This window comes from Phasianus colchicus, chromosome 2 (genome assembly GCF_987193195.1).
Source record: "Phasianus colchicus chromosome 2, bPhaCol1.hap1.1, whole genome shotgun sequence".
NCBI lineage: Eukaryota > Metazoa > Chordata > Aves > Galliformes > Phasianidae > Phasianus > Phasianus colchicus.
In genome coordinates this window covers 43,677,214-43,749,302 of record NC_143437.1, presented here as the reverse complement: position 1 = coordinate 43,749,302, position 72,089 = coordinate 43,677,214, and the positions used below count along the sequence as shown (strand labels likewise).

Sequence of the window (72,089 nt, the reverse complement as noted above, 5' to 3'; positions counted from 1 at the left end):
TGGATTTGTTTCTTGTTCATCATTTAATGAACTGCAAACAGTTCTGCAAACTGTCATCAAACAAAATAACACATATGAGAGAGTAATGAAACAAATAAAACAGCGCATGCTATGAAATGGACAAAATAACAAAAAGGTAACCTTGTATGCTTCTTTACTACATGTTTTCTGTTTTAGTGCTCTGTGTTTTCTCATATGAATTCAGATAAGACCGTGAAAACCAGAAGCTGCTTGGTGTCTTTTCTTAATTCAGAAAAATAAGTGTCTCTTTTTGTTCTTGTTTTTATTTCCTTCCTTACAACTCTCTCCTGTGCATCACATATAGAACCTGCACTGATGTTCATTTGGAAGAAAAGTGCCACATACGTGTGCACAATGGCCTGATTGTGAAATATTCCCTGCCTTCCCCTTTCTGGAGATCCCAAAGGCCACATTTGTCATATAGTCACTTTGCTATGAGTGTGTAATTAAATGTAAAGCACTTTGGGATGTTCAGCTGTATAAAGTATTGCTGTTGAAATGCAAGTTGTTTTTCCTGCAGACAAACAGAAAAGGAAAAATAAATAAACAGTAACAACAACAAAAAAAGAATTGAAAAGGTTTCTAGGGATAAAAATGTGAACACTGGTAGATAAATAAAACATTAGAAAGAAAAGAAAACACTTCCGGAAAACAAATCAATAAGATTGAAAAAAAAGAAAAAGAAAAAGATTTATTTGAGAAAGTTGACAGGCTTGCAGAAATTTCTAGCTTACAAGCTATTTACAGAGAGAAAATATGATGAATCAAGACACAATCATCAAAGTAAAGACCCTAGGTATTAAAATTCTAACTCTAACTTGTAGAAGAAGTCCAGATCTTTTCCTCTGTGACATAAATTTGCACAGGCAGTAGGAGTTTCCAATTACAGAGTTTTTTCTGTATTTTACATCCTTGGAGATCATGTTTGTCCTTTTGTGAAATAACTTTAAGACACTGTTCTTTCCAATTTATGTATGATAAATACTGCCATAATATATTAGGAACTGGAATTACTTATAACAGTATGAAAAATTAAGCGTGAGCAAACTTGTGTTGGATAGTTCTATTTGTTCACTACTTTCAATGGTTAGGAACAAAAAAAAAAAAAGAAAAAAGGTGCACACACCCACAAAAAAAGCACACCACAAGCCAAAAAACCCAAAAACAAAATAAAACTGATTTTTCATTCAACCATAAAACCCTTGGGAGGTATGCAGCCTTACAGAGGAATGCTCTGACCATAAAGTTTTTGGAAGTATGGGCATGTTCAAACATTTCTCTTATTTCCTTTGAATCTGTTTGTTCACGTCCACTATGACAGATGAGGGAGCTGCTTGGAGGCCGCCCCTTACAGGGGGCTGCCTCAGCCCATGCCCTGCCCTTGCTGTTTTCAGAAAGAGTCAGGAACATTTCCCAGCTCCTTGTTTCACTCAGGTTGTTTTTGGTGCTTACTACACCACTTCCTCATAAATCTCAGTGAAGGTTACTATGTCCTCAAGATCTTCTGAATGAGCTGCTCAGCTGATTGTGCCTTGGCTCATCGCCATCAAACTCAGCCAGGTTAGGAGGCTTTAACTGAGAAGGCTAACCAGGCTCAGATTGGACAAGATAGGTGACAGAACAATGGCAGAAAAGCTTGAGTAGCTTGTGGAATTGAACCATGACCTTCAACTAGTGGCAATGATGGGGGATTGGGGAGCAGCCTTTGAAGGAGGCTATATTCACACATATGCTTTGCTGAGCACCTCATGTTTTCACCCAAAGAATTTGGAAAGTAAGTGAAACTATGTCCTAAACAGTTTTGGTTGGGTATTTTGGCAACAAATACAGTGAGGTACCATATATGCTGTGTACAGCATATTTCCCAGGACACCTTATAACCAGAACAGGTAATTATCAATAGATGTCTGCTGTAGACTCCTAGCTTTCCTTCAGCCTTCCGTGACCACTTGCCACCAGACTTCATGCCCTGAAGATCCTGGGTTGTTTTTGCTTTGGTAGCTTTTCCATAGTACACCATATTAGCTTCTCTTATTATCTCCCATTGAATTCATGTTGAAGCTAATGGATTAATGGCAGTTCACTTTACAAAATATTTGTGCTTCTCAGTTTTACATTACTATGTGTTGAAGCCCAAAGAATAACAGAATAGAGGACTGCCTTTCAATTTTCTACTTACCCTCTGCACTTGTATTTATCTCTGATTAACAGTGTCACATATGTCAATTCACTCAGTCTTAGCACTACGATTCCATGAAAATAGAGCTTTCCCTTCATTTTACAAAGTACATAGCAAAATACATTCCCATACCAGGAAAATTTTGTAGTAGGTATTTGGACTACACTTTAATGTTTTGCTTTAACTCCCCTGAGACTAAAAAAGAATATGCTGGAATTTTGTAGTTTGCTCCACACACACACCCCTCAGGCATCCATGGCACTTTGAGTAATGCTGTGCACTCCCACTTTCTTACTGAGTATCTGATTTTATTTATTTATTTATTTATTTTGTGAGATCCAGCAAATTCCCAATGTTGAATTTATGTTTCTCCCTTGTTTGTAGAAATAACCCAGTGTATTTGATTTCCTGAAATCTCTTCAGAAAATATGACTTGCCGGTTGCTTTGTTATGCCCAAGACTGAAATATAATGGGAAGATGGCAACAGGCCCCAGCTAGGTTGAAATTAAAGAAAAAGAAAGAAACACACTTGCACCATTGAAATATTGATTCTTAGAAGATAGTTTTTATAGTAGCTTCATTATTCACATGTCTCTGATAACCTTTTCATTTCATATTATTGTGAATAAGGGGAGATGATGCACTGCCATGAATGCTAGTACATGGTCTAAGCAGCAGCTTCCATTATTACTTCCATTATCACAATGGATCTTCATTGGCCTGAATTGCTAACATTCTTATAGGAATGATAAGACTAAAATGGCTCTACCTGTTATTCACTGATGTGTGAATTGACAATCAAATGATTGATCAATTTTTCTGCACTTCAATAGCTTTTTTCAAGCCACAAATCCTGAGTTAGTATATAAAATGCTACAGTTCCAGATAAGTTTTCTAAGGGATAGGCAAAGCAAATTAGGCAATTAGACCTAATCTTAGATTTCAAAATTGAAAATCCATCTCTGGATCATCTGGAGCATCTCTGTCTTGTAAAGAAAATACATTTCCAAATCTGAAAGGAAAAATTATTCTCACAAAAGAAAACTGTAGTCCTGACAGCCTCTCTGTGAATAGTTTTCATGAATTTCTAGTATATTTTCCTTTTGCTCATTATTTTTCTAGAAACCTTGGACCCTAGAAACTTTGAAGGAGTTTTGAAAGTTAAGCGATAGAAAGTGCTAAATTTTTTATTAGCGATTTATGAAAACATGCTTTTACTTTATTCCTTTAATAGGAAAAATTCATGACAGTTAAGCAAAATGATAAGGATTAATGTATGAAAATATATTGCATGGCAGATTCTGTGCAGTGGACTTACAAACAGTTCATTTACATCAAAATGGATTGAAAGAAGACATGCAAATTATCAGGCAGATCAAACAGAATACACAGGCCATGAGTTTTCCTGTAACCTCTGCTAAACACTGACTGAGACTACTCAGACCTGATCTAGTATCCTCTCTAACAGAAATAGCCTGTTCAGTTGTTCATCTCCTTGGTTAAAAGCAAAGACCAAGTGTACCTCTGGCTTATTTGATTTAGGGAAATGTTTCTTGATATTACTTAATCTCCATCCAAAATATATGTATTTTGTGTTGCTACTAAACATTTTTTTGCAGCTATTGGTGAACCTGTGCTCTTTGTGGAGTGCATATGACAAGTTATGGAAGTTCCACACAATCAGGCAAAACTAAGAAACAATAAGGAGTTTCAGAAGAAAAAAAAAATCCAGAGGTAAGGGCAAATGTGAGACAGAAACCATCAAAATAGAAAAGCTGAGGCAGACAAGGGCTGGGTAACCCTTCTGACAATCTTACTGTAAGCCACTGTGCTTTATGCTGTGAGGGCTTCATCCAGATTTCACTGGGGCAGTAGAACGGCTTCAATGGGCTTTGAAGCAAACCTAATTCAGCCAATTTATTGAATGATTTCTTTATTTCTGTGGTACCAGTCTTGTTGCTGAGCAGGGATGAGGAGGAAGGAGATGAGAGGAGGCCAAAGGAAAGTTGACCACACAAAAGTAATGTTGGAGGCATTAGACCTAGTATGTATGGGGCTGTTCTGCCTCACAAAGAACCAAACCTATTCCCATGGAAACCAATGTTTAAAGATGAATAACTAGGCTGGCTCTCAGCAGCTCCCTTTCCTTTTTCTCTTTTCTTCTTTCTTGGGATGTTTTGTTGTTGTTTTTGGTAAAGGGAAAGAAAGAGGCTCTTCACCTCTAAGCAGCTTGAGAAAAGACTGGCAACATTCATTCCACTAATAAGCTGGCAATTAATGCAAAGAGGAATGTACTGGATTTCTCAAAGAAAAGTATTTTTCAACAGGAGCTAGTCAAGATGTTGATGAGGTTTTGTTTCTCCTCTTTCTTGCTGTTGTTCTTTAAATGGGACTTATTCTTTCTGGAAAAGGGGGCTGCTAAACTGGTATTGTGAGTCTGCCCTCACGTGCTGAATTTTAACTCTTCAGTAGAGAAAAATGTAAGCTAGCTCAGTGGAATCCGCCAGATATATTATGGCATCACTGAGATACAGATCTTCAGATCTACTCTTTTTTTTTTTTTTAGTTTTATGTGCTGATGGATGCATAGCAATGGGGTTACATATGCAAGAGGTGCACAGCATCCATTTGATATAGAAGATACGGTTCATTATCACTCCTGCACTAAGTAGATAATGAATTCAAAGGGAATGTTACAAAGATGTTGCTGATAGTATCAGTGTTAGAATGTGTTGCAGCTATTGACTGACATAAAAAAGAAACAGCCAAAGGTAGTCTGAGAAACAGAAGAATTAACAACTAACTTTCAGTAAGAAAATGATCTCAGCCTCTGTAGTCTGAAGGAAATTCTTCATATTTGGTTTCTTGTGACACGAAGTTTCAGTTTTTGAGAATAGGAAATATCATAGGGAGTACCATCATATAGGGAATTTCCAGCATGAGTCAGCATGACGCTTGTGCTTAGATGGGACATAAGTGGTTCTGCAGGCTCTGAAACTAATGAAATCAGGTTTCCTGCAAGCTATATCTCCAAGCCAATTGACTTTGATTTCTCTGAAAGTGTCGGTTCCCGTGGAACTTCTGGTGGAGACAACATCCATAGAAGACTTTTTCCATGTGAATTCTCTGATACGTAAATGATGGTTTCATGCTGCAGCCTTTCCCTTAGCATGAAATAATTTTTCATTGTTCTCTCTTTTCCCACTACACAAAACTGTTTTTAAAAAAACTTGTAGAAACATAATTGTCTTTCAGAGCTTCGTCTCTCTATTCCACTTGGCTGAAATCAGTTAGTAGGCTTAAAATTATTAGGGAAACCAGGCAGCCAAAATGATTGCCTATGCCTCATTTCCTTAGGAAACTAGGTTAAAAACTTAATATTAGTAATAACTCTTGAACTGGTGCTACCGTGGAGGAGGAATGCACTGAAAGCTGTATATGCCAAAGCAGTCTGCCATGTCTTCTTTGTGTCCTCCCTGTAAACTTCCTCCTAGGTCCTATAAGCAAACCTTCCTTCCCCCAGATGCTGTACGGGTGAATGGTCTCAGCAGCGTCCTGAGTAGGGAGGAGTCAGAGCCCCTTTGGTCTTTGGCTTTATTCCGGGATTACCCACTGGTGATTTTGGGATGTGGACCTGAGTGGAGTCCATACGTGCACTTAATGCAGGGCTGGATTTCACCTGGCCATCTGACCATTTCAGACCTGCACTCAAATCAGCAGTTTGCAATGGGTTTCACATAATATTAGCAAGTAATTCATTTCATGGTAAAATATATTTTTCTAATCCTTTAAAAAACCTACACATTTTTCTCTACCTGAGTGTCAATTTGGCTTAAGCTATCTGCTAGCTATAAATTGTTTTTGAATTTACTTTTTAAAGTTCTTTCTAGGCAATGATTTACAGCTGTGCAAAGTGAGAAACAAATTTTCTGCTGCAATGAGTGGAAACCTGAGTATCCACTGCTGCCCAGGGTCTGCATTTTTATCTGTTTGCAATGGTTCATGGTATGCTTCCTCCCTTTTCTCCTTCCCCTTTCTTAGAATTCTGCTTAAGAAATTGCATTTAGGTTTTCAGGAAACTGTAGAGCTCATTTCTGTTTCTTAAAAAAAAAAAAAAAAAGTAGAAAGAAAACACATTACACAGCAGATTCTTCCTTCTTTATCACATACAGTCAGTGATAGTTACCTCACTGAGATTTGTCCAGCTCCCGGTGTGTTTTAAGTAATTGCTTATATACCAACAGAGGCATATGGCCAGAGCTCCTTGGGCTGAAATTTTTACTGTCTGAATATGAAGCAGGGCAAAGGCATTGTAACTCCTTTTCAACATGAGCTTATCTTTAGTATTTTGTTTTATCCCGAGGCATTGACCTTTCTATTTTCAAACTCTTTGAAAGAAAGGAGTACAACCATGTCTTTTCTGTATCATCTTGTTTACAGTTTATACGTGGCTTCAATTTCTGCCAGAAATGTAGTGTCATTTTACTGACTGGTTTTACATCCTGCCTGTGATGTACTAATTATTGGGGTCCGACAGAGTATTTATTTCCTATCATAAGCCAGGAACTGTTATCCAGGAATAAAATTTTGTACGAATCATGAAAGGAGGTAACAATACAAAACATTCTCTGAGGGCCATATTCTGATCTTCTTGACAGCGATGAGATTTTTTGTTTACATTGTTAACATTTCATGTAATGAAAGACAATGGAATTATAATGTCTGCTTTTATTATTTTTTAAGGAAACATTTCCTCACATTATTATGAGCACAGGAAAATGGGGCTCTTTATACCTCAGTTGAGTACCTGGTGTAGCACTACCACAGGACATGTAGTATGTTCAAGAGCAACAGTGCTTTTGGATATATATTGTTGTAGTTCCTTTCACATCAGTATGTGTAGGGTTTTATATTACGGGGAAATTTTGCTCTCAGCTTCAAGCTGCCATTTCCTTCCCCTTTCAAAACAGAAAACAAACAAACAAACAAACAGAAAAAAAAGCAAAAAAGCTGTGCTTTTAATCCACTCCTAGCAAGGTGAGGACGGGAGAAAAGAAAGAAAATGATTTGGAGATTGTACAGTATTTTCCTGCTTCGCTTACTAGTAGCAAACAGTTAATACACATGACTTAATGGGAATGCATTTGCACTCAGCTGCACTTGCCTACGGCAGAAGAGATAATGAAGTATTTCTGCTTATACCATCGCAAGCCCTTACTTGTACAACAGAAGCATGAGTTCAGACCAAATTCAATCCAACAGCAAGGGCAAACTGAGTGCAGTCTCCAGCCTGGCCAAGGCCCTTCAGCACAGCTCTTGGAGACATACAGGGAGTTGCTGAACATTTATGCACCTTGTTAGAGCCTATTCCTTCTTCCTCCATGGAAGAGATGATAAAATTTATGCTGATCTTTTTAGCCAGATTCCCGTCAACTATACAGCTCACAGTGTTCCAAACATGTGTGATGCTATGTTACAGGCATTTTTGTTTGTAAGAGCAGAATTCAACCTTAAACTCATTTACATGATTACAAAGAATGTCCCACCATGTTTTTATAGCACTGGAATGCAAATTTGGATTTACAGTTCCAGCTCTGCTCCTTCGTTTACTGATATTCCCCTGCCCTTCACCCTCCTGGAAAAAAAAAAAAAAAAAACACCATCAACCAAACATCTGCGTCTTTCACTTCAATCTTAATAATCTCTTTCTGATCTTTCACAGGCTGAGCCTTGAATAGTTTGTAAGAAAATAGATGATTCTTCTTTTCTACATATCCCATAACTCACTGGCTTCTTGCACCTGTCAAATGCCACATTTTCTCCCCCTGGGAGTATGCCCCCATTCATGTAATTCTCCTTCCTCTGTAACTAGAGAAAGAGGTAAAGTTGCAGGTGTCAGTTAAGCCATTGCTGCTTCTTTGATCTTTTCCAGTTATTATTTTTTTACTGGAACGTTTCCTCCTAAGTGTTTTTCCTGTGTAACTTTGATTCCAAATAGACCAGCATTTGTTTTGCTTTCAGTAAATGAGGAGCCTCAGTTCTGCTTGTGCATCACTGAAAAAATGGAAGTGATTCCCCTGATCTCAGCAGATCACGAAAGGCTAAACCTCACGTACACAAAGGACATTGGGCTCTCTGTCATCTTGTTCAGAAATGGGATCTCTCTATTTAAAAACAACAACAAAACCACAAAAAACCCACCAAAAAAACAAAACAAAAAAAAAAAAAAACACCCTATAATGTGTGATTCATATTCACTATTTAGTTGAGCACACGGAAGTACCTTCCTGAATCAGGAAGGCAGAAAACATTCACTTACCAGCAAAACAATGTCATTATAAAAAATCAGATATATTGAATGAAAAAAGATCCCATGTTTTTTTTCTGTAGAAGTGAGATACCTTTTGTCAGGACTGGATATCTTTCCATCTAATGTCCTGTAGCTGAAACAGAAGATAAAGGCATGAAGCACACAGTATTGGGAAGCCATTTCCTATTGCTGTTCCAGAGGCTGGACATAGTCTCTGCTAGTTCTCCTTGCCTCACTGAAATGCAAACTGTTTGACTCGTCTCTGTGCCTTCCAGCCAAGATAATCAGACATTTTTAAAGTAGTAAAATCAAAAAAGCACAGTTTAATATTAATGCTATTAGCCAGTGTAGGCATTTTGCATAGCTGGCATGGATCGTCCAAGTGACCACTTTCATTTTTGATTCTGATCTTTCTCCCTGTGGTTCTTCCATCCTTGCAAAAGGATGCTGCTGTGTTAATAAAATGACAGGAAACTGTCTGCATTTCAGGCAGATAAATCATTACCTGTGAGGTTTTCAAAAACCGTGGGAACATTTTTATATACACAATTTTGTTTTTCTTGGTAATGTTTTCCATTTGTTTTTTGTTCTTTTTTTTATTATTATTATTTTTTTTCTTTCTTTCTTTTTTCATGGCAAAACATTCACTTTGGGGCAGAGTCCAGAGAAATTCATTAGGCTTTCTTTTAATGTAGACAGTGACAAGGTTTACTCCGCTGGACAATCCTGCAGACCCCGCACAAGTCCTCTGGGCTCTGTGCCCTCTCCTTCCCATCACCCCCAGCCCCTAACCTCGGGGCTAAGGGGAACAACGCACCCTGTGTCCTCAGTGCTACCTCACAATGACACCTGCTGGTGGCACCGCCCTGGGAGCAGCGCAGCTCCTCTGGTGCTCAGCTGTGTCTTTGTGATGCCTACAGAATGTTTCAAATATATATAGAAACAAATAGGCATTTAGGTATGTATATATATTTAACCCTCTGTGAAATGAATTTCTATCTCCCTTTCAGCGTGATGTGATGGAATTTAGGAAATTTCAAACTGATTTGTTCAGCTGCATTTCCTCATACTTTAACAGCCCCTTCCAAGTGAGGTGGCTGGGCCATGAAAGCAGAGGTTTTTGGCAGTGTACATTTTCTCATCTCAGTCTGCTGAACTATTGTCTTTAAATATTTTTTCTTTGCTAAAATCACTTTGAAAGTACACGTTTTAGATATGTGAAGGGGATCTGTAAGCTTTCTGCTATGTTTATTCATTCCTCAACCTTCCAAACACTTGAGAATTAGAATTATTCAGCTAGGCTTAATGAGGCTGACTCAGAATAAAGTTATATGCATAAAAGTCAAGGATAGGAGACCGATGTGGTGCGTTTTTAGGTGGTTACAGGGTTTTTAATATTAATGCTCATTACTGAATGTTTTAAAGGAGAAGAACTTGGGCTGTATCTTCTCGTCAGTTCTCTCACAGGAGCACTCTGTGGGGCTCTGGGGTTGGCTTGGTGAGGCCCTGCAGCCTGCCAGGGCAGGTCTGAGTCTGCATGCTGCCAGCTCTGCACAGGCTGGTGCTGAAACCACTAAGCTCTTATCTCACTCACTTTTCTTTTGCCTCCATTTTCCAGTCAACAGGATGGGGAAACACTGCTCTGAGTGTCTGTTATGACATGTACAAAGCATCACCATGGCCTGTACTGTGATCACTAACATAAAGCACAACAAAAAGGGTAAGAAAATTTGACCACGGAAAGAGCCTCTGTGAAGCCTTCTGGTTCTGGGTGGCAGGACTGCAGGCAGGAGCACAGGCCTCATGCTGGGACCTGGAACAGGCTGGCTGTTCCATAACTCTGCAGGGATGGGAGTTGTTCAGGTAGCCCAAAGGAGATGCTCATTAGCATGGGAACTTTTCCATCCTGGTCTGAACAAAACCTCCTGGGACTCACAGTTCATCTTTGCAAGCTTATCTGGAGCTTTATCCTGACATCATCTCTGATCCCACTCACACATCAATTAAGAAAAATGCCTTTTGAGTCATCTTTAAGAAATGTTCAAAAGAAAACTCACCTTTTCTTCCCAGACATGCTTTTTGCTGTGTTGAAGTGGCCACAGGACAAAGCCGGGTGACATCCTAGCAGAGCTGCATGGAGAATTTTGTTTAACCCAGCTAGAGAATGACATTCTCTTCTGGCTTGCAGTGAGCATACAAGGGTGCAACTCTCTTCATTTCAGAGGTCCTGCACTTTCACACCATATAAGAAAGGCCTTGGCATCTCTGCTGCAAGAGTAGAGGAAGAAGCACCTTTCGTTTTTCCTAGTGCTTTTTATTCCAATTTTGCTGAGGCCTTCAGAAACAATTTGCACATCTGTCTTTATAATTTTGAGCTGGTAAAACATTTTGATCAGAAAATGCTGACTGCGGGAAAAGGAAACTTTTTGCTGAAATATCTCACTTTAATGATGTAAATATCATATTATGCTCGGATCACTCCCATAAAATTGAGTATTTGTCCTCCACAGCACGATTTTCAGTTTTACACTGTCTTGCAATATTCATACTGTAATTATAAAAAATGCATAAACATAGAATTGCTTTCGGAGTATTTTCTTTCACAGTAAAGTTATGAGATTATTGACTTTTTATCTCATTCCAGTGGAAGTAAAATTAAAGAATCTGAGAATTGCACTAAATAGAAATTCCAAATTTTAATTAGTTTTGCTAAATTTATAAACTTTCCACCCCCAAACTCCCCACTCTCAATCCCAGTCATTTGCAATCCAGGACTTCAGAAGGAAGTCCCACCTGTTTCTTACAGCATGTTGGGGAAGAATGGAGAAAGGCAGGAGAGGGAGGTGTGACCACTGATGATTTGAAACATTAGCAGGAACCTCCATTCCAGTTTTATCTATAAAACTAATTCTGGTGTGAGACAGCTGCTGCCTCTGAAGGCTTCTACGTATCTCTTGAAATCCCAAGGATTTATTTTTATTTTTTTTTTAACCTGTATTGTATCCTCATTGCCCTTGAGCTCCTATATTATAGCTGCTTTCTTCAGAAGGATTTGATAAGAATATCTCTTTTGGACCACGTCAGTGTTAGAGAATTGCTGTCAAGCATCAAGAGATGCTCTCTCTCTTCCCCGGGGCTTTAAAGATGCTATTCTAAAATTAAAGTGTTTGGTATAGATAAGATACTTAGGGTTATAATGAGGTCAAGAGTTGCTGGCAGTTTCCATCTGGATATTTTTTAGAAGTTGATCTGATCCCTGGCTGTGTTATTTGCCTTTTTACATGGGTAAATATATACAGATCATATAGAGACATATAGCCAGAAACAGGAAACTTTTAAAAAATTTTTTTGGAAATTATTCTGATTGCATTGTTGAAGTCAAGTTGCACCGTTTGGTTGTGCTGGCATTCTCCAAAGTGTAATGTGACATGGAATTTGTGATGTAACAAGATATGCCCGCCAAAACCCAATGTGCTTTGTTTTAGTCAGAATGTATTAATCCACTTACTGAATAATTGACCCAAAGAGATTCTGTCAAACACTATTAAATTATTCACTGGATTTCCAAACCAGCAGACAGTGTCCTTTAAATATTTAAGAATAATGTCAAATGATTTTCTACACCAAAAATATTCTTTTTTTTTGCATGTGTATTTGCTTAAGTTCCCTAACTCTTCTCCGTTTCTTAATGAGAGAAGGCCAATTAAGTAGAAGCCAATGCACCCTTCAGAGGTGCCAGGGGAGGGGTTCTCCTGACAGTGAACACCCGGAGAAGGAGCAGCACAAGCTCATCCCACTGAGCTGTCAGACCCTCTGGATGCCATATCATTAGCACATTTTCACTGCCTCACCCTTGTGTTTTAAAGCAAAAGCCAGACTCTCTACATAGATATACATGTATTTTACCATATATCGTGTGCCTCGGCAGCTAAGTTCCCCAAGACAAGGTGCAGCATTGCAGGCTGCACAGCCAAAGCTGTTAAGTGCTTTGCTATTCTCTACCCTCAGGCCTCACAGTGCCTCTCTAGGTGTGCATTATGAGATAACAACCTTGCCGGATCAATTTTGGTGTGGAAAATAGGTTTCCTTAAAAAAGGGACACCAGTATAGCAGCATTCAAGTTCTACCAATTACAGTGTCTGACACCTTTCCCCTTGAAGGTTGCATGCTGAACGAGAGCAGGGTATATTTCTGGCTTGTTTAAAAAGGATAACGACAGGCATCTGATAGCTTACCTTAATTATTCCATTTCCTCCTCCCAATATACATTTTCTAAATCTAATTATAGTGCTTGTGGCCCCTGCTATCAGCCAGCACCCAGAGATTAATGTAAAGCTATGGGAAGGACAGATACCTCCTTTCACGCTTTACACAATGTTGCAAATATATTCCAGCAGTCTTTTGATACTAATATTTTGATATATTCATCATTGTGTTAGCATCTGCAGTGAGTAATATTTACAGTTTATAAGCTCTTCCAGGACCAACTGTTCATATTACTCCTATTAAGTCCATTCAATTTTCCACCTGAAATACCACATTTGTCTAGTCAAGGTTTGACATCTATTTTCAGGGAGGAGTGCGCTTTTAATAACAAGTTTTATTTAATTGTATGTTCTTCTTCTCCCAAAGAATATACTAGGCAATCTGTTATGTATTGTCAATTGACTAAGATGCACTTGGCTGCATTCTCATGTTTATTATCTTGGCCTTGATAAGGGGATATTTTTGTGTGTATGCATCTGTGTGCATTGAGGTATAATTGTTTATCTGCTCTTCCACAGCTTTATTTGGACTGGAATTTGCTGCAATGTCCTCACAAGAACACGAATGCTGTCCAGGGGGTGGGTTCTGCATGTGAGTGGTGGGCAGCAGGCAATCCTCCTTGACAGCTTTGCTATTCCAAGCCACAAGTGGTGTCATATCCAGTGTGTCCTTTTTGTAGACAGCCAGAACCCAAACATATTAAATATTTTATTTGGGAAAAATAAATAAATACAGTAATGATTCCTGTGCTCTGCCCTCCTTTAACAGTGTTTAGAACTGGCTTTAGGAGAGAGCAAGTTCTATCACTCTGATCGGTTTCATAAGAGGAAGCAAAGGCCTTTGTTAACAGAAAAAGAATAAAAATATATGGGAAATTCTTGTACATCTTCCTCCTATCTTTATTATTACTGTTATTTAAAGGGGAGTGGGGAATACTGACATTGAAAATAAAATCTGCAGTTCTGCAAAAACTGAGATTCAAGACTTACATGCCAAAGAATTGTCACAGACATTGGGGAATTCACTGTCTTGGCATTTTTGAACAGCAACAACAAACCAAGACTTGGCACTGGTTTGTCAGTTTGCTTGATAATTGCCAACCCCTATTCACTGCACAGGTAAACCCCCACTTGCAGAGCTTGTGAGAGACATTTCCTGCAATGAACTTCCATCCTTTTCTGTGGATACTTTCTGTGGATAGAAATGCTAGAATTTGTGCCTGGTTAATGTGTGGGAAGAGCATGTCTAAGTCCTCCATTGGCAGTCACTGCATGTAGCACAGGTGATAGACAAATCAGTTGCTGTTTGTGAAAGAATTGGAAGTTTCAGAGTATCTTCTGGTAAAAAATAAATAAATAAATAAAAAATTAAAAGCTGGTGATTTCCAAGGAAAAAAAAAAAAGGAAAATTGGAGTCATATCAAAGGTTTTTGCTTAACAGAATCAAAACATTTGATTCTAATTCTAAATTCATCCCTCTAAAAAAACTGTCTAATAAATGTGTCCATATAAAGGAATGAAAAGCTATAATATTGAAACAGAAATTCTTCATCTTCTTTTTCAGAAATGACATGTCATAGCACTCTGATCTTCCCTGGATGGTTAATTTCTCCATGCTTTTGGTTTCACATTTTGCAGCCTTTTCTCTTGCTTACCTGATGATCTCAGGTGCTTTGGGAGCAAGCTCCTCTTTCAGCACGCTATTTGTACCACACCTGTAGAACCAGGCAGCACAGAGTGATGGTAATGACTGTTCTCTTTCAAGAAGAGCTTTTTTGGGTGGCCTCAACCTCTGCAAAGGATCAAACAGGCAAGAGAGATGGGGATAATTATTTGTAACAGCAGCACTCATGTTGTTCCTTGTACTGGCTATGAGGCAGTGCCTATGGTGTGGCGTTCTTATGTAGTATTTATTACACTAACAGGCATGTACTGTATAGCTTGCTTAAAACATGGAAAACCAATGTTTTTGAATGAATTTGGAGGCCAAATTTGGATGCTGAATCATTGCTGGCTGGGTTACAGTCCTGCAGAACAAGCTTTCCAGGAGAAGGGCTGACAAAGTTTTGCAAAAAAAACCACTTTAAAACTGAAGTTTTAACGCTGCACTAGCAGGCAAGGCGGTGATGCATCAAGATGTACTCTGTGTGTGCTGGTGGATTAACACAAGTGTGAAGCAAATATCTTTTGAATGACTTGATGCCAGAGGGGGCACGTACAACATCCCAAGACAGCTTCAGTGAGACATCTGATGGATTAGATACTGAGGTCAGGTGCTGGTATACCAAGGTCATGCCACATCCTGATTTCCTTGTGCAATTGGGCTCTGATAACAGAGCAGTTGGTGGGACCACCCATCAGATAAACGTGGCAATTTTTGACAGTCTCAAATTATTGTTGCAGCAAGGGAGGTCCTGATAAGATCAGTCAGGCTCTGAAATGATTTAGCTAGCCCTGGTTCTTCTTTTTTTTTCTCCTTTTTTCTTTTTTTTTCTTTTTTTTTTTCTGAGGACACAGCCTGTCTTTTGAATACCAAAGTAGAGAACACTCGTGGAATCTCATACCATCCTTGCAAAGAAATGTGAGGATTGATTTATGGGCTGGATCACTGAGAAACAGTAGTTCTTTGCTCCTTATGATGTTTTCTCGGAAGGTGTGATACCCTCCAGTCAGAGCAGCATGATTTCAGCTGGGTTTCCACAAAAAAGGCTGGGGAAGGGCGGGTGGTGAATGCAGCAACTCCTATAACACAGCAGTTAATAGGACACGAACACATTAATCATGTGACAGATATTGAGTGTAACAGGGCAAGGCAGCAGGTTTTAAAAACAGCCGGTTAAGTTACTACCTGGTAGAAAAAGGCTGACTGCGTGCCCCAAGTTTTATGCCATTAACTGCAATTAAAGTTTTTATCCGCATTTTTTTTTTCTTCTGTTTTTAAATGCTTTTTACTGCCTGTCAGAAAAAAAAGAAAAAAAAAAAAGAAAAAGTATGCAGTATTGGAACAGAGGGTTTTGCAGAACCTTTCCTCTTGATCAGCTGTGGCCCAATCTTTACCTCAGACATTTGCACAGCACTGCACCTTGGTCCCTTTCCCATGCCTCAACTCCAAGTGCTAGATACAGCTGAACTCATCCTGAGGGTCAAAGCAGAGAAGAGAGACTCTGCTGTTGTGAAACTGGTTAGATATATTTCTCCCACCCAGCTTTGTGATCAAAGAAGACCTTATTCTCAGCTGCAACCTAACAATGTGAGTCTCTTCTTTCATGTGACTCTACAGGAAACTTTAGCACTGTATGCCACGTAAGCCTTTGTCTCTTTTATTACCTCCCATCCCATTGGGGAGGAAGGGTCGGGGTGATCTTGATTCATAAAGGCAGATGACCCCATGCCTCCTTCATGTTCTTTATTTAAAGTAACTCCAGTCACTTCAATCATGAAGTTACTGATGCTCCAACACAACTTACTTTTTGTTGCTAAAACCTTCTCTAAACATCAGGAGCAATATAAAACAAAGGAAGAAACCATTACTAGATTAACCATTCCCATGATTTTAGAGGCTTCCTGCACATGCAGATGCCCTTCATTATGAGCCTTTTTCTAGCGCTGCTTGCCATAGTAGGTTCAGATCAAGAGGACAGATTAGCTAGACACGGCCATGAAAGTATTTGCCTTCCTTCTCATATGACAAATTAAGATTTCCAGAATCATATCTCTTGGCCATTACTGAAATAGGCCCTTAGAGTGGGATACAAACAGATGTCACCAGTGGAAAAGAGTCATAAGAACTACCTTCCTGGAGGACATGAAAAGTCCATCTTGCTCATTAATCAGTCTCTGACAGTGATCAAAGCCTGAAGTTTCAAGATGAGATAAAAAATTAATTGCAATGAACAGAGACATAAACGCACCTCACTATTATATGCTGATATGGAAAAAAAAAAGTCATTTTGACTCTGCACTAATCATCAGCAAACGCCAAGCAATGAAAGATGAATGGCATAATGGTGGATTCTATTGCTGAGGATCATAAAATGGAGTTTCACAGACAGGGTTGGCTGTGGCTACACTAAGTACAGCCTCCAGGGGAATGGCTGTATTTGCAAGATGCAGACCATAAATTTGGGTAAGGTATCTGGCTTGCCTGATAATCACCACTTTCAGGAAAGTTTGTGGTCTGGGCTGAGGAACTTCCTTTGCTCCAGTGGATATGATTACTGGTGCAAATCACTGCAGCTTTTTCTGAGCTGATGTAAATGAGCGTTGCTCCACTAGAGAGGAGGAAATCATAGTGATTTGTAGCAGCAGAGGATTTGACTCACAGTTTTCAGATGTTGGCTTGTTTTGACTTTCAAAGGTGGTTACTGGTAGCAAATTGAATTTGGAGGATCTTTGTATTTGGTTTTATGGTCTCCTGAAGTCATTTGACAGTAACAATGCTTAATAACGGCTGCTTGGATTTCATGATGCTAATCAGATGATTTTTTTTTCTTTTTTTCTTTTAATATATTTCTTGTGCTAAGGAGTTTAGTTGAGATGTGCCTAAGAAATAATTTTTCTAGCAAGTCCTGATATATTTTTCTGATAAGTTATTTTAAATTTATTTTATGTTCTCCCAGCTGTTGCCTCTCTGCAATTTCTCTTCAGATCATACCATCAGAATATACTGCATGTTACAGAGTAACTGAGGGAGATGCCTGAGCTAGTTTTAACTGAGTGGTAGTTTGAAATATCACTGCTATGTTTCTTCTGGCATCCAAGCCAGTTTAAAGCAGTTGACTATCTCTACTTGACACTGCTGCCCGGGGTGGAGATAAACACTTCCAACTCTTAGTCAATTAACGGAAAATATTGACAAACGCTCTCACACTTTAACATTTGTTTCTCGGTAGAAAATCCTTTCCTAAGTACATTATGGTGTAGTTTCACTAGTGGCTGTCTAAATACAAATACAGCTCATGCTGTCATCTTTGCTGCCCAGTTCTCTTTCTGCAGAGCATCTATGGGCAAACTCAGGACACGTCGTTCACAGGGGTGAGTGGATGGCTGCTGCCTCTGGCCTGGCCAAAGAAAATCTTGGCCCCAGTGAACTCACTGACAAAGCCATCACTGATTATTCATGGGACTAAATATTTATTGCAGCAGTGTGCAAAGAATGAATTTCTCTTCTAGAAACAGCTGGACTTCTCAGCCAGACTGTCACTTTGAGCTCTAGTGCTAAACAAATCACTCTGTCGTCTTCACACTCTTAACCAATATATCTCTTCTTTTCACTGTGTGGTTCTGATCATATGATGTCATTATCAAAATTAAGAAAGGCTTTGTTTCTTTTTTTCCATTCTTGGCATTTGGATTATGTTTGTTTTCAGGATTTGTTTCCCCAGAAGAATACAGAAAAAAAAAATTTAGGAAAGCATAAAGTTGTCTCATAATTGCCAGAGCACAGATAACTTCTGATGGGTTTAAGTCCACTGACTCCTCACCTGTAAGCTCTATCTGCAGTCCACACTGACTTCCCTGGAGTCTTTTCCCTGCAGACATTTGCATGCATTAGCTAATTCCCTAATTAGCCTAAATGTACTTCGATGGCTCCGTTTTAGTTGTGTATTCATGCTGAGAAGCAGCTGCTGGGCTGAAAGAGGCTCTTGTCTCTGCACTAGAATTGTTGTGCACTTGAAGTCACCGTGGAAGGGCATTCTCGTCTTGCTCCCCATGGGTGTCTGCAAAGTCTCCTGAGGGGCTGGGCTGTGACACCAGGTGAGAAAGCAGAGCCCCAGTGCTTCAGGAATGACCCCAGTGGCAGTAGTGACATCAACATCATTCGCTACGGCAGATGAATATTTGTGGCTTAGACCTCAGGAATACCTAGTTTTATATGGTCAGTGGATACAGAAGGGATCATGAGGTTATACAGATAGATCACCCTCAAGAAACTTGCAAATACACCTCCTTATTTCCATTTGCTAGAGAATACAGGAATCATCTGGCATCAGAAACATAAAATTTTCCAAGGCAGCATATAAGTTGGGCACCCAAAGCAGGTGAACTGGGCTCCACTCTTGGTTGGATCTGTATGGAAATACAAAAAGAAATGAAAAAATGAAGGAAAAATGGAAAAAAAAAAAAAAAAAAAAAAAAAAGAAGCTACTGTATCGTTTGTCATTCTCAGTTATTTGAAAAAGCCCCAAAACTTTTTTTGGTAATTGCTATGCAAACATTTTTGATGTCTGTGTAAAAACATCTGGATGCTTACAGTGGCATCTGGACATAAATATTAAAAGATCAACAAAAACCTGATGTAAATTAGCCATGTGGATAGCCATAAAAACCACAACTACAAAAGCTTACTCTGAGTCTTTGGCAGCAAAAGTGAATGTCTTCTCCCTTGTTTTCAATGTGCTTATGAACTGACATTTAAAAAAGAAGCAGTCTTGTCTAATGGTTTTTCTTTTGTTTTGACCACTCTTAATCAGTCTAGAAATTCCCTAGCCTGATTAAATTGGTAGGGAATATCTCTATGTCTCTCACTTCCTCCCTAAACACTTTGCCAAATGTTGGGTGTTTTATGGGAAAGTTTTGGCTTTGGTTATGAAATGAATGTTTGTAAAATTCCTTTTTCTTCTAGATGCTGCCCAGACTTTCCCTGAATACTATGTGAATGCAGTGCTACAAGCTGAGGCAATCGTCATGGGCAGTCAATTCCCCATGTTATGAGAATTGTGGTTTTGGTGGACTCGGGTTTTGCTGTGACATTCGCACTGGGGAGATGAGCTGTGACTAAATAAGAATGACTCTGAGGTCTGCCTACACAGGATGTCTGAAGGGTAGCCCCCATCTGGTTCTCATGTCAAAAAAGTAAGCTAAAACATTAATTCTGTGATTATTTTTCATTTTGACAGTCTCGTGACTTTTGAGCCCCTCAGGTCTGCAATGCTGCAGGTTGTTTTTTTCCAAAAGTGGCAGGGACATGAAGAGACCTAAGTTCCTTTGGTTTTTAATGAGTATGAGGGCAGAAAATGAAAGATTTTAGAAGCTGACATGAGTCAAACGTGCAAATTGGTTATATAATCCAGGTCTTTTTACCTTCACTTTTCTCTTGGCAAAAACAGGAATTATAGCTTTTCCCCTCCAGAAGTGAATACATGAAAGACTGAGCAGTGCTAGGATAACAGCAATCCATTAATTTTTTTCAGAGAGAACTCAGCTCATCTTGTTCTCATTCTTAATGCGTTCTTCCGGATCTTTTAGTTTGGTTTGTTCTTTCACTGAAGGCTCCAGTGCTATTCACCTCTTTCTTAGGAGTAGTCAACTGCAAGTTGAAGACATCCCACCACCCAAGCTAGACTGCTCAAGGAATGGATTTGTTTTTGTGAAGATGCTTCTGTTTCTTTGTCTGCTAAAGACATACATATTTCGCAATGGAAAAATAAATGTTCTTGCTGATGGTTCCCTGCTGTGGCTGGTAGCCCACTGGGAGATTCTGGGTAGGCCCTACTGCAAGGTGAACAAATGACTTTGAATGACTCTCAAGAACGGAAACACACTGATATTTATACTTGATTTCTGCCCTAATATTTGGTGAGAACTCTATAATTTAAATAAAAGTGCTCATTTTTCCCCAATTTAATGTCTTTTTAGCAGTGTGGGAGTTATAAACATTATAATAATTTTACCACTTTCATATTTAAAAATATGCCCTCTAAGCATTTACATTCAAGATTTGTTTTTCTTCAGATGTGTAAATAACGCACAGCAATTTGCATCTCATGCATAAATCTTTCTCTTGTTGAATGCAAATTAAAAATAATAATAATAATCCAGCCCCCAACCCCCTTCATTTGCCTCTTTTCCCACATCCTCATATTTATGGCAACTCTAGGTGGCTCATTCTTCCAAGGATAAGTTTTGGGGATTTATGTGTGTTTAAAACATTTTCCTACTGGAGTTTTCTTCCACTGTGTAATAAGATGCCTGAAGCTGATTAATAGAGTTTCTTTTTCCAGTCTTAATGAAAATACTTCAGGTTTTATGCATCCTTGATGAATCTCTGTTAAATCACGTGTGTGTATGTGTGCACTTGTGTTGCACTTTCTTGTGATCTGTCCCACATTGTTTCTGGGGACCTTGAAGGCCAATGTCAGTGCTGGTGTAATTGATTTCCATTTGCTGTTAAACCAGAAATGAGGCATTTGTCAGGATAAGTCAGGATGGGCTGCATGGACTCACTACAAAATTTGCTGGAGAAAATGTGCTTTGGAAAGTAACTAGAGCCTGCATTTACAGGAAGCTCTTCTCTGAAGTGCACTTGACATCTTGTCTGGTTGCATCTTCAGTGTACTTTTACTCCACAGATTTCCTGTGCCAGCAGCTTCTTTGCCTATGGATCAGCACTGTGGGGTTCAGCTCACTAAAAATGTCTTCCCTGGAGAAGTCTGGCTGCCTTGGTAAAAATGTGCCCGAAATACCTCATTGAATCATCTCCCTCTGCTCAGACCAGCTCTGCTATTTCTGTCTGCAGAGCCACTTTCTGGCTGCGGAAGGTGCGGGTGCCAGGAGCAGCCCAGTACTGAGAGGCAGGTGCTGAGTGGCACTGAGCAGCACAGTACCACCCTAGCAGGCGGTGGGTGAGCATTTCCTCCACGGCCACCTGATCACAGCAATGCTAATTTTAACATGGTGAGGAAAGACAGGGATGCGATAACAGGATGATCCCAGCTGTTCATCCCGTGGAGGCGAGCGGCACTTTTATTCTGAGAGGGAAGGCAGGAACTCCAGTTTCACTGCACAGGCTGGGGGAGTGAGGAGAGAGGAGTAAAACTTTTGCTAAATTTCTGTTCTGTCTTACAGAAGTGTTTCCAAAGATTCAAACTCTCTCCCCTTCCCTGCAAGATATATTTAGTTTTAAGCTCTCTTGGCTGCTGCACTGATAGCTCCTTACCATTTCCACAGCAATTAATCAGAGTGGGGTTGATTATGCTTTTGTCTGATTGTGTAAACGAGAATCCTTCTGTCTGAGACTGAGCAACTGGCACTGCCCTGCACACAGCCCATCCGTAGCATCACCAGCCCCACCAGAAATAGGAAGGGGAGTGACACCTGCCTCTTCAAATACAGGTCAGAGGCACTACAGGGCAGTGCTTGTGCAGGATGAATAGACAGGAAAGTGAAGTTTTGCATACAAAAATTCTTCACAGTGAAGAACTGAGAGTTCCAAGGAGCTCCAAGTCTCCTAACAGCCTGCTGACGGTTCCTAACCCCATTTTACAAGAGGGACAGGAATGGATGTTTGGGAAGAAATGGTAAAAGCTTTGGCCCAGGCCGTGGGGCTGTCTGGGTCACCCTGTGGCAGCCAGATGCCCACTGAGATCAGTACATTTTGGGAAAGCAAAAGCACAAGAACAACTGTGAGGATGTGTGACACCCTCTATGTATTTGGAAAGGTCAATGGAAAGAACAATGATATGGCAGGAGCTCCCAGTAGTCATATTGTAGATATGAGCTTTACTGTCTTTTCAGCAATTGCTCTTTTCTGGGATACTTCATAGTCAGTGAATCTGGCCAGAAGATACTTGTCTGTCTAGAGTAAGAATCATTGAATCGTAGAATGGCTTGGGTTGGAAAGGACTTTAATGACCATCCTATTCCATGCTGCTGTTGGCAGGACTGCCACCCACTAGATCATGCCACCCAGGAATCTCAAAGCCCAGCACTCAAACAGGAGAGACTTTCTGCATAGGTTTGTCATCCAAAGTGTGGAGGGATTACCCAAAGTCTTAAGATGCAGAGCTGAGTGGGGAGCAGAGCTGCAGTTCTCAATACACCACTCCAGGCACTTGTCTGTAATCCCTCCTTTTCAGTTAGTAGCTGATGATAATTTAAAACATTTCCCCTTAGAAAAGCAGTGGAGTGTTGCTCTCCAAAACAACATGGGTCAAAAATCTCCCCGCACCAGGTAAAACTGCAGAAAATCTTTCTGAGGGACAGGCATATAGTGCGCGTTGTTATTCCACGTGCCTGAGCACTAGGTTGTGTGGTTTCGTTCTGGTTTTGAACAGGATTGATTAGTTGCAACTCCAGTTCAGCTTGTGGAGTGTAACATTTGAATTTGCTGTATGTTTGGCTAGCGGATCACATCCTTAATACAGCCTTACTTGTCAAGCAACCACTCTGTAGGCAGAGATGAAAGCAGCCAGGGAGAACATGTTTCCTTTGCTCACGCAGGAGAAGATGACAGGTAACATTATCTTGACCTCTGAAAGTCAGAGACAGCTCTGAGAGTGGGTAACTTGAGCCAGGACTTCTGCTCATCCTGTAACAACAACACATGCAGTGCTACAGCTGAACTTGGTGGAGAGGGCTCATTCTCTGCCTGTTTTCCCAGCTGGCACTACATTGGTCTGAGTCCTAACCCCTATAAAGGTAGAGAGTTATGTTTAGAATTAACTGGAGAAGGGTATCCTGTATTATTTATAGTTTTAACTACTTTTTCTTTAATGGGAAAGAAAAGCAAGTTGATTTCCTAGCAGATTTTGTGTCTGAATTTTTGGGTGGAGAAACAGCAGCTCCTGGAGTGAATTACATCTTCGAGTGATGTCACGGGGACCATCACTTCAGGGCTTTATTGCTCCCAAAGTAACATCCTGTCTGCCCTTTCCCAGGAATCTAGTTTTATATCACTGACAAACAGCAGAGGAGCCAAAAATATTGTCTGCAGAAGTTAGTAAACTCACATAAGTAGATGTGGCTGTAAACTAAGCATTAATGTGTACATTTACAGATGCTTACTCTAACCCAGATGCAGCTACTGTACCTCAGAGATCTTGTGAATGCAGTGCATAGGCTGCATTACCATGTTCCATGAGGAGCTGACAAAGTCACAGGATGCTTTTTGTTTCCATCTTATTTTTTTTTCCCAGCTGCTAAATTACATTATAAGGCACTAAACAGACACTCAATATTTTCCTTATATAAATTTATCGTGCAGCAATTACTGCAGTTAAACTCATTGCAGGTTTGTGATTGTAAATGGGAGGTGGCAATCAGTGTAATTAGAGAAGATGCGCCTGCAAAACACCCTCTGCATTACAATATTGCCCGCACTATAAGCACCCTGCCACGTGATGTGTCCCTTCTCGGTTACACAGTGTACGTCCTGTGTTGATTCAAGCTTGAATTACACAGTAAATCTTGCTGGTGAATTTATAGACTGTCCCTTTGAAGGCAGATCTGTGCCAGCCTATTTATTTAAAGTCCTTTTTTCACTGCAGCGGCATGCTTTTGAGATGTAATACCTTATGTGCAAAATCCCAGAGTGACAGCGGCTCTGGAAACTCATGATACTTATAATACATTACATATTATCAATAAAATGTTGCAAGACATGTCATAGATCTTATTAACATAACTTTAAATTATGGGTACAAGTTTGACCTATCTGTTGATGGATTAGAAGCAAAGCGTGGATTTTTAAACAGAAGTAAGAAGCTCAGGGCATCATTAAACAAACTGTTCCGTGTAAGATGTCTATATCACCATAAAAAGTCACAGCGTACCTGAAAAGTTGGCCACCCCCAAGGTATGATACAAAATTTAAAGAAAACTAGAAATAACTTTCAAGTTTTTTTTTTTTGTTGTTGTTGTTTTGTTTTTGTTTTTGTTTTTTTTTTTTTAATTGCATTTTTTGCTGCCCCAATATGGCTTCTGATTCAAATTGCTGCCAGAGATCTTGACTGCTTTAAAATAGTTTGCTCTGTGCTTCTCCCCATTCCCCCTCCAGGCAAACTGAAGAAAATAAATAAGGTCTGAGCGTCCAGGAGACCCCAGCAGTAACCAAACCTTTGGGCACAGCTGAGGCTTAGGTTGCCCGCCTACACATCTCATATCTGCGTTGAAGTTCATTATGTCAGGACTAGAAAGTGCAGCGACAAAGAGAGTCCAAGCTGAGGATTAGAATTGACTCCTCAGACATGCAGGAGCCCGTACTGGCAGCCTCAGCTGCAGCTTTTGGGAGTTAGATCAGAAGCTGATCTTTTATTACATATTTTCTCTAAAACATCTAGGCAATCTGTGCGTGTTCACTTGTTTTAATTTATGGATATGCATTTTTTATTTAATTGTGGAGCCTTTGCCACATCTCTTTGTGGTGGGCACTGTTGTTCTCACTTTGGTACAGGAAGAATTTAAAGCAATCCATTTAAATGTCTTGCCTAAACTTCTGTAAATTAACTAGGATGGGACAAAGAACATCTCAGGGTGTCCTATTTCCTAGCTCTCTGCTTTACTCTGGAGATACTTCTTTTTTTTGGGGGGTGTCATTGGGAGTAGCCTTCTGTAGGAAGTTATATAAAGCTCTTTTTCTCCATGCTTTAGCTTTTAAAACATTGAATTTTGCTTGTAGGATGTGAACTCCTGATTTTGAGGAAGGGTGGGGGAAGTTTCCTAACTAATCTAATAAGGATGGGAGCGGGAGGGCAAGAATCCCTGAAATGATTGCCATTTTGCATTATTATTATTATTGTATCATTTCTGGTTCAGGTACAAAACCATGACTGAGAGACTGTTCTGTTGGCCTGGGAGGGAATGGGGAGAGACATTTAAGAGAAATGCGTCCGGCTGGTGAGTGACGTGGCGTGCTATTAATAATGTTTGTTCTATTGGAGGGGACAGTCTTGTGCCATTAATGAAAAAGCTACCTCAGTCCATTGCACATCAAATTAAGAGACCGCACACACACACTGCAATCCCCATTCCCTCCCTGAGCACTGATCAGTAATAATTACCTTTTGGGTAGGGGGTGGACAGAGATAACTAAATACTTTCAGGTTAATTATTACTCTTCTGGGCTCAGGAAGATCCTAGCATTTTAATAACAGCAACCTTTTTGTGCTGGAGGTCCTTTGAGACGTGAAATTGGCAACAACAAAAGAGCATATATCTTTGGACAACAGCACTCTAAGTCATTCTACTGCTTTGTTGTTCTTTTTTTTTTTTAATCTCTCCCAGACTGATGTAAAAAGCTTTCTTTGACGAGTTTAAAAATGTTGCTATTCATTCCTACAGTCTTGTATGCTGAATAAATATAGGCACAAATAAGAGCAGCTTTAGCCCTGCACCAGACTTCCCCGTCTCTTTCTGTTAACCTTAAAGTTCACTGTGCTGAAAGCTAATAGCGCCTAGTTGTCAAGAAGCCAGAATAATGACATTTTGTGCCATTATTCTAATGTGTTTTTCACTGTACATTTTCTTTAATTATTTGCATGAGTAACATCATTATGCATTCATGCCAATACAATTCTGATAATTAATTTACATGATGGCAATTTCTTAATGATTTTGATGTCAAAGTTAATAGCAACAGCTGATAGTTGATCTGTTGGTGCTGACATAAATTTAACTTTTAATGTATTAATGCCAAAACCAACAGCAGCCTTACATTACGCTGGAGAAAAATAAACACCCATTGGGTAAAAATTTCAGTGGAAAAGTCTTGATCCTTACCCAAGGTTCATAGGTTCAAAATAGAACCAAGGCCCCTAGACATGTTACATGTCAGATTCTTACTTTATCTTGTTTTATTTATTTATTTGCATCAGTAATATTACTGATGCCTGAGATTTAAGAGATCAAATTAGGTGATATCATGTAATAGCTGATGTTCTCTTGCCTCCAGCTCATTGCATATATTCTGTAATGGGGAAAAAAAAAAAAAAGAAAGAAAAAAAAGTATTAATTAAGCTTTTATCTTTCTGGCTCTTTAAACGTGAACTCCAAGCTGCACTGCAGTGGGGGAATCTGGAACTGGTGTCTGAACCTGAACCTCATATCTTGCTTTGTGATTTCAGTTTGCACTGTGTGGTAGTGACATCAGCAAAGTAAACTTGATGTGGAGGCAAATACTGTTAATGTCAGTAAAACAAGAAACAGATCAATGCATAATAAGGCATGAAAGATCAATACTTTTAGTACATTTTTATTATATGGAAGTGATCTGTAAATTAAGCAATAACTGCATACTATTCATCTGCTTGCTTTTTTTATTTTTTATTTTTTTTAGGCTCCTGCTAAATATTAAAAAACAATTAACACAGAATACAAGTGCATTCTTCAGCTATTGTCCAGGTGCTCTGACAATGTCCTTAGAGACTTATAGACATTTTTATTTACCAGTTAAATAATTTACTACACCTCAATATTGAAAAAATGTATGTGGAAAAAATTACAATATCCATAAGATGGTGATGGTTGTTTCCCTTTATTTTTTTAATCAAAAGTGAACCCTCATTATGTGACACAGTTGCTAACATAATATTTATTTCCATCCACTTCAGACAGTTAAATGTATAGGTGAAATATTAAAAAATTTTACAAATAAAATTGATCCTGCCTTGTATTTCAACCTTTTCCCCAGTTGGTTTTTCAGCAATTTTTATCACTAAGAAAGAGCACATTTCATTTTATATGGCAAGGAGACAATTGTACAGCCTCAATTAGACCTTCAGCTGCTGGAACATAAAGAGCTGTTGGTGCAGTTCTAGATCACCTGCTTTTCAAGATGCTACTACTACTTCTTCAGTTTCCACAGGTGAATTTTCTTTCCATACCTGCTGAACAACAAATTTCTATTTGTGATTCCTTTTAGTCTATTTCATCTTTGCTTTCAGAAAAGTTAGGTTGTGTAGATGTTTGAAGCCCATTCCCCAAAAGTCAGACTTCTCAGTGGGGACTTTTGCTGTGCACACCCTGTGTAGATGGACATTGCTGCATTTGGAGACAGCTTTTGCTGAACAATTTTCAAACTCCTGCTTGCAATGATAAAGGAGTAAAAGGAGGTCAAGGTAGGTGAATTGCCTTTTAAACAGCTGCTTAAAACAATTTTCAATTAAAGACTAGCATTGGCCTTAATGAACAGCTGTCCTGAGGCATGTAAAGCATGCAGCTGCATAGAGAACCTTTGACAGATGCCCTGCTTATCTCTGTGAGCTTACAGCAGTGCAGCTGCTGTTCCTTACTTCCAGCACACTCACTGCCTCTGCCCAGTGCAGTGCCTGAAAGGCAGTGCTGGGCACCCGGTTCTGGAAAGGACTGATGTCTTACCTTGCTGGCACTTTGTAGGAGAAGGTGGGGAGAGGAAGGGATGGAAGAGGCAGCAGGCGGGGGCAAGTCTAGGAGCTGGAGATACCTCTGCTGGGAAGAAACTGTCCACTGTATGAGGCTCCCCCGTAACAAAGGGAGAAAATCTGTTGGGAGGGAGGCATGAACAAATCTGAGTGTCTAGATGTGTTGCTTGCACATTTGCAAGTGCATGGGAGGTCTTTGCCCATGCACATGCTATATATTGATGTCCTCTCTTCCTCCATTTCTGGAAAGCAGGAGGTGTAATGGTCTGGTGCTTAATTTCTCAAAGGTGTTTCTGGGAAACTACTTTGGAAGAAGCCTGTGAGATGGTACAGACTTTGTTTACCCAGAATTTTAAGATAGCCTATACAGCGTACCATAAATGTAGGTGTGCAGCTACACATCTGCAAAGTCCTGTAAATACAGTGCTCTGTCTGGTGGACTACAAGAGAAAATCATGGACAAGAGATGTCCAAGAGACCTTGGACTCCAACTACCTTCTGTCAGGACATGCAACTCGTAGCACAGCTGGATGTTCAGACATAATCTGGGTTCAGCTTAGCTTTTTATTCTTAAAAAAGCATTAGGCTGAAGCAGCCTATAAACTAGACTAGATGCAAGTAAGGACAGTGAGAAAGCAGACTGGAAAAGAGCCTGATATATAGAATAAAGATAATATATAGGTTTTCTTAGAAGTGCTTAATCCCTACATGTTTGTCTGTGGTGAAAATCTGGAGATATTTTCCAATAGCAGAATAATTTCATATCAGCACCTTTATTTTTGGATGGAGAAAAGAAAAAAGGAGATTTATTTTTATGCAAAATTACCCTGTATTAATTAAAGATTATTTTAATCATAACTTTAAAATGATAGTAGTTTATGTTATGAGATTTCGAGAAATGATCAGAATATTAATCGACTGACCTTTTTCCTCTGTCTTCAGAAAACAATTTTTTTTTATTGCCCAAGCTGCCTTTGGAAACAGGTTAGTCAAGAACACTTGTCAGTTTTAAGAATAGCTGCTCAACAAGGAGCAGCAGTGTAAATGTTATCTTTATTACAGGTGAGAAGGAAATTTCTTAAAAGCATTTCTGAGTGGTGTTAGCTTTGTGGGTTGATTGTTGGAAGGTACAAGAAATGTGACTATGATTGTGGTTTGCACACTGAGAGGCTCTCCCCCACAACCCAAATGGCTTTCTAGCGTGTGGCATTTCAGAGCGCTCTTTTTTTTGCCTCCAAGCATGTGGAATGCCTGGGCAGAAAACATTCTTTTTGGTGTAGGGCTTGTCATGAATTGGACACAAGATGTCTGAAAGTTAGTGTAGGAGTTAGAAAGAGAGGCTTTAAAAATTCAGATCTGTCTGATGACTGGGAACATTACTAATGAAAATATGCTTGAGTTTAATGCTGAAACTAAACACCCCATAGAAGAGAATGACATTTATTTCTTTCTTCCCCAAAATTCATACTGAAGTTTCCATTGCCTTAAATCTGGCCCTGCTAACTTAGCCTGTGAGTCAAAAGCTGCTCCCTAGACTTCACATAAACACCCACACCCAGCCAAAGGCATCTCATACTATCTTCCATGTCTTCAGCCTTCCAATTATTTACTACACCCAGTTATGATGGGTCATCTTAAATTAGCTCCCCAGTGACTCAGACATTTATTAACTGCTCAGATGCCAGGAGTTTGGTGTGAGCATGAAGACCGAGGGCCTGAGCCTATACAATGGACACTGTTTAGGACACAAGTGATAAGAGTATTTTTGCAGTCTGAAGCATGGCAGCAGGGTGTCACCTAGGGAAGGGGGTGCTGCTGAAATGTCCTTGTCACCCTGAATTCTCTGTTTAGTTTGACCGGGGGGCTGTTGGCAGCTGTTCTGATATGGCCCTGACACCAAGCTGATCTGAACAGAATGAGGGAACTCCACATGCTGTAAAGTGATTGAATCTCACTGAAAACAGCAAACCCTTGTCCCTTGGCTCCTGGCTGTGCCAGCTGGCTTCTTGCCCTTTGGGAGTGGTGGATAGAGAACATGGGCCACCTCTGGGCTCTGTAACCAAATCTCCCACCCCTGGGTTTTCACCCCTTTGCCCTGCCAGCCAGGGCCCTGAAGGGAGAACAACTAAGACCCTGAACACCACCTGGTAATTGCAGAGCTTTGTTCACAAATGCAGTCCTCCAGCATGGAAATGTGGAGTGCTCCAAAGGAGGGAGTGCATCTTGTTAGCAATGTCCTTTGATATGGCTGAGCTGTAGATTTTGAGGGAGATGGAAGCAGCAGTCCTCTACTCATTTTCTCTAATCTGTTGCAAGCTCGGGGGTGTGACTGTGAATATGATCTGAGTGCTTTGGTCCTTAGCGCAAAAGCTGCTTTCTGCAGAGGTAGTAATTAGTCAGTAGGCAGCCAAGCTACTAAGTACAATGCTCATTGTTTCTCTCCTTGACAGCTAGCTCAGACTGGTTATTAACACAACGAAAAGCTTTCACTTTGAAAGTCTTATTGTTCCCTCTGTCTTCCACCATTACATTTCCTCTGCAGAAACCAACCTGAAACCCTTCATCTGCAGCTGGTCTTGTAGAATCTCTTTAAGGTGCCATCTGACATGCAGGTCCACAAGTCTTAGACTGGACTAAGATCAAAAGAAGCAAGTGGTGTGTTTTGGCAGAGCTGCTCTCTGAGTTCCTCTTGTACACACCGCTGCATGTTGAGCTGGGTGAAGGTTCTGCAGCAGAAGTTCCACATTTTGTTCTGAAATAGCACTGTAATGATAGGAAACTTATTTCGCCTGGTACTTGTTATCAAATGAGGATCGATTGTGCTGAATTTGTTCTGTAGCCAGTTGGATGTCTTCAGTCTGCAGACTGCAAAGACATTTCACTGTAACTGGATAGTAACTAATGCCCACTCATAATGCTGTTTCGTCACCCAAGGCTCTGAGCTATAGATTTTACAGACTAATTCTACTGAGCAACGTGTTTTTAATACAACAGACATTTACAGTCTGAAGTACCAGAATACATAAAACCTTAAAAAATATCCTGTTTGACTCCTAAATCATATGATTTTAGAAGGAGTTGTGTATTTTTTTTCACCCACTTTAGACTTACATACATACAGTATTTCCAGTTGTTTACATATGTTAGAATCTCTTGCATTTAAATAGCTCATTATGCAAATATTTACAAAATACATGGATATTTATTTTTACTGTACCCTCTATTCAATCACTGAGCTGAGATTTAATGTCTAAACATTGTCTGCAGTGTCGCATGTGCAGTAATGAATTATGAGTAATTATGTACTATATACAATTATACAACAAAAATTACAGATTCAAAAAATATTAACATTGCAAAGCCAAGCACTAATATTCATGTAATGCCAGAGTTGAGGTACAATTCTAATTCAATTCCCACTTATATACGTGTGTTATAATTTATTACTTTATTTATATAAAGCCTTTATTGATCAGACTCTGGTGGTCTCGGAGAGCTTTCAGTTGTGATGGGTGCATGACTACATCTCTGGCCAAGGCTCCAGGCTCCAGCCAAGCCTTGGGATCAGACCAAGGCCAAATTTGCAGTGTTTCTCAGGAAAGAAGTCTTCCCTAGACTTGGTCACCTAAGCAACAGACCTGGCTTAGTGAGCATGTGTCTCATTTTCCCATCCCAATTGCAAGAGCTCGCAACAAGAGAACACCCTGCATTAATTTACCTCTCACTCCAGAGCCATGCATAGAGCAAGACTAATTTTGCATTTGAGACATCTGAAAGAGCACTGTGTTCTCATATAATCAAAGTCCGAGTTTGAAGTACATTTTGTTGAAAGGTTTTTGACTGGAATACCTTCAACCAGGAAATGCTGCTTTATCAGAATTGAAAAGTTTTTAGGAATGTTTTGCATACGATGATAATTTTAACAGGAAAAAAAAAAAGTAAGCGATTCAAAACTTTCAGTGCAATTATTTAATTATGGACCTCATTTCTTCTCCTACAGTTTAAGAGATTGTCGTAGAATCAAAGAATCATAGAATCACAGAATATCCCGATTTGGAAGGGACCCACAAGGATCACTCAGTCCAACTCCTGCACCATCACCCAAACTTCAAACCATATGTATATCTGTGAGCTGTTCTGAGAGCAGTGTCCAAACTCTCCTTGAACTCTGGCTCCTGGGGCTGTGCCCACAGCCCTGGGCAACCTGTTCCATGCCCACCGTCCTCTGGTGCAGAGTCTTTCCCTCACCCCCAGCTGCCCCTCCCCTGACACAGCTCCATGCTGTTCCCTTGGGCCCTGTGCTGTCACAGAGAGCAGAACTCAGCGCTGCCCTTCCGCTTCCTGTGAGGAGCTGCAGCCACCATCAGGACTCCCCTCAGCTCCTCTGCTCTGGGCTGAACCAACCGAGGGATCTCAGCCCAAATTGTCTAATTTGATTAGTAGGAGGATTATTAGAAGTATGTTTTTAATGGACTTTGTGCATGCACAATGCTTTCCTATATTTTAAGAAAGCAAACAAATTCCAGAAATTTAATTTCAGCACAATGCTATGAGAGTGATACCCAATCTAAAAGTATTTCAAGTGCATAGAGTTCTCAATAGCCATCATAAATTTCCAGATTAAGTTGAGTGATCTCATTCATAGATGCCATCCTTAGTTCCATTTATTGTATTGCAAAGGGTTTGTCCTTGGAAGTATTTTTTCACTGAAAACAGTAACTGCATTTCATTTTCTGAATTAAAAAAAAAAAAATATATATATATATATATAGAGAGAGAGAGGATTTGCAAGATAAAAGGAGGAGAGCTGAAGCCAATTTTTTTAGTGTTAGCTGAATCAGTGATTAATATAAATAATTCAAGCAAAGATTATGTCTTAAGTTAATTTATAGCAATATGCAACCTGCCTCTTAATAAATGCCAGACTAACACAAGTTTTCTTAAGCTGGGGACAGGTTGGACTATAGTAATATCACTTGGGTAAAGATTTCCCAGGCTATTAAAATGAATTTTATCCTGAGCCTTTTATTTCTAGTTCACAAAACTCTTTATCACTTCCTGGGGTTCTTATGTTAATTCACTTGCAGCTAAGCACCCTGTGTCTATAGAAAAAGGTAAAGCAAAACAGTGATGAAGGAGATTATCATGTAGACAAGCTGCAGGAAATATTGAGAATCTTATTAAAAAGCAATGCTTTCATAATGTTTCCTATGAAATAACTAGTGTTTTGCTAGTGTCTGACATCCAGATAGGGAGGCTCAAGTTCATTGCTCAGATGCTGCCTATGGAGACATTTGGAAAGACGTGTGCTCGCAGCAGGCAGGCTCAGAAGCATAACCTGGGCAGTAAGAAACCCACCTCCATAAAGGGCACAGCAACAACAGCTTGTTTGAATGTAGACTTGACTGCTTTTTCTGTGAAATATTAATTGGCTGGATAGAAAGGACCACAGTGGATTTCCATAGACCCTTAGTCTGAGGTGGCCACAATCCCTTCCAATCTTTTTAACATTCTCTTCCTTAGAAGGTGCTTTTTGTGGATCTTTACAGAGAAATCAGCTTTTGATCTTCCAAGGACCAAGATTCTTGAACAACTTTACTACAGATGTAGTGGCAGCAAGAAAGCCTGGAGGGATTATAAACTGAATCCCAATGCATTTATGAAAGGAATTATAGACCAGCTTTCCCTGTAATAGCAGCCAACTGTGGTTGGTGGTCTGGGAGTTTCCTGTGCTTGCCATTCAGAAGGTCTGTTGTCTTTTCAAAAGCTTCAGCTTTGAAACAGAGGCCAGCACAAGCCAAGCTTTCCAAATGGAGGCCAGCACAAGCTAGGTGAGGCATGGGTTCTAAGATGCAGATTTAGGGGTCAGACATGCCAAGCTTTGTTGAGACATCAGTGGAGTTCTGTGTCTTCTGCTGAATACTTCTCCTAGCACTACCTTGTTCTCACCATGTGGTCTTGGGAGAGACGAGCCATGTCCACATTGCATTTTCTCACTAAAATAATGGGAGAAGTATTCCAAAAACCACTCTTATGAAGGCTGTGATGGTAAATGACTCTGAGGTGCTTGAATAAAAAGCAGTCTGTGCAAATCCAGTAAGTCTGCAACATGAGTGCTGGGAAGGCAAGGACCCAAGCATTTTTACAACCTCACCTTCCCCTGCTCTGAACATAGGGCCCTCTCTGCCCCCCTCTTCCATTACTTCTCCTTATAAGCACTGTTTCAGATGAGAAGCAGAATGCCTTTAAAAAGAAAGAGAAAAGTAGTGCGAAAGAACAGAAACACCTATGTATTTCACATGTGATTTTCACCCACTTTGCCACATAGCTGCAAAAATGTTGGCTTTATTTATATATAAATACTTTTTTTTTTTTTTTTAAACACCGCAACTTGTAAATAGGAAATGAAGTCACAATCCTCAAAATTATAATGGCAGGCACACAAAGACACAGTTGCTGGCACGGAATTCAATTAACAGATAGCAATCACCCTTGGGTGACTGTGTGAGGTGGAAATATACAAGCATGCTAATAAGTAATATCTTAAAGCCAAGGCGTTTATCAGCCAGCAGCCAGACACGGGCATAAGTGTGGGCAGACAGCACTGCTCTGGGATATTTAATAAAACCCGCTCTCTTCATTTGAGGATTTGTGTTTAATCATTTGGTAGCATTTTAGAAACATCCAGGCTAGGAAACTTCTCAAACGGAACTGCTTAGGTCAGAAAACGTAAAGAGTTATTTACTGATACTAAAATAGCCAAAGGAATAGAGTGGATTCTAGGTGATATTAACAAAATTCTTTCTTGCCATCTTTTTGACCTTTTGAGTTTCTGGGGTATGCCTGCTACGTGAATCAGAGCCTTATCTTGGGAAGCACGCAGAAGGCATTCATTAATACTGAGAAAGTAAATCATCGAACTGCTATTTTGAATTAAAATATTAACTTTTTTTTTTTCTGGGTTGAAAGTCAAAAACTAAAATAATTTTCTTCTGGGCTTCTTGATCTTTAATTTGCACCTCATTTGGGGCTTTCAAAGGCTCCAGGGAGGCCAAGATTTGTCATCCACCAAAAAATGTTTAATTTAAACTTCCTGTCAGGGTTGCCTTTGTGTCACAGCAGTTGGATGAACTCGCAGGCCTGTTCTTTGTGGTTAAGGACTTCTGCTTGGAGGAAGGAGCAATCCAAAAGCAAAGTTGTGGCTTTCTTTATAGGGAGGCAGTTGAATTCATTAGGATACTTGTTAGAATCTTCATGCAGAAGAAATGTTAACTCATGGTGGGGGTACATTCCTGGGTAACTCTCTAATGTTAAAGCATTCATTGAATGAAAGTGGCTTGAGGCAGGACAAATGGAGGCTAGCCAGCTTGGCCATGGGACATGTAGGAAGCAGCATGTGTGAGCCATTAGCAAGGAAGTCTAGAGGCTTTTGGCTGGGGAACAAATAGTGTTGCTGACAGATATTTATTGCTTTGCTTTTGGTTTCGCCTCTGCTTTCAGAGGACAGACTAGCCTTCTGTGGGCATAAGCCCTGCTGCTGGGCTGGTGGCAGCACAAAACCTGCTCTGCTTGCAGTCCTGCCCACCATGTCAGCAGCCCCAGGAGCTGGGAGAGCTCCCCTCAGAGTGCGTTGCTTCAGGAAGCTGGGCTTTCCCTGTTACTGGTCACACTGCTTGCTTGACTTAGGTTTGAACATTCTTGATGTTCCAAACAGGCTATGGTGACCAGCAAAGGTGAAGTGATAGCTAAAGAAAAGGGGAAGTTGCCTGACATATGTGAACTTAGCAACTTGGCTCTGCCAAGAGGCTTGTAAAAGTCAGATGTGGGCTGAAACAAATATTAAGGACAGGTTGTGGGCATGCTAGAAGTACTCTCTAGCAAATACTCTTGCTACCTCTTTCTTTTGCCTGAAATTCATGTGATCTACAAATCAGTGGCCAGTCTCCTCTGCCAGCCATTTCCCCAAACTGCTGGCATGCAGCCCAGCTTCGGCTGTGCTCAGGAAGTTGTGAAGTGGCTCTGAATAGCTGCTGTGAAGCTGTCCCTGCACTGCTCCTGTCACAAAGAGTTTTCAGTGCCCGCCTCACTAATGGATGGGTTTCTCCTGTACAGAACACCAAACAATGCAATGGTACATTCAAGTTTTATTAATGTGAGTTTAGAGTGGCCACATTATTCATAATGGCAATGCTGCAAGAGAATTGTGCAGTTCATACCAAACTGGAGACTGTAAATCCTGTAAGCCACACAGCACCATCGAATGGTGTGTTTTCATCACTTATTTTTGCAGGAAAGCTATTTGTATTCACGCCGTATGTAAACCCAAGCTGTCTTAATATTGCAAGCCCAAACTGTGTTGGAGGAGGTAATAACAACAACAACAAAAAAACCTCTAGTACATTTTAGGAAACTCCATCATAACACTGTGATATTAAGACTTAGTACCTACTGCCATGTTAGTGGGGAGAACGTGATGGGGCTGGGTGGTGGGCACCAGCTGGGTGCTGCTGGAAGAGCCTGGCTCTTGCTCATCTGCAAGTTACTGCAAGGGAGCCCCTACACTTGGTTTGGGACCAAACACTGCTCTCCTTTGCTGCAAATCATGCATATGCGTGTCTTGTGTATGTGTGGGATAAGGAGAGACTTTGTTTTTCTTCTGGCTGAAGTTCCTTTTATAAATAGCAGCTGTAACAGCAGGAAGTGTGTGAAGTGTGCTTGGTGGAGCTACGCTGGTGGGCAAGTTGGAAGTACATTGGTCAAAAGTTCAAGACAATTGTAATTTACTATGAGGATTACACATCAGCTGCCTGATATAAATAAGGCTTCACAGGCATCAGGGAGCAGTTCAAGCTATATGTCACTTTGCTTCCATGCTTTTCTGAGAAGGCTGTCACTGGCAGAGCTGGTGTGGGTTCACAGTGAGAGCAAGCTGCTGCTCAGGAAGAAGCAGTGGCCTCGCTTTGTGTAGGCACCAGGTGACTGCTGGAGAGATGAAGCTGTCTTTTCTGTGCTTCTGAACCTGACCCAGTGACCCAGAAATGCAGGAATCCACAATCTATTACCAGACTTTGCAGCTACTGACTCTTGCAAAATGCCTGTCCCTGTTCCAGCAGCCTCTGTAGGCCTGGAAGCCTGGCAGTGGCTGCTCACCACCCACAGCCTGAGCACAGCACTTGTTAAGGGAAATACTCATTAGAAGAGCTGTGTATATTCTCCGTGGTGAGTGTTAGGACATGACTCAGAACCAGTGGCTCAGGGGAATTACACAGCAGCCAGTTATAACTTTTGCAGGAAACACTGCCTATAACTTGAAGACACTCTTTCTCCTTCTCTCCTTCATCCACACCCTCTTGGGTATGGCCTTTAAAATAATTAACCCTGGGCTGAGAGGGACCTCTGATTTCCCTTCCCTTATGGTTGAAGCAAGCCCTCTACGTGCCAGCAGCTGCTATTGGCATTAACACTGGGAGTGCTGACGACAGCTACAAAAGGTTAAACATATTGGTAGAAAATCAATAGCATGATGCCCCCTTCTCCTGCTTCTCTCTGCTTCTGAGGTGGGAAATGGTCCTGAAGTGCATAAAGTACATAAGTTAACATTTCTCCGTCTCAGAACACATACATTTATGCAAGAAGCTTTAAGGATATCTTTTATGATCCTAGTGTAGCACTTCATTCAGTGCCTGGAAAAGAGGCAGAGGATTCTGGAGTGTTGGTTATTATGCAAGACGTGTTTTAAAACGTTAAGTACCTTGATTGTCTCTCACATAGCTAGTGCTGTCAGCAGTTTTCACAGGGCTTTTATGTGCCTTTTTTCTCCCTGAGATACCTGTGTTCGCTGTAGAACTGATTCTGTTTCTGAAGCAATTCATTAAACATCTTCAGTGCACCACTTCTGTGAAGAGGTCAATTTGTTCTTTCTGCCTAGTGATGCAAAACTATGGGCTTCAGTGGGTAAATGCAAGCATTAGATGCTCTTCTTTCTGTTTAACTTATGGCTTCCTTCAAATTATCTTCTCCAGCATTCCCCTCTTTTAATATATGCATTTATTATTCATGAAATGTGAAAACTGATGCTACCATATCAGTGTAGGACAGGTACAGTTGGATGGTCTGGCGTGCATAGGGTAATCAGCTCAGTCTCTTCTGGAAGAAAGATTTTTCTCAGGGCAGTGTATGGGAACTGCTGAGTCACAGCCTGAACCACTCATTGAGCACCTGCAGAAAGGACCCGGTCAGTGCTGGGAACACAGGTGAAGGCAATTCAGCTGTGTGACTGGAGGGGTAGAGCCTGGCTGTATACCTCTCTTAGACCTTATTTTAAGGGCTGATCCTTCCTGGGGAAGGATCTTTTTCTGGGGATCCCTCTTTGGTGAAGGTTTTCCCTGCAAACCTGGAATCTTCTGATACAGGTGAGCAATATTCTTTCCTTCCTTTATAGCACCTTTCTATTATGCTGGTCCTTCTGTCATTGCACCTCTGTTGTAACACCTTTCCCATTGTATTGATCTGTCTAATTGCTACAGGCAGGTATAAGCTGTTTCTTTCTTCGAGGTTCCTTTGTTTTTCTGACACGGTGCTAGCATGGTGATGGGTTGGTACACGGCTGTGTGATGAGACTCCTGGAGTACCACCAACATGAAGGTGGTTCCTAATGAGTGTCATGCACAAGCTGCTGGGTAGCCTCTGGGTTTTTGTATTCTCTGAGTCTGCCTCTGGTAGGTAAAAGTAGGGCTCTGGAAAGGAGCCTAGAGCCTAAAAGCAGTGCTCTGTAAACTTGTTCTCTTGCTTTACGGCTTGAAGTTTGAAGGCATCCATAAGTCTTCAGTTATCTGTTAATAATAAATCTCCACTCCCCCAATTCTTCAGGTCCAAATGCCTCTCTTTATCCTACATAATAACTGTTGCTGCTTTCATTTATTTTTTTCCCCCTAATTTTTCTGGTATTTATATGTATTCCAATATGGAAATTGATCTGCATCAAATCTTTACATTCTACATGTGATAGGGTTCTTGTTGAACAGCAAACACTACGCTGGTTGGATTGTGGAGTGAAGGTAAGTTTTGCCACAGTCTTGTGAGGATCCTTAATAAGGGGAGTTCACCATTTTTTTTTTTCCCCATAATTCTTACCACTGTTTTGGAGTCTACTTCAGTTTTACCATTGCTGCTGGGAATATGGCTCATGATGTTTGTCCAGTCCACTAGTTCTGGAGACAGCACTGCTTCCTGCTGAAATAAAAATCGGTAGACCTTCATAAAGTTATCCAGAGGCTCTTGGTTAATATTAAATGAATATGCTGGGGACAGTAACTAGAGCTATTATAATATAAAGTATATTAACTCAACTGTCATCCTAAGGAGGTAATACGTCCTCAGAACAATTACACTTTTTTTTTTTTTTTAATAAAACTCTGGTATTGCTTATTTTGGTAGTTACATCTTTTTTCTGACAAGCTTTTTAGTTAAAGTAAGTAACAAAACATAATTTTCTGAACTGTATCTTGCATACAGTAAGGTTTCTGTTTGAAAAATATCTTTCTCTTTTTCTTTCTTTCCCTTTTTTATTGAGACAAAGTCAGACTCTTAAGAAAAAAAAAACTGGTTGCAAAGAGTTACTAGAAAGCATAAATCATTGGGGGCTACAGGGGTAACAGAATCTCAGAGCTACCAGTTTGTGAAATCTTTGCAGCTATTTTCCTCCTGATATAGTGATATTTTCTTTTTTTCTGTTATCATGGAAAGGATCTAAAAATGTGTGTACTTAGAAAGCTAAAAACTTTCAAGGATGCTGACCAACTTCTTGTTCTTTGTTCTGGTCCAGCTGAAATATTTTCAGCCTGTGCTTCGTTAACAAACAAACCCAAAAAAGCCTGAACAATAAGTGATGCCTCACATTTCCTGCTGGAAAAGATTTCAAAAGCTCATAAAATGTCTTCAGACCATACAATATATCACATCATATTAATTTATGGTAGTCAATGAACAGTCGGAAATGGTAGAGGAGAGAGATGGAGAGCCTGTAATATTCAGCTTTATTCAGAACTATATATCAGTCCTTTTTTTTTTTTTTTCTTTACACGCAGTTTAGGCTCAGCATCTCCTCTTCCTTGCTTCAGGAAAAGAAAAAAAAAAAATCCACATATTTGTATTATATTATGTTCTCCAAGCAGCAAATTCCCTCTGCCAACTATCTGTGGGTGTGCAGCCCTTCCTTGGGAACATGCTGTATCTTCTGAGTTCCTGTGTTTGCGATATCACAGTACTTTTGCTCTGCAAAGCCATGAATGGGGCCATTATGAGGGACTGCTAGATGATTAAGATTCTGGGAAGGGTAGGCTGCTAAAAAGTGTGTTTAGTGAGGAAATTACAAGGCCAATAAAAAGAGTGTCTTTGCGAGTTCTAACCACATTCTTTTTTTTTTTCTATGCATCTAATTTTTCAAGGTCTGGCTGGATCACGTTGAGGTTTTCTTTCATCCCTTTTTTTTTTCTCCACAACGGGAGTTGGGGCTGGAGTCTAAGTCCAAGTTAATGAAGCTGCCTCAAAGTCAGGCAGGGAGAGAATAAACCATAGCTCTGAGGAGCAGACCGCTGGAGATTCTTCTTTCTTGCCGCTCACTGGAGTTATTTGATTTGGGAACAAGATAAGAATTCATAACATCTGATTTGTGGAATAACCCAGAGGAGGGGAAAAAAGGCAGAAATTCTAATTTCAGATATCATTTTAATCTCTCAGTTTTCTAATAGTCTTTTTGAGTTCTAATAGCATTAATCAAATATAAAGTTCAGAGTTTGGTGAAGCTGTGCACTCACTGACAAATGCATCTCCAAATAGCCCACTGTTCAGCACTTCTTTTTCTGTCAGTACTCTGTGATGAGGCAAGGTCTGGAGCATAACTTTCTCCCAGTTATTCATCTTCTCCCTTTCTCCTTCCCTCCCCGCCCCCCTACTAAGAAATACACCTGGCAATTCATTGCTGGTTTCCCAAGAGTGTTATTAATGTCAGTTTATTTATGTATTTATTATTCAAGTGCAAACTCTTGAAGTTCCTCATGGTAATCTGCAAATCAAACTGATGGAGGCAGAAGGCTGTCCTTCACAGCAAGTGCTATAGGAGCTGAGCACAGGCATCATGGCCGCTATCACACTGCAGCTCACAGTGAGAGGAGCAATTCAGCCTGCCTGAGGCTCAGGAGCAGGCTATGGCTAGAGCTGGTAAAGAGAAGTAGTCATCTTGCTTAAATTAAGCAAACTGTCTGCTGTAAGTGCCTAATTTTGGCAGTGGAACAGCTTCCAATGCTGTCTGCATAGATGTCATCTTCATTTTTGAGTGCTGGGAACAAATCCATTGCAGGAAATGGGCATATAATTATGGCTAACTCCTCCACACACTCAAAATATGGGCTTAGAATTTGCCATGATTAAAGTCCAGGTGTGGTGTGCAAGGCTGGAGCCACTGTGCCATCCTCTCCTTACCACTAGAGATGGTGGTGCAGCCAGAGGTTTTGGAGCAGCTTTGATCAGCCCTTGACACTGATCCCATACCACCAAGGGCAACACCAGGATGGTCTGTGGGATGTGTTTGTGTCCTGTGGGTAACAGCATGGGGAGAGATGCCAGCTCCATAAGCTGGACACATGACTGTAGTCATGCTCTTTCCCCAAAACTCAAAATACTGCTCCTCATTCAGAGGCACCTGCTATCTGTTCCAGCTTGCTGGTGGCATAGTTCTACTAGTTTATGTTGATAGGAAAGTCCAGCTTGCCTGTTGGCTCATGGCTAAATCTCCACACAGTCAAAACTTGGTCTTCAAGATTTGTGTTGATTAAAATTATTTATTAGGATTGCATTTTCATAATTTTCTCAGGAATCTTGTTCTGCTTGCCTTCACAAGTACTTAATTATTTCCAGTAGGCCATTAAATATGACTGTATTTTAGTATGCTAGTACAATAATTTATTGTGTTAAAGTTGCAGAACTGCAACTAAGAGAAATCTACACTAAGACTGATAAGAAAAGGAGGAATCAGCATGGAACGTGGTCAGTTGCAAAATAGAAAGCATCCCTAATATAGCACTTATTTCTAAGCTCCCCTATTCCTGACTTTGTGATGGAATTGCAGAATTTGAAAGGGACATCAAGAGATCATCAAGTCCAACCCTCCTGTTGAAGAAGGCTCCCTGCAATAGGCAGCACAAGTAGATGTCCAGATGGGTCTTGAATAGCTCCACAGAAGGAGACTCCACCACCTCTCTAGGCAACGTGTTCCTGTGCTCCGTCACCCTTACTGTAAGGAAGTTCTTCTGCATCTTAGTATGGAACTTCTTATGTTCAAGTTTTACTCCTTGTCCTATCACTGCACACCACTGAGAAGAGCTTGGCCTCATCCATTCGCCTCCCATCTCCCTTTAGATTCCCTCTCAGTCTTTTCCCCAGAACAGACCCAGGTTACTCAGTCTTTCATCATACAAGAGGTGCTCCAGGCCCTTAATTATCTTTGTGGCCCTCTGCTGGGCTCCTTCTAGGAGATCCCTGTCTTTTTTGAACTGGAGAGACCAGAACTGGACACAATAGTCTAAATGTGAATTCACCAGGGCAGAATAGAGTGGGAGGATAACATCCCTCAACCTGCTGGCCACTCTTTTTAATGCACATCATGATACCATTGGCCTTCTTACCCACAAGGGCACGCTGCTGGCTTATGGCTAATCTGTTGTCCACCAGGACCCCCAGGGCCTTCTCTACAGAGCTCCTCTCCAGCAGGTCATTTGCTAACCTGTACTAATGCATATGGTTATTCTTCCCCCCCCAAGTGCAGGACTCTACATTTGCTCCTGTTAAACCCTATCAGATTCCTCCCTGCTCAACTCTCCAGACTGTCCAGGTCCTGTTGAATGGCAGCATGGCCTTCTGATGCATCAGCCGCTCCTCCCAGCTTTATATCATCAGCAAACTTGATGAGGGTGGGCTCTGTCCCTTCATCCAGATCATTGTTGAGTATGTTGATCAAGACCAGACCCAGCACCAACCTCTGGGGAACACCACTGGTGTTTCACCAGTATTTCTGTTAGTTTAGGCACAACCACTTTACACAGCCCTTTGTTACCATCTGAAAAACCTACACAAATGAGGTTTGTCGATTATACAGGGAGTAAGTGAAATTCCTGTTGAAAACTTAAAGAAATCGGATCAAATGTGTTATCATTTTTCTTTATTGACTTAGTATCCTTCCCTTTCACAACAAAGGATAAAAATGTGATTTTGAAATTGCGGTGTCCCTTTATGTGGTATACTAGTTTTCACGTGGTAGGAATCTCAGTGGGAATATGCTGATTTATGCTGGCAGTCGTTCTAGTTGCTTATTTGAATGCCATCCTGTGATGTTACCTTTGTAGATACATACTGTTTCTGTGTTTTTCATGCAACTGTGTCTCATCTGCAAAACTCAAATGTCATTGCCACTCAGGAAAAGGTTACTGGTGAGAAATGTTTGAGCTTTAAATGGATTCTTAATTTTGAATGGGACCTTTTTTTCTTTTTTTTTTCCAGTTGTGTGTTGAGCAACAAGTTTAGATCCAAACATCTCTGAAACCTTACAAGATTCAAATTTGGATCTGGATCAAATGGTGTGACATATCTATTTCTGATAAATGGATAATTCAGCGTGCAAAGAGTGCGTGCACACACAGACAGACACACACACATGTCAATACACGTATGTGCATCTTGATTCAAGGTGTTACTTGAAAGTAATAAGTAACTTATTCACTTTTTACTGAAATTTCATTGGAATTGAGTACATCTCATAAAAAAAAAAGAATTTAATTTTTAAATGTTTTTAAATCATTTATAAAAAAAAATATGTTGCTAAAGAAATTACTGATCAGAAAAAAATCAAAGAAAGCAACTGTATTTGTTTTTAAATATCTCACTAGAATGTCTGTTAATGCCCGTTTGTCCCTTATCATTGTTTTGTACAGATGTCAAAATAAGGTTTTTATTTGAAAAGAAACATAATAGAAAGGAGAACCCTTCTTATGTGGCTAATGCAATGTAATAGTTTAAATATTGGAAGTGTGGAAGGATGTTGTGTGGGCTAGATGGCAAAACAGGGAATCAAAACGTGGAAATGAAGAAGACACAGAAACATTCTGGCTGTTTTGGAGGAAATGACTGTCTGATTTTTGGTTTTGCAGAAACAAAGAGCTGGTGGCCTGAATATGAATCCTGTCTTACCAGCAAATCCAGCATTTGGAATCGTTTGCATAACCATTTCCAGCCTTGGCTCACTTCTGTTCTGAATAAGCAGTCAAGGAGTTTGGGTACTTTTCAGTCCCTTATGGGCTGGCAGCACAGAGAGAAGGATCTGATCTGTTTAACTTCTGTTAGCCTGTACGGATGCACCTCCCTAAAGGCAGAAATGTGAAGCTATCTTCATCCCTATCAGAAAAACTCCAGAGTACTGCTTTGGTGGGAAAAAATGCTCAGTGCTTCAAGCACCCAAGCCTTCCCTAACCTGGGAGCAGGTGCATGCTGTCTCATAAAAGTGGAGTGCTCTGAACATCACTTCAAGCTTTAGAGGGTCTCTGACTGATGCAGCTGAACACTTCATGCCTCCCCAGACCCTCCGCTATACAACACAAGCTGGTGCTAAAGCTCTGCTGCACTGCAGACACTTCCTATAAGAGTCCCCAAATGTGTAGTTAGTGCTCAGGATCACACCAGCTAGTGCACCACCTAACTTTCATCAGCAGGTTTGTGGCTACGATTTATTTTTCTTCCATCTGGATGTGATTTTAGAGCGTTACAGAAACCTGAAGTGGAGACAAGCAGCCTTCTGATTCATTTTCTCTCACACTCATGGACACATGCAATCTTTAAAAAAAAAAAAAAAAAAAAAAAGACTGCAGTGAGGTAAGGTATTTATACTTTTTAAAAGACAGGTACTTAGTAAATGCTGGCACTCCGAAGGCCCAGTTGAGACTGCATCCCCTTGGCATACCTTGTGTGCAGTCACAAGGTATGAGTCAGCTTCTGCCCCTAGGAATTTATCTTCTGACTTTTAACCTGTACAGAGGGAGGTTATCATGCCTAAAGAATGCAAGAGTCTGGATGGAAAGTTGAGAGTAGATCCTAGATTGCCATCCCAGCACGCTGCATGATAACCTGGGCTCCAGGTTGCTTGATGCCTTCCCTCAGCAGCACCAGGTGCATGAACTGGGGTTCAGTCTCTATCACACCCAATACTTCCTGAGCACAGAGCAGGAAGCAAACCCAGTCATGAAAAGCTCAGCAGCTGTTGCTGCTTAATTAATGGGGTTATTTTAAATCCAGTCACTTAAATTGCTGTGGACACCCTTTATTATAGCCTAGACAATTTTATTTCAAGTTAGTTTTAATCAATTAGGAATTGATTTTAGCTAAGTCTGTATAAGAACATCTGATCTAGTTTAACTAAATTGGTTTTAGAGAAGTGAAATGGGTGTAAATTCAGCATGAGCCTAAGGAAGATCTCCCTTTGCCTGCTAATGATTAGGTAGAGAGGATCACAGTAAAATAGCATGTGATGTGCAAACTCAGGGCTGGCTGTCTTTGCTCTGCCCAGGCTGCAGCTTCCTGAACCGCTGAGGCAGTGACACAGCTTGGTTGTGCTCCATTTGTTTTTCATGAGACTATTTTCTGCCAGGCCAGTGTTTTAAAGGGGTCTGCAAAGATGGCTGAGTTGGAGGTTTGGTGAGCAGAGTGGTTGGAAGTAGGTGGAGGGGAGGTGGGGAGCTCTGCATTGTGGAGTTGAGGTGCCAGGTGAACTGAGAATTAGTATTGAAAGTTTTGAGCTGTGGCCCTTTTCTATGATACTATCTCACCTTCATGGTTACTGAACATTTGCAAAGTTATGTTATTCTTTCATGTGTCTTTAATTCCAACTTCTGATGTTTTTTCATCCCAAAACATTATTTTGCTATTTTAGCTATACTTTAGAGCTGGAACTATGCTTAAAAAAATACATGAAACAACCCTCCTGTTATCTTCAATTTGCTGTTGTTGTTTTTATCATGATCATTAGGAGCTCTCATGTGGAAACTCTTTATCTCAGAACGGTGAAAGTCTTTGTTTCCATTCTTATAAACGGAAAGAACAAAGCTACTGCAATCAAGGACCTGCTACTTTGGTACTCTCAGAAGAAAAAAAGCAGGATTTCTACCTAGGACTTGTTTACTTTGTGCTGGAGCTGTTCCGAACTTGATTTCTTCTGTAGGTACAAGTAGTGTTAATGAGGTGTTAATGTGTATGTAGGCGACACACTCAGATTTGCCTTTGATCAGTTGGTGTTATTTCTTCTCTTTTTCGTTTTTCTTCTTTTTTTCCTTAACCTCGAAAAGCTGTTTGCACCATGAGAGCCTGTTGACTGAACAGAAATTTCTCTGGGAGCTGAAAGAAACTCTGAAAACAACGTGAAGTAAAATTCCCACCCACTGCTGTGGGGTCAGTATTGTTCCTCTGATTACAATTGTTTGAAGAGCAAAAAAATTTCCAGTGGTTTGCCTACATGCAGTTTCTGTACTGCTTTAAATATAGGCTTGAAACTATTACACTGGAAGCAGTGTACCTATATGGACCCTAGTACAATGAAACTGTGTTATTAACGTGATATTTATGCCAATCTAGCCCATTCCTACAAATGTAGAGGCGATAGCAGTGCCTCCATAGCTGTATCAATACCATAACTTTGACTTTAAAATTGTACTCTTAAGAAGCTAACCTGGTACAAAGACCGGGTGCATTAGACTTGAATTTCCTACTTCATTATTATTAACGTGTATGAATAGTGAAAAGGAGGCATTTAAGTCAGGCAAGCTCCAGAAAGTAGAAAAACGATGATTTCTTCTTACTGATGTGAGCTTTCTTATCCTGTTGCTTTTGTTATCACTTTTGCTCACTCTTGCTGACAGAAAGCAGCGTGTTTATCTGAGTGTCATGAAAAACAATTGATGGGTGTGTGCAGGACCTTTATAAAGTGAACACATACAAAGCAGAGTTGAAAAGATGGTCTGCCTAATGCTCATGTGTCATTCCCAGCATTCCTGAGGCTTCTATAAACCCCTGCTGCCTGAAACAACCATGTTTTTGAGAAAATGATTCTGTGGGTTTACTAGCAGATCTGGTTTGTAAGGCTACCAAGAAGGGGCTTCACCATCCCAGTCACTGTGCAACCAGCAGGCAGGTCCTACTCTCCACACTGAAGCCCTTGTGATGTGTCTGTCCTGAACAGCAGGAAGACATGAAGTGCACAGGTGGAGATGATGGTACCATAGCAGCAACCATCATGCTGGTGCTGAGGCCTGGGGAGAGCTGGGTGTGGGAGGCTGGCTGCTTAAGAGAAGCAAGAGAAATGGAAAAGGAGGGAAAATGAAGTGAGAAAGAGAAGCAAGATAAGGCGGGAGCTTGTCAGAAAACAGTGCAGGAGGCTGGAGGTAGGAGCCTGCCAGCACAATTTGACAACCCAGTCAAAACTGTTTGAGAAGCTCCAGCAGCAGCTAGAGACTCCTGGTGCTGACGGCTCTGCAGCTTTCCCTTCTAGCTGGGGTCTCATTCTTGTTCCAGTCTTCCCCCACAGGCTGCATGGCAGGAAGAAGAATAAGGTCTGAATCACAGAGAAGGGATTTTGATCAGCCAAGTTAGTCTCCTCTTCCAAGTCATACTTTTGATAATGCCTGTCTCTTATCTAACTACAGAAAGCCCTGGATGAATTGTCCTCACCAGACTTAAGTCTGCTTTTGGAAGTACCCTCCTCTTCTTGCACTCTCCTAATTCGCCCCAGAAATGGTGGGCAGGGAAGGAGAGGTGTCTCACTGCATAAGGTTATGTCCAAGGGTGCCAGAGATGGAGAACAGCTGGGAGGTTGAGCCCCAGTTTATACAGTCCACATGTTTCTGCTTTGAGTCTGCATCTGATGACTCATTTTTTCTTTTTGCTTATTTGAAAATATGGGCAAACTCCTCCAGTAGGAGAGGGAGAGCTTAAAGATACTGGCAAAGAAGAGGTATAGTGAGCCTTGTACCTCTGTGCATGATGCTTGTTTACAAGCCTGAATAGGGTGTCTGGGTTTGTTAATAGATCTTAATAGAGCCTGATGTGGCAGAGGTGGACATCTCACAAGGGAAAAATGGTGGCCAAGGGAGCATTTGCTGTTCATGGTGAGCAGATCTGGCTGCTATACATTTCCTCATCTCCTGTTTCTTCTTCTCCCGCCTAAGGCTTACATCTTGTTGTTCCAGTTGGGGCTTAATGTGCTTTCCAGTTTCCTGTATTTTTCTCTGAGTCTGTTTTGATTTTCTTTTTTTTTTTTTTTTTTTTTTTTTCTCCTCTTCATGCTGAAGTTGCAGCTGACAAAAGGTGCCAGCCTATTTAACAGCTGCCTGGAGATAAGCGCTCGGTGGATGCAGACAGCAGGTGCGGCATGGGTGGCAGTGTCGGATGCCAGCCGAGACATTGCACAGAGTGCCATGTCTCCTCTGCTTCCATGTTCACTTGCCTTGTTGGTGGGAGCTGCCAGTTGAGTGTTGCAGAAGATGCTGATTTTTGGAATGGGGACCGAATGCTTTGGAGCAGAACATATTCCATATGTTTTCACACCTGAAAGCTTTTCAAGAGATCTGAGATGTTTCCTTTTATGCACATACATGGAGCTCTTTTTTTGCCTGGTTTTAGATTTCTTACTTAAAAAAAAAAAAAAAAAAAAAAAGCATATGATGATTGCTTCCAATGTGTGCTTATAGAAACTGGAGACATTTGCATTCCTAGTATAGAGGAAGATGGGGACTTGACAGATATTTGATTTGAATTGGCTTGTTATTTCTGGTTCTGACTTATTGCAAACACTGTGCCTACTGCTGTATCTCTCTTGACTGAAGACAGGCATCCCGAGGGATAACTTTGTTTTCCCTCTCATTTAGAAAGGGGAAAACACGACTCCAGCTCTGCTACTTGTGAAGACACACAAATTTGTAATTCGGTCTGAGAAAGATTGAAAGCGTCATGAAGCTCTGAAAAGTGATCATTCATTCATCCTGTTTTCTCTGAGGTGCCCCAGCAACCTGTGGCCCTGGTGTCCAGTGGTGTGTTGGGAAGGCTGGAAAAACAAGTGCTTGGCACTGCTTGGGGTAAATCATTGAGGAAGTACTGGTGAGAAGCTATGAAGGATAACCAATTTGAATCCAAATCTTTGCCAGTTCCAAAGCAATACGTCACCTGACCTTCCCCTTATTTGTGTTCAACCTGGCATACCCTACCCAGGCCCTGAATTCAGTAGCTTTGAGATAGTGTCTTTGGACCTTAGTCCAAATGGTGGCAGGGAAGGTTTTACTTTTGCATCTCTAGAGCACCAGAGTCCCTCAGAGTTTTTCTGGCAGCTCAAATGTTGTTCTTAGCAGAGAAAGGCCCTGATCACGTCTTACAGTCCAAGCAGAAAGGATGAACATGAGTTAACACTCAAGAGCTTGTCTTTGTCACTACAAAAACTGAAGCAAAAGCTTATTTTTTCAACACTGCCCTTCTCTTGACTGAATCAGCACAGGCAATGTTCTGACTTCCCATTAAGGACTTGCTGGGTTTGACAGCCCTGAAAATGAAGGTACAGGTAGAATTCAGCAAAATGCTCTAGAGTGGGTACCAGCAGCAATGCAAGGCTGGCAGTGGGACATTGGCACAGACTAATAGCCCAAGAATTTATCTCTGGCCTCTTTCACTTTGCTTGAGCCTCTGTGGGGGTATCAGCTAGCAATACCCTTACCTCCTTACTTAACGAAAACATGGCTAAGTTCTTAAAGTCATAGAGGATTCCCCTAAATTGAGGCCTTTCCATCCTAGAATGTGAAGACACTCATTCTTTATATTTTGTACCTCTTTCCTGCAGCTGCTAGAAGTAAAAATGAGACTGGAAGAAATGGCAAACATCACGCATCAAGCCTGAAAAATCTGTGGTTACCAAGGTACAAATCTCTTTGAAGTAACATGCTTACTACGTTTCATTTAGTGAATTGATCTGATGGCTTGCATTCTGTGAAGCCGCTGCCTTGCTTGCTCATTTAGCTTCCTTCCTTCCTAGCACCTGAACATGGACCTCTTTAGGCAAGCTACCCATCTGCTGGAAGGAGACCTCTGCTCATTCTGCCAGATGAGAGAAAATCAAAATTCTTGCTGAGCAGCAGTAAAAGAGCAATGCTGCTGCCTGGAATTGCATCAGGAGTTCTGTACTTATTAGGCACTGTAACAGCTACAGCTGAGAAACAAGTCACTGAGACTGTTCAAAAGCCTATGGATTCTTTCTTGCATTAAGTTAATTAGTGAGAAATGAAACAAACAGCAAATGTGTGAAAGAAAAGGATTAAGTATCTCATATCTTGGTAGCTCAATGGAATTGCAAGGAGAAGGAATTCTACCTGTTACCAATAGGAAATAAGTCATTTTTTTCTGACATTGAGCAGAATTCATCATGATTTTTACCTCCTTGTGGACAGAGAACGTTCAACTACCGAGGCAAATATGTAACAACTAATCCAGGGATCCAGGTAGAACATGGACTCATCTGAACCACTGGGGTGTACTTCTGGCTGAGAAGTACCATCTTCTAATTCCCTTCTGCACTCACTCTGACATGAAAATACAGGGAGAAGAAAACTCACAAATGAACACACTCCTCCCCAGCACTTAGCAGCATCAGGAAAACAAGGCAAACAGATGGGAGCCAATGTATCATCACATGAAATCCCATCCCTTTTGAAAACATGCCAGCTGAAGATGAGACAAGATTCTTATTAGTGTTCTTTGCTGTAGATAACAAATAGGATATTTTTGGCTTAAAGGTAGCTAGCGAGTGCTTTTTTACCCTCCTTTGGATGCATGTTGTCTTGGCCAGGTGACCTCTGAAGCTTGAGATGTACAGAAGTACGAGACATTCCAGAGACATATCTAAATGACTTTGGCAAACTTTGCATCCTCTAAATCTTGCTTTCCTGATGTGTCCATTTGACTAGAGTTCAGTTTTACCCAGAAAGACCAGCAGTTACTTTTCAGGCTCTTGAGCTGTGTTTCCGTCTGCAGTTGTGGTAGCAAGTTTTCCTTGCCTTGTTGACAGTCTTCCTGTTGTCATGCACAAAACTGGTTTTTAATAGGTACTGGGATCCCTCTCCCCTCCATGCGGTTCAGTGGTGACATCTGGAAATATTACTGAGGAAGTTTCTCACCATCTGGGCCTCCAGCAGGCTCAGCACCTGCATCGCCATTGTCCCCAGGCCTCTCCCAGCAGCGAGCTGTCACTCCCCACAGCTGTCCTCTCCGGGCTCTCTTCCTCAGCCTGTCAGCAGCTTCTCTGACAGCAGCCAGGTTAGTGGATCCCGGCCAGCCCATTTTCCCAACCTGTAAATGTGATGGAAGGTTTTTCTGCTTGCAATTAATGTTTGGTTTCCATCCCTTGCCATGAAGTGAGGAATGCTTCTGCAGCATGTGCAGAGGCACAGATTTACCAGGGCATCTCCCTGGCCTGCAACAAATTGTCACTTCTTGACTGCAAATCTATCAAGCCAAGTGTTTCCTCAGCTGAGCTTTGAGAGAGGCTACTTATGGGTGCTTCCTCCCCTTTTCAGCCACAGTGCAGGTTTGCTGGGTCTGTGCCAAAGGCTCTTACTTTCAGCTTCAGTATTGCCTCAGCAGTGTGTTTGTCAGCAGTGAGCAACCTGTTGAACAGACCTCTTCCTCTGCTTCACCCTCTGTGGGGTCAGGAACAAGCGAGTGTGATCAGAAGGATGTTTGCCTGACAGATTTGCTCCCAGACAGTGGCTGGTCTCTCCACACAGCTGGTGGTGGGGCTGGGTCTACCCCACAATGCACATCTACACACACACATTCCTGTGTGTGTATCATGCAAGAATGTACAAAGCTTTACATATATATAGTTACTGAGGAAATCTGTGAATATATCACTCAAGAGACCGGGATTTTAATACCACTTTAGAAGGCTGGAATATAAGTGGATGGTTGGACTGCATGATTTTGTAGGTCTTTTCCAACCTTGATGATTCTATGATTCTTTGATCAGCTCTACTGAAGCCAATGGGAAAAATGAATTGGATTAATGTCCCAATTTAATCAAGTTAAGAAGGATGTTTATATGAACTACAGCTTTTCAAAGTAGTTAATGTTTAAGTCTGTGAAACATTGCTGTTTATGTATGTGATGTAAAATATATTTTATAGTTGGTAAGAACCACTACTAGATAATTTAGATAGTAACAAGAACAGTGTTTTGGGAAAGAAGTTTATACTTTTATACTAAAGTATACTTTAGTACTTTAACTAAAGTTAAGTACTGTGCTGCTGGAAGACAGAATATAGAGTGAATACTCAGTTCCTCTCTCTAAATTTTACAGTATTGTACACTGAAAGGGTGGACAAACTGTGGGAGTCCTAAATACTGCTAGTGATTCCATCTAGCTAGTCAGTTTATGTAAAATCATTGACCTTGATCTGAGGATAGACCTCTTTAACACAATCAATACAGGTGCAATCAGATAAGAACATTCTACTGTTTTATTAAAGTGCATCTAATTCAAAACTCAATAACTCTCACAAATCCTTAATCAGAGAAGACATCCTGGGAGGTATTTAGGTGAGTGATCTTATAACTCTTTCTCTCTCCTTGTTAGGATGGCATTTTACAAATAGACATGTCTGTTTCCTCTTTACCCTCTCTGCCATAATTCTTTCAGTGTACAGTTGTGTTGATTATTGTGCATTTATCAAGTCTCTTTTCCCCTTCATTTATTTAGAGGGATTGAGTCAAGTGACAGCTTCTGCTTACCTCATCCCCCAGGGTCGCTGTGGGCAGGCATATAAATGCAAATGTGCCTCCCTTACTGGCACACTGAGCCCTATATTCTAGTCTGTGACTTAGATGTCTTACCCTATAGGAGGTATAGTAAAAATGAATGCTGCCTAACTCAGGGTGGCCTGGGATAATGAAAGAAAACAGTCCATGTGCAGCATAATGTGATAGCTTAAGTAGAATGAAAGGCAAAGACAATGACTGAATTTTTTGAAATGATTTTAAATCAAAATGATACATACTGAGTAAGACAAAATAAGCACATGGTAGAGAGCTCTGAGAGCACTGCTTACAGTGAGATAATTATTATCCTTTTCAGGTGATCCTCAGCATGTTCCTTGATAATGTGAAATAAATTGTAATTTAGAGCATTTGAGCTGAGGGCAGACTTTTTTTTTTTGTCATTTAAGTGCACATACAACAGGCTGAGGGCATTAGATCTCTTAGTGTGAGCACAAACAACTGCATATGCTTATTGAGACTCCATCTCCTTGTTTTACACAAAACAGCACTTATCCAATCTATGAAATAAAATCAGAAAAAAAAGAATCATATGTGATTGTAACTATAAAATGTGCAGAAAGGCTGGAGAATTGCTGCAGTCTCTTTAACATGTGTCTGGTCACAGAAGAGGAGGTCTGAACACGGACTTTTCATAGGTATGAGTATTTTACGCAGAGTCTTGAATAAAAGACATAAAAGGAGTGGATCTGATTGGGGTGGACTGACATTACTGGTCAGAGTTGATTAAATCTCTCTTTTTTTTTTCTCTTGGAAATGCCAAGTCATGGCTTAAAGCAGTGATTGACCACCTGGTGGGAAGGCTGGGCCAATTTAGGGGAGCTCAGGTGCATGCAGTGCATATGCAATGCACCTGAGACCAGAAGGGATCCTGGCTCCACCCCTTCCCAGACCTCACGTAAGGGTTAGCAGTGGAGGCAAAGGCCTCTTACTGGAGGTTCCCGTGTATCTGAGGCCTTCTGGAGGTAAGTAGCTTCTTTCCTTTATTTCTGTGCTCATGGCTGTTTCATTTGAACAAATCCTTACTTGCTGCAGCCTGGGACCTTGCTGCTCTGTTGTCATTGCTGCACTTTGCATTGTGTTACACTCTTTAAAGCTCAATTTCAAAATGCATCGTGCTTGATAGTGGAATGACCCAATGTGAAGCTGTAATAAGTACCTTGGCTCTTGCTTTGAAGGACATTGCTGATTCAAATAAGGACTTTTGCTGATTCTGCAGCACCACAGTCTCTCAACAGCTACTATATCTTACCTTATTTTTCTTACTTCAACAGGGTAAAATAAAACCCTCTTTTTATTTTGCAATTACACAAGGGATACTATCATCTCTGAAACGTATTTCTTGTATGTTGCTGCTTTAATAAATTCAGCCCCCATTGTCAGTTGAACAAAAGTAATATTACAAATAATCTCTGCAGACTTCTGTGTTCTGGGCTTGCAGTTCAAAAACAGCTTCTTATGGGAGGTGGGATGAAGATGGTGCGTGGACATACACAACTCTTTAGATGAAGAGGTGAAAAGAAAATACTATTTTCTAGTGTTAGCAGGAGAAAGAACAGTGAGAGAGCACAAAGTATTCCAGATGCTGCATTATGTCCATAATGATATGTAACAGTTCTGTATGAATCTAATAAAGCCATGGGCTGTGAGTAAGTTTTGTGTTTTTTGCCAGATGAGTTTGGCTCTGAAGGATTCTCACACCCACTGGAAAATAAGGATACAAGAGACTTAATTAAAAATGAGAGCTTGAGATGCACGGCAAGACTTTAAACTCTTCTTGTGTTTAATGGAATTTGCTGTGGTGCTAAAATAGTATTCCCCCCTGTCATTCTGACATGAAAAACATTAGTGAATATTTGATTTTACTGTGGAACAAATTATGGTAATAATGACTCTTTGAGAGAAAAAATGTGCTTGAACTGGTACGAGCTCATTTAAAGTGTGCGTGTTAAAAATAGAGCAGATACACAAAATGTTGTCTGATACTTCATCAACTGACTGCTATTTTATGAGATGCATGCCCTTTCAGCGCAGTACTTGACACTTAACATTTGCCTGTCTCAACTCCACTCTTCTTGCAAACTCCGTTCTTCTCACTATAATTTGGACATGGGGAATGTGTGAACAGTCAGGTTTCAACTCCTGTTCAGCAATTCAGAACTTCAATGTCAGAAGTCAGTGGGGCAGAAAATCTTCCCTATCTTTGCAATTGACTCTCGGAGTTAAATTTTATGGTATGAGTGACTGACCACATCCAGAGAAACAATATATACAGTGAAGGAGCCATTATTGCTAGATTTGCTATTATTTATTTGTATTTATTTAAATTTGCACTATAATTTTATTATGAAATCAGCGATTCCAGTAGGTCAAGTCAGATGGTCAAGATGGGAAGGTTTAAAATAAGTTTTCTTGTACAAGCAAGTCAGTGGACTATTTGGGAGATTCTCCTGGAAGGCAAAGAGATGGCTGTTCTGTCACCTCTTCTAAGCAGTCAGTGCTCTACAGCTTTCATGGGAAGAAGCTACAGGAGGAATCTGCTGTACCGATGCATAGTGTGGGTTGTTCCTGCCTTGGCACTCTCTTTTCAGCATATATTGCCCATTATTCTGACTGCTCCAGCTCTTCTGTATGTCTGTGAATGTACTTGAGGGAGTTGGGAGTGGCACGGGGTGAGCTAATCTTTGCCCTCAGAAACTCTTCTTCATAATTCCCGGTATGTTGGCCTTTGTCAGATGACACCTTCAGAAAACTCCTGAGTGAACGTGGTTCAACCTTTGCAGATTTCAGCACAGAAAATGCTACTCAGAGTCTTTTTCTGTTTACAAATGAAGTCAACCCCCTCCACTCTCCCCCCCTGCTCTCAATATGAGTGAGTTAATGATAAATGGACATGAATGATGAATATAAAATGAAGTATCTTTTTGTTATAGCTGGCTTGACTTAATTTTATAAAAGCATCTGAAAGAATAAAAATCAAGCAGGCTATAAGCATGCATTCCTTTCCCAGGGATGCATCCCATAAGGTCTTTGCACTTTATTGACTGATTAAAAGAAAAAAGGTTGGGCCAAAGAAGATCAGAAATGGATTGTCATGGAGCAAGCCCATTAGAATCACTTTGTTTCACACAGCCAGCAGCATGTTTAATGACAATTTGTTTGGGAGCATGGGTCACTGTTGGGCAGACTTGCCAGCTTATGTAGGATAAAGTAAACAATAAATGTGAACTGTCAGGAGATCTTAAGAACAATTTGCAGAATAGGACAGAGAAAGGAAAATACTTCACGATTAGAGGTTCCACTGTCTTCATAGTTAGTTGCTGTCCCAGCCAAAAGTATAGGATACTTTTAATATAATCTTGCTGTATAATGTAATCAGACTGTCTGAGAGATATCTTATGCTACTCTGGTAGTCAACAATCAAGTATGGTCAAGGACAGTCAAATTGTTTTATTGCACATAACTTGGCAAAGGCTGGGAAAGAACGTGTATGAATTTAATGGCTCAAGGCTTTTATTACTTACCCAATAGGCGATTTTCAAAATGTACTTCCTTGCCTTCATGTCAAATGCAAAGTGAAATTAATGGCTTTTAAAATTATTAGTTGGAAAGAGGGAGAAGAATTGAAAGGAATCAAGTGAGGAACCAAAAGGCCAGCAGAGAATGTTCTAGAAGCCTTAGGAGAACTGTAAGAAGTGACTGTACAGGTCATGTATCAATCCATGTCCAAAAGCTCTGAGATTAAAGTGCAGGTTCGTGGAATTGTTAGTAACCATGTAATTGTAGAACAGATACTACAATGCTGTTTTTTAAATGAGGGCCTCAAGGATGTAGAAGTAATTTGGGTCTTTTGCAGTCTCATTTAATCTCTCTCTAATGGCGAGAATTCCATAGGAATGACTCAAGGAATGAAGGATTTTGCAAGATTCATCCATGAGAATGGAAATAATTATTTCATTTGAGAGAGAAATAATGGGTTTGGGGAAATGTGCTCCCATTCTATGAAATGAATTTTTTTTTCCCCAACATCATCAGTTTATCAGGAACAGTTTAAGAATCAGGTCAGAATTAACTTTTTCTTCAGTTACAAAGCCCAGAATGCAGTGTTTCCACACGACCTGTGGAAATAACCTCGCTTTTCCAAAGATGATTTGATGTTCAAATGCTCACTACAACTCTGCACATCTTGCAAAACTTCACTACATCATGCTGAAGAGCAGAAAGGCTTTAAATGAATCTTTTACAGGATTTCGTGGATGGTTATCATCATCTTCAGAATGTGCACAGACAGATGAGGAAGGCTGCCTCACTTCTGTTAGATTTGCCCTGGAGACATGTTGGAGATTTTTTTTGTCTGGGAACATTGTAACACTGAAGAATAATTTGTACTCCAATTAATTTTTTTTTCTGAATTGTCTCTGAATTTTATCATGAGCCTGACATCTTTCATATAGTCATCATAAATTTACATGGCACAGTTAAAGTTCTTTGAAGAGTTAAAGTTTAAATCAGGATTGAAATATTTTAAAGGACTTTTGTAATGACACATTAGAATCATAGTGAATCCCTTGATAGCTTAAATGGATGGAAACATTCTAGAGTACAAATGAGTTAGAGGTTAATTCATAGTACCTTGTAAAGGCTTGGGGAATTCTTTATACTAGAAGTGGCACTCCAGCAGGAACAATCTGCTGCATGAGAGAGACGTTCTCTCTTGACCTCTCCTCGCTCTCCAAAATGAGTGTTTATGGGCAAGAATCTGTCTTGACTCACTATCCACCTCACTGCAGCCTCTTTATTGTCAAAGAGGATGGAGAAGTTGAATGATATCTCTGTGTACTGCAAGCCATGCTGGGGAAAAAACAAAACAAAACAAAAACCACCAAGAATCTGAGAAAGTGATGGGTTCACATTTAGAAGATTTTAAGCTACAAATAACTAAGCAGCTAATTAGGGAAAGAGGGTTTGGGATTCTTCTTCTACTGTAAGAGTTGACCAAAATGTACTGTGGTATTTAGAGCTAGGAAAGCATGTTATATGTGCTACAGCTGAAATGAAATCAGAACTTGGAAGCAAGTTTACATCCTCTGAGGAAAGAACACAACTGTAAGTAAGGTATTGTTAGAACCACACTCAAATAACTGTAAACAGCCTCTAAATGATGTCATTGCCAGAGAATCTTCAATTTGCCTTCCACCATAAGTCATTTCTAGCAAAAGAGCAAAAATATAACAGTTTTGGGGAGCATGCAGATGCCTTCTCTTAACTCAAGTAATCAGTGAATGATGTAACTGGTATTTTCCCTGGAGTGCCTTTTCCTGGATTTCCTTGAGTTGAGAGGCTCCATGTTGGTAATGAGACACAAAGATAATTAAAACAACTCCTTTCTTCCTTCTCCTGCCATACCCAGCTTTGCTTTTGCACTCCAGAATCCAGTTTTGGTCAGAGCACAGCGGTTTAGAAATGTCTTTCTCCTGATCCTTGCCTCACGCTTTCTACCTTGCTCCACTGGGAGCTCTCTTCACAGACTGCAGTTTCTTCAATATCTCCTCCAGCGCAGAGCTCCTCCTCTTCCTCCGTTTCTCACTCCCTTTCATTTCCCCCTCCTCTCTTTCTGGTGTTTTTACCTGTTCATGAAAATGCTTTCACAGAGGTACCCTGGCACAGTTGATAGGCTCGGCTGTGTCCTGGCTTATTGTGGATGGGCAGTGTGGGGCAGCTCCTGGACTATTTTCATAGGAGCCACCCCTGCAGCACTCTCCACTGCCAGGACTTTGCCACATACAGCCAGTGTAGTTTTGCTAACAGTAAAGTAAGGCAAACCTTTGACTATGTGCTTTGAAAAAAAATTTTTTGGCTCACTGCGCTGTGATTGTAGAGACTGTTAAAACCTTCTTTATGATAGATTGGAAACTCTTTTAGTACTTCTAACTAGGCCCACTTATTTTTTGTCCTGTTCAATTCAGAGTGTGCATTCATCCAGCCTGCATGCTGGATCGAAACATGTTGTAGGAAAGATTTTGTTTGTCCTGAAGATTGGGGCAGAGGGCACGTAGTTGGACTATTTGGCACTCCTATCTGGAAGCGCTCCCTGATTTTCCTAGTAAAAGAACTACAGAGATTGTTCTTGAAAACAGTATTGTGCAAGCACCCTTGGGTGATCGTTCTAACTTCTGGATGACTATCATTTTCTGAGTGTTAATGACCTATCCCCGTCCCATCCTGTCGGTGAGGGATCAACCAGCAGACAGCTGGTGAAAGAGCTGCTGCGAGGTGTGCATAGGAGCTCCTGCCTCAGCACTTTCTTTGTGAAGATTAAAGGTGCAAGTGTGTCAATCATCAGTCTGAAAAGGCTGTCAGAGTTCAGTATTTTTAGCTCCTTAGCAGATTATCTCTTTTATTTTTAGAGGTAACAATGGTTCTTAGGTTAAGAGGGAGACAAAAGCCTCATTAGTATTGGAATTTCAAATGAACCTGATAAGGCACTGAGGAGATTTTTTTTCCATAGGAACCTGAAAAGTTGCTTAAAGGATGCTGTGAAAAATGAGCGAAAGCTTCTTGCCTAAGGGTCTCTGTGCTAATGATATACAAATATAAGCTGCCTCTGTCTGCCACTCAGCAGCCTGGGAGCAAGCTTGTACCCTAGCCCATGCAGCAGCAGCAACCTCTCTACTGGGAGCGGCAGTGGTTTCAAAGACATTTCAAAGGCATTTCAGGGATGGAGGATTAGAGGAGCCAAGTAGTCCTGTTGAGTCCTGTGATTATGGGGAAGTTGAATGAAAGGGCTGTAAGGCCTTACGCTGCCTGGATGGCCCACCCCTTACCAAGGGCTCATGTAACTTAAAGACCTCAGAGTCACGAGACCTTTGCTGCTCATGGAGAGACTGTTACTGCAGGGAGCAGACTGGTTTAAAGCATGTCTCACTCATGAAACAAAATGCATATTATATTTCTAGTTTGGTCAAAATCAAAGCTAAATGTAAAGGAGTAGGAATAGGAACTTTTTGTTGTAATTTTCTTCTCTTTTTTTTTTTTTCTTTTTTTTTCCCTCCAGGATATGATAAATTGATGCACTTTCCAGCAGACAGCCTAAATCTGGAGACTGTGTCTTTGCTGTATTGGTGTTTGGGAACTGGGGGTCACTTCTTCTTTGAAGTCGAAACTATACTTATAGTGAAGCTCATTATTATTTCTTTATACTCATCTAGTAGACTCTGAGTTTACCAATGAAACAAATGCTGCTCTGAATGAGAGCACCTGGGACAGATAGGACTATGCACTTTGACCCTGGAGTCCACTTGGGAGCATTGCATTTGCACATGGTACTTTGCCCTATTTCATCCTGTCCTTCCTGCCTGAGAATGCTTTTTGCAGGAATTCTGCTAGCTTTACATCACTGAGTTCTGCTGAAATTTTCTGCTTTTGCACTTTCTGTAAATGTGCAGAAGAGAAAGGAAGGAAGGATGAAAAAGTATATTGGAATCATACCAAGCACATTTCTTTTATAAGTCTGATCTATAAAAATGAGTACTTATTATTTTGCAATTATAAATATGTGAAATAAATGCATTAGTTAAGAAGTTATGCTTTTGAAAGTGCTAATTACTAACCAAACAGATTTTACGGTGTTTTAATGAGCACTTTTTAAATATCATATTAATATCCATTAGCTATACTCATACTAGTAATGCTAATAATGTGCAAAGCCATTAGTTAGCTACAAAGCCAATAATGATGATAGTGATTCCAAGCCTGCACTCCTCTAAAAGGTTCTTACTCAATTTGGTATGGAGGGACAGCTAACGTGGGCTTTCATCTGGCTGTTGTGAGTGACTGTATTCACCAGGGTCACACGTGGGCAATGGTTATGGAAAGTCTGTATTCCAGGAGGCAGAAGCTGGCTAAAAGAAAATTTACCATGTCCGCTACTGTGGAAGGCTCTGAATATTTCTGCTCTAGGACCCTACCCCAGCTGCCTTCTAGACTCCTTCATTATTAATTCCTCATTAGAAGGTTTCAGCAACATTTCTTAGCTGAAGTGTTTTTAAAGATAACCTTGGCATATTTCTTCTGATATGTTATCTGAATGAATATTCAGACAGGTTACTCTGTTATTCCCTCTCTGAAAACATTTGCTGTTATTTTGTGATCTGTAGAATGTAATCAACAAGGAATGGTTATATGGAGAAATTCTAGTTGAAGTTGCACTACAACTTACAGCCACGTTACACTGCTTGCTTTAGGAAAACATTTATAAGCATATTTGCAAGTAAAATATTTTATTATACTAATACCAGGAACATTTTATGTGAGTAGTAAAATGTGTACATTGTTTTAGAGACTGTTCCTGGATTGTAAAACTAACTGTATATCTTGTAAATCAACAGAGAGAAGAAGCCTTAGTGGTTGCTTCAGATCTTAAGCATACAGATTTTAATAATAGTGTGTTCCTGTTTAATTTTTAAATTATTTAACCACAATGTTTATTTTAACTTAAGGCCTACAAAATGCCAATGTGGAAAACTTCTCTAAAAATTTAAATACAGCATACATATATTTTACTTTCTGCACAGTATCTTTCATCTGCTTTATCTTCTTTTTCAAGGTGTTAGCTTTTTGGGAGCTCTAAAAGCGAACTTTCAGTCCATGTGTTCACGAAATGGATTAAGCTCACTGTAGTGCTGATTTACTGTAATTAGATGTAAGATTGATGCATATGGAAGAAGCTCTTCCAAGCATCTCATCCATCTCTAGTACCACCTCTTCAATAACTCTACCAGATTTGATTTTTCTTTAGCAAACCAGTGCAAACCTCTTGCATCTGTGAAATTCTTGCAGTGAGAGATCCAGATCTGATAAGCAAAGTGAATATAGAAAGGACAGACTAAAATCTCTTAACTTGATGTAAGCAGCTCTAGGAAAACGTGTAGCCCATACCTCATGCACCATCTTATTTCTCTACCAGGTGAAAGCCTCCACCAACAGGAATGTGAAGCTGGTAAGAACCCCTGATACATCCTCTGTGGCCACAGGGTACAATCCACCACAAGCAGCAGCAAGATTAGCATAAAAGGATGCTGTGTGTCCTTATCTGCTCATATTTCCCTCAGGTGCCTTTTAAAGCCTCTGGAAGAGCGCTCTGCCCTGTGCTTCATTGCTTTTGATGACAACATGGGAACTCCTGCCATTCTGATTTGAAGTGTCAAGGAAAAGCGATTCCTGTGATACTGGTGCTCTTGCTCTTTCATAGCTTCCTGCCATGACGTGTGAGGTCCAACTGATCCTGGAGCTTTCACTCAGAGTGGGGATTTAGGGCCAGGAGAGCCCCTGAGAGAGAGAGAAGTGTTACACAGAACAATTAGGGAGTCAAAGCCCACTGTGGATCTGTGGAGGTTCATGATGTGATTCCTTACCAAAGTGAACTAAATCAGAGCAAGCAGATTAAAACCTGTATGAAGATCAGACATAGGCCCCATGTGGGAAAACACAAAACACTTTAGACAATTGTGTGGAGGGCAGGGAACAGAAAAAGGTAATATTCTGCCTGACAGTGGTCTTGATAACTTGGCAAATGAGGTGAAAACTGGGAATATAAACATCCTGTTTTAAAAAACAACAACAACAAAAACAAAACAAAAAAACCCTGAAAAACAGACAATCTCTTGACATTTACAAAAGACTTGATCTTCTAATGAAATTAAATACTGAGGAAAACCTAACATATCTGAACAGTGCTTGTAGAGACACCCTGGGGAAGGAAGACAACTCCAAGAGTATTATAAAAGCCATCCTCTTGCAGTGCAAGAGGAAGAGGATTGCAGACTTCAAAAGTTGAACTGGAGGAACCGCTTAGAAGGACAACATTCAATTCTTTCCTGTCATGTCAGTGATCTATATGCTGAGGACATAATTTATTCCTGAAAAATGCTCCTACAGGAGAAGGGACATGGGCGTTAATCTCACATAGATCAAGGGAATGCTTTGGAAATGCATCACAAGTATCCTGAGGTTTAGATTCTAGAAACAAATTCTTCTTTGAGAAAAAGACCCTTGAGCTGGACTTAATCCACAGTACTGCCACTCAGGGACCAACTGTAATCTGTTTAGGCCCATATCTTGTATTTACAAGTACCAGAATCAAATACTGACAGTACTCAGTAGTGCATAATTAAATTCTTACTCCCCTCTGAAGTCATTGGCAAAACTTCCACTGACTTCAATAGTGCTGGATTAAGCCTTAACAGAATATCATGAGAATTTGAAAAGCAAATTGGATCCAAATTTTGCAAATGGTTACTTGTCTCTTTTGTGGATCAAACCATATCCAAAAAAAAATCAACCTTACTGTGAATGAAATCAGGATATGTATTCATAGTGTGTGTTCTGAATGCTTTTACAGAAGTTATACAAAACTGAGTCACTTAGGGGACTGCAGCAATAATAAGAGTTGTGTAAATACCATGTAGCAAAAATATTCCATGGTTAGCCTGCTCTTTTTGGCACAATCCATCTGGCAGAAACTTATACATTTATTTTGTTGTTTCTCATGGGCTCATGGTGAATAATTTCTGCTCTGCAGATGGTTGTGATGTGGATGATTCTTTAAGTCCAGTTTCAAGCTTTAGTTCTGTGGCTTAAAGTAACAAACTGTATTCCGATGACAGGATATCTGAGAAGCTGATTTTCAATATTAATTTTGAAATAAATTCCATTGCTTTATAGATATATTTCTCAATATTAGTTTACAGTTTTAAAACTGGCAAGAAGTGAGTTCCTGAGCATAGATGAATTGTCCCCTGCCATTCACAGTATACTATTTGAGCTGAGGTTGCAGAAATTTTTCAAAATGGTTACACTGCAGAGATTCCTTTCTTTTTTTACGAATAATTTCATTTTACTATAAAAGTAATACTAAAACAGATTAACTAAACAAGACTATCCTGATGTAGAAATGCCAAGCTAGAAATGCATGGAATGGAAGGTGACCTGAATTTGCCTCGATGGCTTAAGAGGATATTATTCTGGCACTCACTGGATAGGTATTTGTCAATAAATGTTGTTCCCAAACTTCAGTGGCTTTGTGATAGCAATGATCTCTTGTCCTTGCTGCAGTTTCTGTAGGATCTGAAGGAAATTCCTTACTTCCCTCTAAGAAATATGAAGGATCTGTTTCCTTAGGGAAGCAAAAACTGGGGAAACAGCTCACTCAGTTAATAATTGTTGTTCCATCTCTGACATTGTCAATACCACATCAGCGGGCAGGCGTTCTGCTCTTACCAGTTGAACTCTTACCACTGATACTCCATCCTTCAATCCTGTCTTTGAGTTGTCAACATTTCTCTTTGGCTTTAGTAGTGACATAATAGGCTAAGTAGGGCTCAAGCAGTTACTGCATTTCTACAGGGACACCAGAATAGGACTGCAACTGCTGTGATCACTCACCAGCATGCCAGACCTGGACTGCCCTTCTCCGACTACATGCTCTCTGTCCTGTCCCTTGATGCACTGATATTCACAGCTTTCCTTACCTTGGACAAAAGGAGTTGTCCTCTTCTGCCTCTGCCCCTAATTATCGTGACCCAAAGGTACCTTGTTCACAGCTACAGGTTCACAGCTGTTCAAGGCCTTACTTAATATTTTTGTACTCTTCTGACACTTATAAAACACTATCAGCTGTACATTGTTTCTCAGTGATTTTTGATTACACCTGAAGATTTGAAAACACCGTGCTAGCAAAATGTTTTTACTTTGTGTGTTTTGCTTTCTGACACATTTTATCCTTGTTCTTATTCCTCTTACATTTCCACAGCTTTCTGGCAGACCTTTTCTTTTTCAATGAGTGTGGGAATTTTAACTATCAGATTGCAATGGAGAAGAAAATCTATCTTTCCAAATATTTATGGAAATAAAATAATAATGCTATTAACTACACTCTTGATAACTAGGATTATCTCATTGTATATATACAGATCCTCCAGATAGGCAGATTATGTGATCAGAAGGTTCTTACTAGGCCCCAGGCTCAGAATGCACATTAAAGCGGATCAAGCCTGCTTTAATTCATGTGCTGCTTTGCTAATGCTCTTGCTCTTTCTCAAGAGAATTTCTGAAATATGCTATTAATTTTGGGCCCAGTGCTGTACCCGTTGAGGTAGATGGACAGCCATTGATTTTGATGGACCATAAACTAGGTCCAGTTTGGGACAACAGTATGGTAAGAAAGACACTTCTCACTCTTCCAGGACTAGAAGCATCTCAGTTTTTCATGTATGCTGATGGACCTTGAGTATCTTGTATAAACTTTTTTAGCATTGTTCACAAATGCCTGTAGAATATAATGATTATATGTCATTCAAATCTGAGATGTTTAAGGGAGCATATGAGGGGACAAACCACATCTCAGAGAGTAGAAAGGAACTGGAATGACTTCCTTGGCTAGCTGATGGAACAGTTTTCAGGCAGGCGATAGGACTAGCTTACAAAGTGTGTTTCCAAGAAGCTTATGTTTTTTCATGGTTCAGAAACCACGGAGCAGTTTGACAAGTGAATAGAGTAAACCACCCTCCAAATTTGCTTAGACCGTTAGCTTTATTTTAAGAAACTTGCCTGTTTCTGGACTAGGATCTGTCCTAAATGTTGTAGGCTTTATGATAAGCTTTCCTTACGGAGTTTGAAAACACAATAATTGAGAAATAAATAATCATTTCTGTCCCCATCATAAACTGTAAAGGAAGTGTCATCTATGCTTAAATACCACTATCTTAAGAGTTTCCTTCTAATTACTATGTTTCTGAATGTGTCTGTGGTTCCTTTCTCTTTCTTTATGTTGGCAAATAACCCAGTTAAATGTTAAGAAATGTGAAGTTCAGCTATGGAGAATGTTATGGGGCAGGAAAGAGATTTTGATATTGAGTTTGACAAAATTAGGAGAGATGTGGTCTTTTCACTTAAAAATATAAAATAATATGAAAATTGTGAATGATAACAGAGAAGTAAAAAAGAATAGGTGGGTAGATGAAGTGCCTTGGAAGAAGGAGCAGTGGGAGTAGAAGCAACAGCTGAAGAAAGGAGGTGCTGTGAATGGGTGAAAAATGTTGCTGCGTCTCATAAAAAGGGGTGGAAAACTTGAATTTATGAATTTATATGAATAGGAAATCAGTGAAAAAAGGCTGTAGAAGAACTTGGTGGAAACGAATAAATGACCAAAGGGTGAATTCAGAGGCAGTGTTTTGTAAAGATGAAGTCCTAGCGATTTCATAGGGTAACTCTCCTTCCCTCACCCTTTCTCTTGTTTCACATGGAGAAGGGTAATCTGTCATTTATTTATATTTAAAATTTAACTATCCCATGTGTGAGATGGAAGTGAGAGCTGGTCATGTTTGGCTTCAAAGTCAGCCACAAGTATAGAGTCCTCTGAGAAACCGGCTATTTGCCAGTCCTCTAATATTATACACTGACAGCACTATGCTGTGGCAGTCTAATCTTCTTTGGGACCCATAAAGTGGCCTGGTTACAAGGCCAAGCTGCCTGTTTTAGTTTGGTCTTCCCTGAACACCGACTTTAAGCATAGGAACTGTGCTATGAAGCAAAAGTGCACTGGTGTAACTGCAACCACGGAGCCTTCTGAAATAGTGAGCATATGTCCTTCTGGTTTTCTGCTAGTGTGCTGGCCCCAGTAAAAGGAATGTACCTTCCGAAAATATCATCTCAGAGGCAGACAGCACTGTGTTCTCCCAGGGGCAGATCTTAGAAGCAAAAGAGAGTACTACTGAGCAAAATCCTTATTTTTGCTTTTAATTTAAGGAATACTCGTTTGGTTAAGCTTGGGCTGGATGGCTTTCAAATACAAATCCTCCAGGATACTTTAGGCGAACCTGATATCCTCTTTGAGTCAGACTAGTCTCTTAAAATGCAGCAGGACCAAAAAAGGACTTGTGATTAAGGAGACTGCACATCCTTGGTGTCCTGGAAGCATTCCAGGGTATGAGATGATATTTCAGTCCTTTGCATTCCTAAGAATGTCCTTTTGTCCCATGAAAGGCTGACATCTTCCTGTGTCATAACGAAATGATGAGCCAGAGAGGGAGGTGTCTGTCTAACGAATCAATCTGAAGACCAACTATCAGGCTCCTGGTAGGCTGATTGACTGTTGCTTTTCTGGGCTCACGGAGGAAGGGGTGTCAGAGCTCCGATGCTAATCCCTGTCATTTGGGTGCCCCCTGTTGGCTGATCTGCCAAGTTTGTGATGCACCTAGAGTTAGCCTTACAAGAGCCAAGAGCTGAACGCAACGGAAAGAGAGGTTAAAGTAGTCAGGACTAAATGACAAAATAATCTTTTTCCCTTAATTTGACACTAAGTGTGTTTGTTGTTGTTGTTGTTTTCCTACAAACCCTATATGGTTTAATTTTAAAAGGGTTTGTGACCAGAGTTAGTTTTTGGTATGCTATGTTGGAAACTGGCAGCTACTTACATTTTTGGTTCCGATTTTTTTTGTCAGTGGCTTTTTTTTGCACACAAAAGACCTTGTGCCAAAATCATTGCCCTTTTTTTTTTTTTTTTTTTTTTTAAGGAAAAAATACCCACCTTTTCTAAAAATCACTCTTGTATGAAGCAACTAAATCAAAACATTCAGTTAGGTAAACTGTTCTCTGTTCTTAGGTAAAGCATATAGAAATGCGAATGCCAGGTCTCCCATCAGCTATTCAAGTATAAATTGCAATTCAGCAGGTGGTAACTCCAGCTAACTAACTGAGGGCAAAATTGAGGCATTTCTTCTATAAAATAACTAGAAAGGATAAAGTATTTTTCTGCCACGGTGACATAAATCCCCATAGTTCCTTCTTTAGGAGTACAGGAAAACTTTTCTGCTAAACTGGAGGGCCATCTCCCTCAAGATTGTCAGGCAGATAGGGCTACCAGAAGATACTTAGGAAAAGTATATAAGCACAAGGCATGTACAGTATGATCTTTCCTTTGATGAATGTTCTCATCACACACGAGCCACCATTTTAAAGACTATTACGCAGAGTTTGCTGCTAGCTCTACCATGTCCATACGGTTTGTCTTTTCTATGTTTTGGCTAATAGATTATAAGCAGCACAGTGAACTAATCTTCCATTCTGGAGCCAATTCCAGTTCTGTTTTCACAACTAGGATCTTCACCTGCTCCCCTCCCTCCTTGCCATGGCATGTGAGCAATTCACACCCAAAAAGTGCTCTCTGACCTACCTCAAGACAGCTGTTTGCAGTTGTCTTTTGATGAGATGCCTGATGACTGTTGACCAGCTGTTCAGAAAGTTGCTAGTTATGGACAAAAATAATCTTCAGTGAGGTTATGCGATGGGGAAATAGAGGGAATGACTGCCTTTTTTATCCCTTCAAGCACACAGCAGGGATAGAAAGAACCCCCTCCAGAGCTCCATGCTGTAGGATTACAGACTTCAAAGTAATGACCATACTAACTTAGAAGTCAATCCTACAATCTTGTCTGACCACATTTAAAGGTCTGAAAGTGACATTTTTTTCAAGCTTCAGTAGACTTATGGGGTCAGGAACAATGCAAGATGCAGACCTTCCCCAGACCTCCAATTTAATGTGACCATGAGGTAGAATGGAGACAAGAACAAAACATTTTAAGGGAAAACAATGAAGGCAGGGGATGAAGGGAGGTAAGATGGAGAGCAGTGTTCTGTTAGGAGGAGAGCCAAGTAAGAAACTTCAAGCTGTCAGAAAGGGCATGTTCTTCTCAGAAATTGTATTGAAGGCCAAAAGGATAGGATAAACAATAATGATGTTATACAGTTTTAAATGGAACACACAGCCCTGCCTTCTAGGCATTCCAGCAACTCTCTTTGTGGCTGTGCCCATATGTCGTGCATTTCACCCCAAAACAGCCAGCTAATTTGATCTACTAATCAGTGGTGATGTGAGAACTTTACAGCAGCTCTTGACTGCAAAGAACAAAGGTCATGATATAAGGCAAAATTACTTTTGTAGGAGAGAAATAATACATAGAAATAGGATACTGGTCTGTGCCCAGCAAAGGTAATGAAAAAAAAAACAACTAACATGTAAACTAGCTATATGCATGGATTCTTTCTGTCCAACGTGTGCCAGTTTGTTGCATTCGCAGATGGTGTATCAAGGGAGCCCCAATGGCCAGTTACAGCAATTCCTGTACTAATGTGAACAGAGCCTTTGATTTCATGGTTCAAAATAAAATGACCCAAATATAATTACACAAGCTTATTAATTTATTTGCTATGGGTCGGTAACCCTTCATAGTCTGTAGTGCCGGTTACAAGAAGGGCCAAGAGGATTAAAGCTTGAATTTAGCACAGTCTGATTCCTATATGGAAATTGGAAGAAACGAAGCACTAAATTGCATGTTGTATGATGATATCTTATTAAGGAACAATTAATACACAACTTTGAAAACTCCAAATTCATACTGAAAGGAGTGGTATGAACAGTATCATGAAGGATTAAACTGAGTGATGTCTATGTTCTGGTTATGCCTACATATCCAGTTCTGGAAACATGGATAAAGCTTGAAGTTACAGATAGCTAGTTGTGGTCAATATAATATGTTCTGTCTTTCTGCAAAGAGAAATTCTACAATGGCACTGGCAGCATTACTAGCATATTTACTAAAGTCAGGGAACTCTATAAAGGATGGCAGCTCATGTTCCTTCTGAATACATTTTGTCCTAAGGGCTCTGGGAGCATTTCAGATTATCAGTATAGAGAAGATTCTGTTTCCATGTAGTTGAAAGGGAGATTGTTCATTTAGTTTACTTCTATTCCCTGTGCATTAGGCTGCTTCTATGCAAGGTGTGTGCATTGACTGAATTACCACTGTCTAAACAGAACTTGTTGTATTTGGGTGTTTAACTGAGACAAAGAGGCTGTTCCGTACAACTACAAATATAAAGGGAGTTATGCATTTGGCCTGTCCTGTTAGGTACAGTCAAACATGTGGTACTCTTAGAGAATTATTTGTGTGTGTCAGAGTGGAGAAGTCACCGGATCTATGCACTGATGTGATACTGTGCTTTTATGATGTGCAAAAGATGGTACTGCAGGCACTGTGGCAGGGAGACTGGAACCTGATGATCCTTGAGGTCCCTTCCAACCCAAGCCATTCTGTGATTCTGTGATCATTTAGGCCTAGAGGTTGCCAGAATATTCACACAGAGTACCTCACAAGAGGACATATATAGACTACTGTAGACTTGATTTGAGCCAGAGACTGGGAAGTGAGGAAACTTCACTCTGACTCAAACTCCTCAAGCCACCTGTCATGGGCTTTTGTTTTAAAGGTGATGCAAAACCTTACCTTGATTACCTCGTGTTTCTTCCTTGAAAACCATTTTGATGTGATTCAAAATCAAGGGGAAAACTTCAGCAGATATAAAAGTTAAATCTCAGTCATTTATCCTCCAAGTATTTTCTCTACTCATTTCATGATGCTTATGTCACTGTTAATAGTAGTCCATGACTATGGCATCAGACCAAAAGGCACCTTATCTCTGAGCAACAATCTGGTGGCATCCATAATATTGGCCTGCTCATAAGCTTAATATTACATAACAAGTCTAATTAACATTCCACAGAAGTAGAAGCTATGATGTTGAGCCCTTTTAGGTAAAGAAGATCTCAGCCTGGATCTCATTTCTGGGAATTATGCCTTTAAAGGAGTGTTTTAACTAATTTTCCAGAATTTATACTGTATTCTTTTGTTGAAGTGCATACAGGAAGAGGGGGATGGCTACTTTCAAACTACAGCAGCAAGCATGATTATTTGCAGATCTTTTCCAGCCATATGCTAGAATTAAGAAAAGCCTGGAAAACAGTGATGTCTCTAGCCTTTTGATGGAGAAAAACCTTGCTGTAAAATGTTTGTTCTACTTTTTAGAGGATCTTTACTTTTAAGGTAAAGATGATGCATTTGTCTAGGGTAATAAAACAGAAAGCTGCAAGTGATTATTGGAATTCTTACAAGTTTATTCTAGAAATGTAAGGAGTCAGGGCACGGCTTCAGAAGGAAAGAAAAAAATGACCCTAGCCTTCTCTCAGCACTGAAATGAAACCCAAACTTATTTCAGATTAATTTTATAGAAGGAGCCTAATCAAGTTTCTACTCATGCATGACATTTTGTCAAGTCCTTTCCTTGCTAGTGCTTTTCTCACTGGATACAATCAAATTTAACCTTCATGGGTTGCATAGAACCTTCTCCAAATTCCTAGCCCAGGATTTTAGGACTTGCTTTCCTCATTCTGAAGGTTCTATTACTGCATCCCTACCTTTCATCAGCTTCTAAGTGTGATCTCCCTTCCACAGCATCTGAATGCAATAATAACCTGTTAGGAAGGGATGGAATCCACCTGCCTAGAAGAGGGCACTTTTTGGCAGCAGGCTATTTCTCTGAATTTGTTATGTGATAAATGTTCTACATATATTTTTTCCCTGCAGCCTGTAGTTTACTTCTGAGGTACAGCTCATGTGCAGCTGCTGATGATCTCATAGTGCCATGGTCGTAACTCTTCTTTCTACTGCATTATATAACTTGTCAGCAAGACATGATGGCAGCAGTGTCAGAGTTGAATTAAAACATCATAAAGAAGTGAGGGGCTGGAAATAAGATTATGCTGATTACAATGCCAAATCATAGGAGAAATGTTCCTCTGATTACTATCAGGGCACAGTTGAGGTGTCCAAGAGATATAGAAAGAGGGAGATGCTATAAAAAATCTTGGTCTCTTTTAAATAACATGTAGGAACTTAATTCCTAATATGCTTTTGTGAGTAGCACTGCTTGAATCCAACAAGCAACTGAAATGATGCTTATAAAAAAGTAGACTGTTGAGGTCTGGAAAAGGGAAGGAGGAAAAGCAGTCTACTTAAGGTCTTATTTGAAATGCATGAACCATTTCTGACATTTATAACAATTATAAAAAGAACTTAGTTCCAGAAGTTCTAGGAACATAGCTAGTTAATCATTTAAGTGTTTCATCTTGAAAGACAAGACCAAACTATGAAGTAAAACAACACAAACAGTTAACAACCAAATGGTCATCACTGTGAAGGCATCTAGAAAATGTCTTCTAGAACATCTAGAAAATTAAGACTGTTTCTTTCTGTCCCTGGCCTGCTCCTGTTAAACTGTGTGCGTGGCATCTGCTACACCGCTGTTCTTGTGTTTTATACCTGAAGGCCTAGATTCACCACCAGTTTATTTCTTTCTTATGCTAGGGTAATTCCATTGATCTCAGTTAAATAGTGAAGTTATT

General features: G+C 40.3%; 4 long non-coding RNA genes across 5 annotated transcripts; all 4 read left to right on the top strand.

Moving 5' to 3' along the window:
* The first annotated feature begins 9,371 nt into the window (after nucleotides 1–9,371).
* On the top strand, nucleotides 9,372–13,607 carry LOC116242188 (uncharacterized). The gene is made up of 3 exons (XR_004169685.2): nucleotides 9,372–9,469; nucleotides 10,130–10,231; nucleotides 13,296–13,607. It is a non-coding gene; the product is annotated as an uncharacterized LOC116242188 (long non-coding RNA).
* A 5,797-nt stretch (nucleotides 13,608–19,404) lies between these two features.
* Nucleotides 19,405–26,996, top strand: LOC149918989 (uncharacterized). Its single transcript, XR_016464290.1, has 3 exons — nucleotides 19,405–19,631; nucleotides 25,311–25,391; nucleotides 26,830–26,996. It is a non-coding gene; the product is annotated as an uncharacterized LOC149918989 (long non-coding RNA).
* An 11,263-nt stretch (nucleotides 26,997–38,259) lies between these two features.
* Nucleotides 38,260–51,360, top strand: LOC149918988 (uncharacterized). 2 transcript variants are annotated; one of them, XR_016464289.1, is made up of 3 exons: nucleotides 38,260–38,304; nucleotides 49,809–49,884; nucleotides 50,001–51,360. It is a non-coding gene; the product is annotated as an uncharacterized LOC149918988 (long non-coding RNA). The 2 variants fall into 2 exon arrangements; XR_016464288.1 differs by lacking the exon at nucleotides 38,260–38,304 and adding an exon at nucleotides 46,028–46,147.
* A 2,211-nt stretch (nucleotides 51,361–53,571) lies between these two features.
* On the top strand, nucleotides 53,572–64,461 carry LOC116243056 (uncharacterized). The gene is made up of 3 exons (XR_004169871.2): nucleotides 53,572–53,760; nucleotides 61,761–61,793; nucleotides 61,906–64,461. It is a non-coding gene; the product is annotated as an uncharacterized LOC116243056 (long non-coding RNA).
* The last annotated feature ends 7,628 nt before the right edge of the window (nucleotides 64,462–72,089 follow it).